Raw genomic sequence first — 72,089 nt, forward strand, 5'->3', positions numbered from 1 at the left:
GGTCTGCATGCAGAGCTGGTGTGTCTTTCTTGCAAACACAGAACCGGGCCGCCCTGGTAAAGTCTGTGTGGGAAGCGCTGATGTTGAATTGGGTCTTACACTAGATGTGCCACGATATGCCATCCAAGGCTGAATAGTAGACTTTTTCTAGGCTTGCACGTTGTGCGGCAATGTATACAAAACAATTTAAAGACCGTTTGACGTAAAGTAAATAAACTAGTAGAGAGGTGCTGTTGTTGATAGCGTCAGCATGTGCTAGTCACAATAGATTTCCAATGTAATACACCATGATGTTGTTTTACCATGGCCGAGTGAATTAAATCATCAATCGAGCTTATTAAAAAAAGAAAATCGCACATGTGTGACTAAATAAACTTTCCAATTTGCACACGTCTATTTTTAGTGGCAAATGTGAGCGAAATGGTCGCACTGTCGAGCCCTGAAATGTTAGATGAATAAAATAAAACTAGAGTGTATACAACTGCATAAACAATTATATTTAAAAAATGTCTATCTGTCTGTCTATTTGTCTGTCCATCTATCTTATTACTTAGATATGCCGGTATAAGTTTCTGACGGTATGATAACCTTGGATAAAAATACCATGGTTACACGGTATTGTGATCACTGCTCTAAAATAAGTTACTTTTTTTAATGACGCAGTGGCGCAGTAGGTAGTGCTGTCACCTCACAGCAAGAAGGTTGCTGGTTTGAGCTTCGGCTGGGTCAGCTGGCATTTCTGTGCAGAGTTTGCATGTTCTCCCTGTGTTCGCATGGGTTTCCTCTGAGTGCTCCAGTTTCCCCCTCAGTCCAAAGACATGTGGTACAGGTGAATTGGGTAGGCTAAATTGTCTGTCGTGTATGAGTGTGAATGAGTGTGTGTGGATGTTTCCCAGAGATGGGTTGCGGCTGGAAGGGCATCCGCTGCGTAAAACATATGCTGGATAAATTGGAGGTTCATTCCACTGTGGCAACTTCAGATTAATAAAGGGACTAAGGCGAAAAGAAAATGAATGAATGAATGTTTGGGTAAAGCAAAAAAATTGTTTCCCCATTGAACACAATACATTTTATTTTAAGAAATCTTCATACTATTTTGAAACAGTAAGCATGTCAGGATAAATAATTTAAATTAATAATTGATTTCTGCTCTCTTCATTAGTTTCTAAAACAAAGATTTTCTTTATGCCCAGGGCCAGTTGTGGTCAGTACAATAAACACTAATATTTAAATAAATATTAAGTTTTCAATTATTTACTAGGAGTGTAACAGACCATGGTTGATTCATCTAAAGTATTTAGATGAAATACCTAACCTGAAGTAATCTAACAAAACACATCTCTAATAACTTATTAAAAGCATATGAGGTGTGATCTGTAGAGAAGTCCATTAAAAGTAAAGAGGAAGAAAACCAACCTGTTTGTTCCTCAGGATCTTCATGTTTGACTCTGAAAGCGTCTTCAATCTCTTCATGTTTGACTGTGAATGTTTCTTCAATCTTCATGTCTTCACTCTCCTCTTTAATAAACACCATCTTTATAACCGGCTGCTTTTCTCTGTGTTTGGACTCTGTCAACATCAAGAAGACAGTCATTAGTAGACATGAAAAATAAACAAACTAAATTTCTGGCTACCTCAGTAGTCAGAATCACTGGTAAGAGTTATTCATTTTAAATCATAGTGGACTACTTAAAGTAACTACAAACATTTCACATTTAGGCATAACATGTTCTGTTTATTGCTGTACATGTTATAAAATGTGTTTTATTAGCATATTTACTGACGTGTGTTATTGCTGTGTAATAACAGACATTACACACGTTTGTTTGTTGTGTTTAGGTCAGTAGTGTCTGAGTTATGAGTCACTGTATGACTTTTAAAGGTGTTTTAGTTCATCAGTGTCTGTATAATCAGAATTTAAATCAGAGTATATACGTATAATCAGACGCAGCTTCTGTTATGAGCTGAACTCACTAAACTCGCGTTACAATTAAAGTATTTCAGCGTTTCTTTTAGTAATACTCGTTAAGTACACCGCTTGTAAAAACCATAGAACGTCTGAACAGTTTTTACCAATATAAACACTTAAAATAAAACCCTCAAACCTTCTTTTAATCCGAATCGCAGCGTATGCAGGAGCGCGGCGCAGCTCTGTGACGTCACTCTACCGCTGGCATTCGAAGGCGGATTGCGTCATCGCGGCGCAACAGAGGAGATCAACATGCATTTTTTAAAAACACAATCATCACATTAATAACATCATGTATCAAACATTGCATAACATAAATTGCATAAACATTGTAACCTTCTAGAACAAATGAAGCACTGAACAAATGAAGCACTGAAAACATACATAGTTTGTTTAAAAACTGTATAAACTTTCCCATTTTATTAATGACTTTATAGTCATCATTATAGCTTGGATTGCAAGGAGTCTGCGTCATGTGTAATATATATATATCTAGTTGAAGTCTCTTATTAGCCCCCCCCTTTCTGTTTAACAGAGAGCAGATTTCTTCAACACATTTCTAATCATAAAAGTTTTAATAACTCATCTCTAATAACTGATTTCTTTTATCTTTGCCATGATGACAGTAAATAATATTAGACTAGATATTCCTCAAGACACTTCTAAAAACACAGCTTAAAGTGACATTTAGGCTTAACTAGGTTAATTAGGTTAGCTAGGCAGGTTAGGGTAATTGGGCAAGTTAATGTATAACGATGGTTTCTTCTGTAGACTATCGAGAAAAAATATATAGCTTAAAGGGGCTAATAATATTGATCTTAAAATGGTGTTTAAAAAATTTAAAACTGCTTTTATTCTAGCCGAAATAAAACAAATAAGACTTTCTCCAGAAGAAAAAATATTATCAGACATACTGTGAAAATTTCCTGAATCTGTTCAACATCATTTGGGAAATATTTGAAAAAGAAAAAAAAAAAATCAAAGGGGGGAGAATAATTCTGACTTCAACTGTATATACATACATACATACATACATATATATATATGAGCAATATCACACAAGTAGCAGTGCGATATAGCTGTATATCAGTACTAGTGGGAGGCGTGCGTCCCACCACTGCTACGAGTCTGATATTGCGTTTATACAACGGTTTGACGGCACAATTGTGTATATAAAAATTGAAAATCAAACACAGGGAGTCTAAAAAACCTTTGTATTAGAAACTACTTTCTTTTTCTTTTCTAGGAGATGTTGGCATAACTTTTTTCAGATTGTTTACTGAGATCATGCTGGCAACATTGCAGTCATGCAGGTCTAAAAAAGTGCAGTCTTTGATGCAGAACTTAGAAGCAGGCACAAAACAACTGAAGATAAACCTTTGAACAAATGATGTAAATGAAGTACTTAAATCTTCTCCAAGTTCACCCACCCTGATCAAAACTCCTCAGAGATCTGCATTGTCAGATACAACAGTGTTTGTACTGTGGGCTTATCATTCACACTTTATTCAGGACATTTTCTCAATCAACTAAAACCTTCTCATAACGTCAGCATACACTGATTTTGTTATCTTTTATTGTAATGTAACAAATACTAAGTACATTAAGGCGCAATTCAAATTCTACCCCTTAGCCCTTCCCCTGTACCAATTTTCTTTAGCTTGAAGGTGTAGGGCTAAGGGGAAGGGTGAATACCCCTTCGAACGAAGATTTTTCAGGACCACACTCGAAACCAAGGGGTAAATAAATTTCCCAGAATACACCAGCCACAACAGGATAGCCACACCCGAGAGTAAGGGAAATTAGTATTTTTTGTCATTATTATGAATTTTTACAACAAATAAGCAGATGTTTTAATAAATTCATAACCGTGTTCGTGTTTTACCGTCATGCTTAAAAAAAAAACCCCCCGCTAAAATAAAATCTCTAAACTTCACAATCTATAATCCATAATCATAACTCCTGTACAGCAGCCCCACAACATTCTGACACTCGATGACACTCGAATACCTGTCAGAGAAGTCTAGTGGCAGGGAATGAGCTTTTTACAGTGTCTGCTATAATGTTAACGTTGTTTTTGGTGTGTTTACATAGATGAATATGACCACTGTGTAAATGCACAGTACAGTTATGATCTTATTGCCACATTAGATCATTATGATAACATAATATATGCCTTCAGTGATTTCTTGAAGGTATATTTCCAAAAAATAACACAACTAGAATAACTACAGCAGTCGCCATCGTCTGATCTCATATGAAGCAAGAGATCGCAAAGACATATGATGACATGTGCAGGTGCTGTAGTGCTTTTTGAAGCCCTTTCCCCTTCACACTCGATTTTAAGGGTCAAGGGGAAGGGGTACAAAAATAGAATCTGGCCTAAGCCCTGCTAAACTAAACTAACTAAAGATTTAGTAAGACAATTAACTCAGATTAAATTACAATAGAAACTTTATTTAGGAGATAATTACATTTTTAATCCAATTAAGAAGAAAATAAACCTTCACTTGTCATATTTATTTGTAATTATGATTAACAAATTCGTCTGTGCTACACATTTAGCATGTGTGAGGACTCAACCTGTGTGACTCTTCATGTGTGAAACTAGGGCTGAATTAAGTCTGAAAACTCTCTCCACACTGAGCACATGGTAATGGGCTCTTTCCAGTGTGAATTCTCAAGTGTGTGTCGAACTGTGATTTATTTTTATAGCCTCTTATCGCACCAGTTTGCACGTGAAGGCTTTTTCTCTGGTGGTAAGTTTCATGAAAGTTTCTGAATGTCTTTTTTTATGAGAGCGCAATGTTTCTTTGTACTTAAAGCTCTGTCCGCTAGTGCTCACACGTGAACGGGTTGAGTCCGGTGTGGATGTTCATGTGTGTTTTCAGGTTGCCCTTTGTGCAGAAACTCTTTCCCACAGCGCTTGCAGTTAAAAGGCTTCTCTCCGGTGTTGAACTCTCATGTGGGATTGAAGGTTTCCCTTGTAACTGAAATCTTCCCACAGTGCTGGCATGTGAAAGACTTCTTTCCACTGTGAATGTACATGTGGCCATCAAGCTTAAATCTTTCATCAAAACTTTTTCCACACTGTTCACAGGTGAAATGCGTCTCTCCTTTGTGAACTTTCATGTGGGAATCAAGGTTTCCTTTGTAACTGAAACCCAATCCACACTGTTCGCAGGTGAAAGGCTTCTCTCCGGTGTATGCTTTCAAGTGTACATCAAGGTTTCCTTTGAAAGCGAATCCCTTTCCACATTGATAGCAGGCGAACGCCTTCTCTCGAGTGTGAAGTGTCATGCGGGATGTAGTGTGGGATCGTGATGTACAGCTCTTCTCGCATGCCTTTTCTGTAGTGTTCAGCTTTGTTAAGCCGTTCCTCTACAGAGTGTTCTCTCCTTATATGAGAACGAAAGGTTTCTTTATATTTGAAGCTCTGTCCGCAGTGCTCACACGTGAACGGGTTGACTCCAGTGTGGATGTTCATGTGTGTTTAAGGTTGCCGTTTGTGGTGAAAACTCTTCCCGCAGCGTTTGCAGTTGAACGGTTTCTGTCCACTATGAACTTTCATGTGGTAATTAAAGTTCCCCTTGTAGAAGAAACTCTTTCCGCACTGCTCACATGTGAAACGGCTTCTCTCCGGTGTGAATGTTCATGTGGTAATTAAGTTTATATGTTTGATTGAAACTCTTCCCGCACTGCTTGCAGGTGAAAGGCTTCTCTCCTGTGTGAGCTCTCGTGTGCAAAACAAGGTTTCTTTTGTAAGTGAATCTCTTTCCACACTGACGGCAGGTGAACGGCTTTCTCTCCGTTGTGTCTTTTCTTGTGGGATTCGAGGTGCGATTTACATTTATAGCTCTTCTTGCACAGTTTGCAGGCAAACGGCTTTTGTGCAGCGCCAAGTTTCTTCAGTTTCTCTCCCGAGTGTTCTCTCTTTTTATGAGAGCGAAATGTCTCTTTGTACTTGAAACTCTCTCCGCACTGCTCACATGTGAACGGGTTGACTCCAGTGTGGATGTTCATGTGTGTTTTAAGGTTGCCTTTGTGGTGAAACTCTTCCACACTGCTCGCATGTGTAGGCTTTCTCTCCAGTGTGAACTTTCATGTGGGAATTGAGGTTTCCCTTTTGAATGAAACCCTTTCCACACTGTTTGCATTTGAAGGGTTTATCTCCTGTGTGGATTTTAAGGTGGTTCTTGAGTTTATATTGGTGATCGAAACATTTTCCACATTGTGGCACGTGAAGAGCCTATTAGATTCGTTGAGAAGTGTTTTCTCCAGATGAAGATGTTTCAGGTCTTTATGGAGTTTTCCACATTCACAAAATCATCCCTCTCTTCCATGACATTTCAACTCTTCATTCTCTTCTTTGAGTGCCATTGTGCCTAAGCTAAAAAGTAAGACAAATACAAGTTAACAGCAGTTTTACCCCTCTTTAAAACATACCTTTTCAATCAACAGTCTCAATTCCTGGAGAGCCCAGCGCTGCAGAGTTAACTCACCACCTGCTCAATAGTAATCCCTACTGGCTTCTAAATCCAGGACCCCGCTCGTCGATTGTATTGGTGTTTGATTCTACGAAGCAATCTTTGTGCGGGATCTGACAACGTAAAATGGAAGAGGTCCATCTTCTCAACAGTTGAAATAGAGGATTTAAACTCTGCCGATAGGGTCTGTCGATGTTGATCCAAAAGTTTGACGATCGCCGCCATGTTCAGTTCTTCACGGCATCCTCGGAGGGGTCAGTTTTCGCGTCTTTTTTGCACTGTTTAAGTGATTTCGAGATCATGTTTAATCGAAATGAAAGTTTTACTTAAATGCGTTTGATTTTTAGTTCACAAATAAAGAAAAATGGGCTTCATGCAAGTTTAAATCAGAAAGGCGAATGTCTGCAGCCATGCCTCCGTTTTCAGATGTCTATTTTCCCCCATCTACACTGACATGGAGCAGCAGCATTTTAAACTGAAACCGCCTCTTCAGCATTTCCAAAACGCTCCATTTTCAGAGCTCGAAAGCTCCTGGGTAGTGTGGACGTAAAGTGTAACCGTAGCAAAACTTAACGCATTTTAAAACTAAAAAGTATTAGTGTAAACAGGGCCTGAGATATATACGGCAGACAGAGAAGTTAATCACGAAATCTCTCAAAAATATATCCCTCGTTTTTTTTTTCTGTTGACAAATGGTTATGATAAGTGTCAGGATCTGGTTACGTGGTCATATCTGTGTCCATTCTAACATTCTTTTGCCTTTCATTTATTTTTCTTAGTCTAGCTTTTCTTACACAGAACTGTTCTGTGGCCTTCCATTTTCTACTATATTTCTGACCATGGAGACTTAAACCAGGGATGTCAAACTCAATTCCTGAAGAGCCGCAGCCCTGCACAGTTTTAGTTCCAACCTTAATTAAACACCACTGATCAAACTAATTGAGTCCTTCAGGCTTGTTTTGAAACCTACCGGTAAGTGTGTTGAGGCAGGGTAGGAACTAAACTGTGCAGGGCTGCAGGAATTGAGTTTGACATCCCTGCTTTAAACCTTTGTGATAGCTTTTTTGCATCCTTCTAATTCATTATCCCTCGGTTTTTTCCACACAAAAGAGAGGGTGCCAAGACTTTTGCACGCCTACTTTTCAGTTTTCCAATTTAATGTCACACATCTCAATACTGCTACACTTCATATTTCTGTCTGGTAAAACATCATGTTATCTAGCTTTCACTAAAAACCGAATGGAAATTTCACAGTGATCTTCTCTTATAAAGAAACAGCACATAATTCTGCAGCCCAAAGGGGGCGCCCAAACTTTTGCATAAGACAGTATATATGAAACTGCCATAAGACGGGGTTGTATGCCAGATCCCTCCTGAAGTTTTCATGTTTTATTTAAAATGTACACCTAGCGCAACCCCAACCTCACAGTAAATGCTGTGGTTTTATTAATGTCTACACCTACACCAACCCTAAAACCAGCCTACATGATATGAAACGACTAATTGTGAAGACTCTGGTTGTCACACGCTACAGAAAACTCAAACGTTTCTAGATAAGAATATTATGACCACAAGCTAATAATAAGAGCAGAAAGTCAATGTTTGAGAGCATTTAACATGCACAAGATGCCATAATAATGAGGGTAAAATGCATTGGCTTCCAAAACTTTAATTTGCTGGTTCCACCCATAACATCTACTTATGCTCATTACACTTTCTAGACACAACCAATAACAGAAAGTCCCCATCCTGAACTTTGGCAAGAATATAATTGCAAATTAAGGAAAAGAGAATATGAAGACCGTGTCCAGACATTTAGAGTATTTTTACAGTACTGTAAACACTATTGTAGACACGTTTTTCACTATTATTGTGAAAACAATGGTTGATTTTTGCATGAAATTGCTCAGCTGCCTGTTCTTAGTGTTCTCTGAAGATGAAAACCAACCTGTTTGTTCCTCAGGATCTTTGTGTTTGACTCTGAAGCTTCTTCAAACTCTTCATGCTTAATTGTGAATGTTTCTTCAATCTTGATGTCTTCACTCTCCTCTTTAATAAACGCCATCTTTATAACTAGCCCGGTCCTCTGTGTGTGTTTACACACTCTGTCAAGATCAGAAAACAGTCATTAGTAGAAAGAAAAATTAAACAATCTGAATCAGCCCTAATAGTTCCTGATTGAGAATGAAAGGTGCAGTAGGTGATCTGCCTAAATGCTAACCGCTTAGCATAGTATCTTCGAAAACACAATCCCTCCCCTGCCATTCAAGCCACACCTCCTCAATCTCAAACGTGCACATTAAAGATGACAGAGACCCACTAGAGCAGGGGTCACCAGCCTTTTGAAACTGAGAGCTACTTTTTGGGTACCAATTATGTGAAGGGCTACCACACTTCTCAAATACCAAATTTGCTCAATTTACTTTTAATTATATGTTTATTGTTAATAATTAGTGAAGACAACTGATCATGTTAATGATTCTCCAAATAGTTGTCAACAATGATTTGTAGCTAGGAACAGATAAATATACAATCTGCACACTTTATTTCTATAAATCTCTGCAAGTATTTACATTTTTAATGATCATTTCTGCAATATTTTCACAATTTTAATAATCATGCACTACTTTGTTCATGTTTGTACAGATTATCAATTGTGTACATAATCAACTATCAGATTTTACATTATCCTCAAATCTCCAGCATTTTTAACATAGCCGACACTCCTCTGACCATTGTAGTTGCCCTGAGTTGGACACTGGAGAGACTGGAGATCACATCCGTTCTCGTCTTTAAGCAGTTTTGTTTTCCTGTCTAAAAAACGCCTTGTTTTTCTTAATCAAAAAATGTGTAGCTCTACATAACAAAACCTTTTTTTAAACATTTTGTTTATTTATTTATAAGAAAAACCTTCATTTATGTCCATGAACAACTCAAAAACAATAGAATTTTTATAGATTTGTTTTTCTTTTAGCCCTCGCCACTCATGAATGAACTGGTGTCACAATTCAAGTTAAACCACAGGGCCACACATGAGCATTAGTTGAAATGTCCATTTATTGTAAACTGAGTTTTTATTTTTGTTGTTGTAAAAATGTGATATAAAGGGAATTGCAATTGTATTTTCAACAGGAAACTTTTTTTAAACTTTAAAATATTATTGAAGAGAGACAGCTGGAGAGCCACATATTTTCGGTGAAAGAGCCATATGTGGCTCCCAAGCCATAGGTTCCCTACCCCATTCATAACACAAATCTACATCAGCTTTGTGCGACTAAATATTAAAGCAGAACATTACCCGTCTAACAGGAATACTTCAGCCATGCTGTCGTCCTTCCTCCAGCGGGCGAAACTAACTCCAATATTAATTCAGGAGTTTAACCGGTTTTGATTCAGCATTTGTTTTTACCGCTGTCACTCACTCTCCCGCATGTACACGCAAATGGCAAATCTGCGTGAATGGCTGCGTAGATGATCAAATCTACATTACTTGACAAACCAATGGGATTCTCATCAGAATTATCAGCGAGACAATATTTAATTGGATGAACATGTTTTAGTCTTCTGCCTCACCCAGAATATAAAAACACACATAAACACATCTAGATAATTTAATTTAATCAGCACTATTGGAATGTGAAGAGACTTTCAACCAGCACAACTGAAAACAATCACCTACTGCACCTTTAACAGTCTCAAAATCAGCTGAGAAAAAAACTAGCAGCACTAAAAAGAGCACAATGCAGACTTCACAGTCAAGCATTACTTTACCATTGGGTAGTGTTATTCAGTTACGCATTTAATCAAATCTTTATTATTTAAAAATGACATGTCTGTTTACATCATGTCTGAGCTTTGAGTCACTGTATGATTAATAAAGGTGTTTGTATAATCAGCGTTTCTCCATCACTGTCTGTCAGAGGCTGAACTCCTGCTGTTGATGAGAAACAGACGCAGCTTCTCTGTTAGCTTTGCTCATTAATCTATTCAATTACATTGAAGTATTCCAGTGTGTCTTTCAATCTTTATTAACCTACTATACATCGCTCATAAAACCACCAAACGCCTGAACAGTTTAATAAATGTAAACACTGTAAAGGTTTAAGAAAACAAACCTGTCTCCAGCCGAATCACTAAGTATGCAGGAGCGCGGCGCAGTCTAATGACGTCACCTCTTCCACTCGCGGAAAAAGATCGATCGTGTCACGACTGTTGTTTCTGCAACCTCTTCAAACAAATCAATACGATCTTTATTTCTTAATGGAACTGTATCAGCTCCAAATTGTTTCAGATATTGATTAGAGACAAATATGGATCATCCCAAATAGATACTTAATTAGCATTTAGAATTATTCATCGAACATACCCAGTCAATACTCTTAGTAAGATATAACAAAGATATTGATTCTAATTGTTCATTTTGTAAGCAACACCCTGAGTCTCTAGTACACTTATTTTGGTAATGCAGTTATTCCAGTTTGCTTTGGAAAGATTTTTCTCTTTTTGTAATTGAGAATGTTGATAAAGACTTTTCCTTACTATGGTAAAATGTTTTGTTTGGTTTGTTAGTTATAAAACAGAAGCTTTACATAAAAGAAAATGTTTTCTTAATCTTCTTATCTTACGAACACAATTTTATATAAATGTAAATTTTCAAACCAAAAGTGCTTACTGAAATGCAGTACACTGAAAAAAGTGTTGCATGCAAAACTGTTGCAAACAATTTATTTGTGTTGAATTTAAACAAACAAATTAAATTTAATAATGTTCAACTTAATTTGTTTAAAATCAGCCCAAATAAATTGTTTTCAACAACTTAACGTAAAAAATTGAGTAAATCCAAGGAATCGACTTTGAATAATTTTTTTCAGTGTATTACTTTGAACCTGTTTCTAACTCTTTTACAAAAAAAGGTTTTAAAAACAACTGAAACTTGTAAATTATATAATCTTTTTCTTTAATGTGCAATGTATGTAGCCCTTCTGTTTGTTTTGGTTTTTTTTTAAAAATTTGTTTTTTATGTCTTTCCATTTACTTTATAATGTACTGTGATTGTATATTCTCATTTTTCGCATAATACATTTTTTTTTTAAAAATCGATCGCGTCACGATGGTAACTGTGTTATCATTAAAGAGAAAAACCTGCATTATATATATATATATATATATATATATATATATATATATATATATATATATATATATATATATATATATATATATAAATTATATTTTTTAATAATTGTATTCCATAGTTTCAATCAAGGGTGTCGAATTAGCATGGACGGAGGGGACGTGTCCATACCAATATCCACAGATTATTAAAATGTACCCAATAATTTAATCGCCTCCTAAACAAAATAATGCTTTGTGGCAATTTTCCAGTCAGGCTTACTGTGCAAGACTGTGTGACATTGACATAAGCAGCTACATTTCAAAGAAAAGTGTCAGTCACTTAAAGTCAAGTTCGCTACAAGTCCACCTTAATAGTAACCATGGATGTGCAACTAATAAAAAACTGTTTCGATGTTGGCCTCCACGACGATTATGAAAAAACAACAATACTTTTGCTCTATAAGACATGCTTGATTTAATGTTGTTTTTATTACTAATTTTATTTGATTTATTTATAAGTTTTTTAAAAGTGCGAAATAGAACATATGCTGTTCTGTTTGCATGCTCAGAGAAGAAAATGAACATGGACATGTAAAGTCATCTTTCAACTTAAAGTGCAAAAATGGCAATATTATACTTGCAAAAATGTGTTCAGATGATAAGTCATTATGCACAAATAAGCCCTCAGTAAACAGATATGCTTATTAATGCTATTATTAAACATTAATAATACGTCAAGTTACATTTAAATTTTACAATTGTGGGGTTGGTGTCAAATTAGGTCCCCACCAATATCAAAAGCAAATCTACACCCTTGATTTCAATACTTTTGATCTAGGAGTTTCAAATAATATTAAGCCAAATGATAAAATTTGGCTTCCAAAAGACAACTTGTTCATATTTTTAAGTAATATGAAGCACATACTAATGTTATTAACAATATAATCCATTTTTCTTTACAAAATAGCGTTGTGCAACAAAAACAAACGGTTTCATTTTCTTGTCCAAAATTCAGGTTACATGAACTGAATTAAATCTTTCCAAAACATGCTTAAATGAATAAACATGCATGACACTTATTAACTTTCTTACTTAAACACATCTGTTATATATTTCTAGGCTTTATCACTGTAGATATGACCAAATACATGACTAACAGAATGACATCTTGACATAATTTCTGCAATATGAATATCAGATGCTCTCTGAAGCCTGTAGAGCAGGGGTGCACAAAGCTCTTTCAAGCTCTTTCTAAGTATACACAAAACTTCCAGGCAGGTGCGTTGAAGGAAGTTGAAGCTAAACTATGCAGGGCAGCGGCCCTCCAGGAGTGAGTTTGGACAACCCTGCTGCAGAGGAACAGTCAGAACAGAGACATGGGAGGCTATTAAGCTGAAATTATTGATTGGCCTCTGACCAAAGAGACTAAGAAGTAAAGGATAGAACAGTCCACTTGGGCCAGTAAACTCCAAATAAAAAAATGTACTTGATAACCTGCTGAAATTGCTACAAAAGAAAGTGGATGCAGCAATTATCTGCAATGCGTTTCCCACAGAAACTGTGAGCAACATTAGAAAGCAATCCTAATAATGAAGTGTTTCAACTACTTCACTGGAATGTTATTAAATGTTGATCATTTACCATCATTTATTTTGAATATAACTTTTATTTTGATTTATTACAACGTTTAATATGATCTGTATTCTTAGATAGTAATTCACATACTTTCATCTTTTTTTAATTTAGATTTTCAGATTCTTCTGTTCATATTTCAGTTGTTATTAACACACATATGCACATTTTAAATGAAGGTGCAATATTGTTACTGGCATCCACTGAAAGCAAAAACTGATGATAAATAAAATTTAAACAGCTCTATCATGAAACTGGACCCAGCACATAGTCAGGCTATTGGCCAAAACAGATCTGTTTAATCAACTATTGTAAATGACTATTACATTGGACTTTTTTAAAATTCACATGAGTGATGGGAAGTTCGGATCATTTTGCTGACTGATTTTACAGAGTCTCGTTCAGTGAGGTGAACAAATCTTTTTTCATGTCATTTCATTCAATTTGCCTAAAATACTATTAAAAAGTTATGAGTTGCTTCCAAACTCATCTACAACTAGCCCAAACGTTGACCACACTTCAAACAAGTCATAACCAGAATGCTATAAGAAAGACAAATGATAATTCATTGTTTACCTGGTCTTTTGTCTATGATTATGTCAGCTCAGCTCTTCTGACAGGTCTTCAATTTGAGTTGTTCCTTCACGTCACACTGACAGTCCCATATAAGCTTAACCAAAACACACAGTCTGAGCCGAAAGGAGCTATAATTAGTTTACCTTTCGAGTCTTCTGGTTTTTGAGTCGTTCATTCATCACATGACAGCATGTAAAGAGAGATGACTCAAACTCAGGGACTCGAGAGATGAACAGATCAAATCTTATTCCGCCTCTAAATGCATTTGATTGGCTTCTGTCTTTCATGTGATGAACGAACGACTCAAACTGAGAACTCGAGAGGACTCATCGTTCTCAAGTCATGCAAAAGATTCATTCCGAATAAACTAATCGTTCAAGAACGACCCATCACTAATTCAGACACTTATGAAATTACTAAAAATGGTCAAAAAAGCAGCTGTCCAGTCCTCGATTGAGACTTCAGATGATGCTCCCAAAAGAAATAAAATCCCAGTGTGTCAGAACAGTTCCTATGAAGGTGTGACCTAAACATATTAATGAACCCAAGGACGAGATTAATTAATTAATTACAGAATGGGTGGCACAGTGGTTAGCACTGTCACCTCACAGCAAGAAGGTCGCTGGTTCGAGCCTCGGCTGGGTCAGTTGGCATTTCTGTATGGAGTTTGCATGTTCTCCCCGTGTTGGCGTGGGTTTTCTTCGGGGTGCTCCGGTTCCCCCACAGTCCAAACACATGCACTATAGAGGAATTGATTAACTAAATTGGCCCTTGTGTATGAGTGTGTAAAACATATGCAGAAATAGTTGGTGGTTCATTCCGCTGTGGCGACCCCTGATAAAAAAAAGGAACCAAGTTGAAAGAAAATGAATGAAAAAGGTCAATTTAAAGCCTAGAGCAGGGGTGTACAAACTTGGTCCTGGAGGGCCGGTGTCCTGCATATTTTAGTTCCAACCCCAATAAAACACACCTGAACCAGCTAATCAAGCTCTTTCTAAGTATACTATAAACTTCCAGGCAGGTGTGTTAGAGGGAGTTGGAGCTAAACTCTGTAGGACACTGGCCCTCCAGGACCAAGTTCGGACACCCCTAGCCATACCGAATAAGAGTTTGGGTTCACATCTGCATCACTTTGTATCTGCAGTGTGCTAGCTACACATCTTCAATACACTAATAATAAATTAAATTCATCCAGAGTTGAAGTGTTGATGAGTGTTCAAACTGCTCCCGTTTTCAAGGCTCTCCTCGCTCTTAATGCACTGCAATGTCTTAGCACAGCATTTTTGCGTGTGAAACTTCAGGTCTCTTCTGTACGTGAAACTGGTCTGACACTGAAGACATGTGAAGGGCTTCTCTCCGGTGTGAACCAGTGTGTGAGTCTTAAGAGTGGCGTTCTGACCAAAGCTCTTCCCGCAGTGTGTGCAGGTGAAAGGCCTCTCTCCGGTGTGAACTCTGATGTGATGATTAAGATTTCCTCTGTGAACAAACCTCTTTCCGCAGACGTTGCAGGGGAAAGGCCTCTCTCCAGTGTGAACGATCATGTGGTACTCCAGATTTCCTTTGTGAACGAACCTCTTTCCACACTTCTCGCATTCGAAAGGCTTCTCTCCGGTGTGAACTTTTTTGTGGAATTTAAGGTTTCCTTTGTACTTGAAAGTCTTTCCGCACTGCTCACAGGTGTACGGCTTCTCTCCAGAGTGAATTTTCATGTGGTAAGTGAGCTTACAATGTTGACCAAAACTTTTTCCACATTGCAGGCATGTGAACTGCCCCTTAGATTCGGTCTCCTGAAGTGTTTCCACAGATGAAGATGTTTCAGTCTTAATGGAGTTTCCTAGTGACAGAAAGTCATGTTTCTCACGTTGACCTCCCTCGTTCATTACATTCAACTCTTCGTTCTCTTCTTTGAGTGCCATCACACCTAAGGTAAAAACAGACAGAAGTTAGCAGTTTAACCCTTTCACGTGTACATTTTAAATCAGGATTCCAGGAGGACCGCTGCTCTGAAGTTTTGCTCCAGCTAGGCAAAAAAGTATGTGTGGGTTGTCCAAGAAATAAAACATCAAGGTATTTTCTGTAAAAAATGCAGTGTTGCACTTATGGCCCGTTTCCACTGAGTAGTACGGTTCAATACGCTTTTATAGCCATTTCCAATGTCAAAAGGTACCTAAAAGCGAACCGTACTGTACCTCTTTTTGGTTACCCTTTTCAAAAATTGCCTAGCATGACTAAACGGTACCAAAAGGCGGAGCAAGACACACAGCTGAACGCTATTGGTTTACAGAGAAACGTCACTCGCTCATGCACAAACAGTAGAATGAAAACAAAGGACGGCATATTTAAATACATAGCCAAGACATTACATTGTAATACTATATACATATAATAACGAGCCATGGTAGAGCAGAGTTTAAACAACCTTGTCGTCTTCTTGATGAACAGCCACAAAACCAAGAAGAACAAAATCTGCCGTGTCCTGTTATTGTTTTACAAGCCTGTCTAAAAACGTGAGCAGTTTCACCTTCTCCAGGGAACTTGCGTTCGCTCGCCGCACGTCTATATTTTAAATAACGAACTTCATGAGCTCATATAAATAACGTGGGTGTGATTATTAAAGTGTTTCTGACATTGATAATTTCAGAAATGGACAAACACGAGAGTGAAGTGCGGAAAAACAAAGGTAAAGTCAGAATAAACAGAAGCAAATAATTCTTTCAGCAACCTAAAAGATGAACAAACTGCCATGTTTAACTATTATCATCACCTTTTGGACTATTATGAAGTGGGAATGACGGAATTACTCTCTAACAGAGGCTACATGTGCTGCTGAAGATTACAGACACAGATGAGAGGTTTACACTGACTGTAGGCTATATTGCGTGTTGTTTTTGAACCTAAATAAGGACGAAATGTATGTTGTGTGTAGTTTATCTGTAGTTGGTAACATATTGGAGACTGTAAGGGGTGGTATGTGTTTATATGTTCATTTATTTAGTTATTTAATATAATTACAGACGTTACAGTAGGCTGTTTCGCACTGTCATTGATCTGCAGTTATAATCAACTCATGTTCATTGAAAAATTAGTAATAAACATTTCTACACAAGTATTTATGTGTATAAAGCATCTGTTTTGTGAGAAGTGCTTCTGATATGATTTGTGAGCGACCCGTACAGCTTTAATGTAGACATTTCCTCCAGCGAGAATGACGTCACCTGAAACTTTCTGTCGTACACCATACCCTTAGTACCCTTTAGGCAGTGGAAACACAAGCCTGATAAAGGTGACCCTTACTGTACTGTACCAGTTAGAGAAAATGGGCCATTAGGGATGCACCAATACCATTTTTTGGAACCGATCCAATCCCAATATTCGGAGCATCGATTGACACAGCTGCAACCAATCACTGGGAACACCCATTCACACACATACACTACAGCCAATTTTAGCATGTGTTTGGACTGTGGGGGAAACCGGAGCACCCGGAGGAAAACCCACGCCAACACAGAGAGAACATGCAAACTCCACACAGAAATGCCAACTAATAAATGGCTGCATTTTAATTTCTGTCGTGTTTCGTCTGGTGCAAACAGCCAAATTGCTCAAAACTGCATATCTCATTACTAGGGCCAGACGGAATCTGCGGATGTTTTTTTTATTTCTGTTGAGAATTTTGGTAAAAATCTGCGGATTTCTGCTGAATTATTTTGTAAGCATCATAACTAAAACCTTAATATGTGAAATAAAATATAATATCTTTTAAACTTTTATTTAATGTTTAAAATGCAAATCCAATTAGATTCACTTTATTTGGTAAACAAAGCAAGTCTCTCATATAATAAATCTACTAAAAGACAGAAAATATTACTGTACAAACTGCATTGTACATAAATCAGATGAACATTTTCATATTAGTCAATAATATTACTGTAATTAATTTAAAAACTGAATAAATATGGATTTACACACATTTACTCAATAAACAGAATTAATGATGGGCTATAAATCTGCGGAATTCTGCGCGCACAGATTCCATGTGGGCCTACTCATTACATAATGTGTTGTTAGGACACAGAGTTACAGTGTAACCTGCTCACTTAATGTTTATGCTCGTAATATTTATATTATTTACTAATTAACAATCTCATGTGGAATTCTGAACCTGCGTCTCAATTTGGGGCTGCTACTGTCCACCAGAGCTCACATTTCAGCCACATGCTTTGGGAGTCTTCATGACTGAATGAATGAAATACGCTGTTTTCCACCAAGGCAACCCGGGGTGCTGAAATATAGTTGGCTAAACTGGCATTGGGCGGATTAAACAAAACAAAGACAGATGTTTCAGCATGTAACACACATTTTCAAAGCAGAATATCTGACTTTGTTTTTCAGATAAACAAGAATGTTCACTCAGCATGTTTCTGAATATCTGCACACATATGACAGTGTTTTTATGATGCAGAAGAGTCAAAAACTCACACACAGCACCTTTAAATTTGGGAAATTAGAGAAGGCAAACTTCAGGCAGAAACCCACTAAATCAGGAGTGTCCAAACTCGGTCCTGGAGGGCAGATTTTAGATTTTCCTGCAGATTTTAGCTCCAACTTGCCTCAACACACCTGCACGGATGTTTCTAGAGAGCCTAGTAAGTGCTTGATTAGCTAGCCCAGGTGTGTCTGATTGGGGTTGGAACTAAACTTTGCAGGACACCGGCCCTCCAGGACCGAGCTTGGACATGCCTGCACTAAATAGACCCAGAGTTTTAGAGGTTCAGTAACTAAACCAGAGTAATTACTTTTAAAAGCATGGGTTTTGTAATCTGCAGGGGAAAACATTTTAAAAGTAACATTCTCATCCCAGCAAATGAGTGAGTGGAGCTTTGAGGATGAAAACCAACCTGTCTGCTCCTCAGGATCTTCATGCTTGACTCTGAAAGCTTCTTCAATCTCCACGTCTTCACTCTCCTCTTTAATAAACGCCATCTTTATAATACTCCACTTTCTCTGAGTTTGGACACTGTCAAGATCAAGATGAAGACTGTCATGAACAAATAAAAATAAACACTAACTAAATGTCTGGTTGTGTCTCACATTTTCTCTATTACAATTTTTAGATTTACTTATTTGTATTTTATTTGCACATTTACTGAAACGTGTGTTATTGCTGTGTAATAACAGTCACTACATACGCTTGTTTACATCAGATATCTGAGCTTTGAGTCACTGTATGACTATTAAAGGTGTTTTAGTTCATCAGTGTTTGTATAATCAGCGTTTCTCCATCACTGTCTGTCAGTGGCTGAACTCCTGCTGTTGATGAGGAGAAACAGACGCAGCTTCTGTTACGAGCTTTACCTACTAAACTCGCGTTTATTACTGTTAGATAAACATATTGTCGTAATTCTCTAAGTAATAATTAACCCACTGTGCATCGCTCGTAAAAACCACACACACGTCTGAACCTTGTCATTAAGTTAAACACTTTTAAAGGCTTGAAAACACAAACCTTCAGCAGCCGTACTACAAAACATACAGGAGGCGCAGTCTTATGACATCACCCCTCCGCTCGCGGTCGAAGGCTGATTGTGTCATGCGTCGTAAGTTGTTTTTGTAAAGAGCAATAGAGTGGATGAAAATTCATCTTACTCATAACTCAGTCTTAAAGCAAATTCCAAAAACTGTACTTGGTGGTATCAGTATCCTAGATAAAAAAAAATGTAACAATTTCCATATCAGAAAATGTCTATTTCAAAATAGTAGTTGTTTCCCGAAAGCCATTTGAAATGGAAACAATGTTTTTCTTTACATTTTAGTTGATATTTGGTCAACAAGTAATTCGTTTTTTACTCCCAAATAAGGTAAAAGAATCTAATTTCAAAAAATTACACAAGTATTATCCCTGCAATATATTTATTAATACATTTAAAACAAACATTTCCACAATGTTCTTTTTGTAACACTGAACCTGAAAATCTTTCACTATTTTGTACTTGTAAAATTTCTGATGATTTCTGGAAACAGGTTTCAGGGGCGATTTTTGATTTATTTAAGAAAATAATTAATTATGATGAATGCAGGATTTTTTTTTTTGTGAGTTGTAAAACTGGCCATGAAACACTTGATAATGCTTTGAAGTTTTTCTTGGGATGTTTCACATACACAAGGCAAAAGTAATGTCTATTACTCCCTTCTTTAATTTTTTCTGTAAAGATTTAAAAATATTTTATAATTCTTTGACCTCAATTACAAAAAACAAGAAGGCTATAAAAACCTCTCTAATAATGACAAAAATGATCTGTACAATCTAATAATTTAAATATGATGGATCCCCTCATATTTATATAATGTACTTTTTTTTAATGTATGTTTTGCATCACTAAGTTTTGTATGACTGTTACCATATGCTATCATATAATCCTGTATGCTTGTCAGTTACATGCTTCAATAAAAAATAAAAAAGCATAATTACATTCATAATAATATAAGTTATTATATAATTATCATATATGAAAATATCATTTGCACACCTTTAATTTTAAGACATATTTGTCATCATGAAATGACTTTGCTGAGTTGCTACTCTACTGGAGTATCTGAACTGAAAAAAAAACAAACAAACCTGAAAATCATTCCCTTACAAAAAAACCCCCACAGGAATCCTGCAGGAATATTATGCAGATTTCCTACAGGATTTTCATCTCATTTTCCTGTCGGAATATCTGCAGGAATTTTATGAAGGAAACAAAATTTATGCAGGGATTATTCCTGCAGGAATTATATCCTACAGGTCTATTAAAATATACAGTTCCAGCAGGATTATTGTGCAGGATAGATATGGAGTTAGAAAAATTTCACAATGAAACAATGTGTATTTTCATAAATTATTTATTAAAATTGAAAGAAAAAGAAAAAGAAAAATGAAAGAAAAAGAAAACAGGCCAATGCAGAATCCAATTCACAGCAGGCTGCGTTTACTCCAAGTGGTAGAGTTGGTGTAGGGCAGAATATAGTCTGTACAGTATAAAAACTATTACAGCTATGAAGAATCCCATGAACAACCAATAGACCCCTTTCACAAGACTGTTATGATGTGTTTAACGGTCATCAGCATCCTAAATACCTTAATGTTTTTAATATTTGGATTTTTTTTTAAACTTATGTACATTAATATTATTATGTATAACACAATCTTTATGTCAAATTACAAAAAACGAATGATCGCTTATGCGAGAGTATCTAATGAAGTGTCTATGGGGACAGGACAGTAAATCTGACATTATTCTCTCTTCTGGCTGCCGTGACAAGTCTCACACTATTTCTTTTTCTGAAAGTATTGATAACACCATCCTGGAGTTTTTCTTTTATTATTTCAGCAAACAGAATTGTAAAAAAAAATATTACGGACTTACTAAATCATGTAAGGGATTTATATAATTAGCCTACAGTGAATGTCCTAACACTTTTGGTTTAAAAATTACAAAAAGGTCATGGTGGCGCAGCGGGTAGCATGATCGCCTCACAGCAAGAAGATTGCTGGTTGGAGCACCGGCTGTGTGGAGTTTGCATGTTCTCCCCGTGTTGGCGTGGGTTTCCCCCACAGTCCAAAACACATGCGCTATAGGTGAATTGATTAAACAGGTGAAATGAATAAGTTAAATTGGCCGTAGTGTATGTGTGTAAATGCAAGAGTGTATGGGTGTTTCCCAGTGATGCGGCTGGAAGGGCACTGCGTAAAAAATGCTGGATAAGTTGGAGGTTCATTCTGCTGTGGCGACTCCTGATTAATAAAGGGACTGAGCTGAAGTAAAATGAATGAATAGCTTACATAGAAGGAAAAACAAATACTATAAAAGTCAGTGGTTACAGGATTCCAGCTTTCTTCAAAATATCTTCTTTTGTGTTCAGCAGAGGAAACAAACAAGTTTGTAATGAGAGAGGGAAGATTAGATGATGACAGAGATTTCAGTTTTGGGTTAACTGTCCCTTTAACTCGAGCATATCGATATTAACACCAAAATATTTATATTGATCAAACCTTTAAGTGAGGTTTATTAATAAACTAATTTCGAGAGGATCATGTGCTTATGATTTATCACAGCCGGTCTCGTATTAAGCTAATCAGTATCATCCAATCATATGAGCCATAAGCTACTATAAATAACCACAGTTTTCAGTCCACTTTATCTTCATTTGGAAGAAACCCCCCTTCCTCCCCATTCTCCTCCGTCACTTTAGATCGGGCGGCACGGAGGCCCAGTGGTTCTGTTAGCCCCACAGCAAGAACACTGCCAACCCTGGTCCTGCCAGGTCGGTAGGTGTTTCTGTGAGGAGTTTATGTTCTCCCCGTGTCCGCGTGGGTTTTCCCCGGGTTCTCCGGTTTCCTCCCACCATCCAAACATATACATCATGCATAACAATGAAGCATTTGTCTAGCCCCCTTTTTTCCTCACGTGTTCCCTTAGCTACTGCAGACGGGGAGTTCTGAGATCCACCGAGCTCAGGCTCCCCTCTCGCTCTGCAAACGGGAGGAAGCCCCGGGCTCGAGGATCCCTTGAGCTCGGGGCTCTCTCCCGGGATAGCATGCCAAACAAAGCTTTTGGATGATACATCACTAAGTGTGAACTCTTGAAACTCTATTAAAAATCCACCGCCAGCCACTGTTACGATCCTGCACCAATATTTTGTCATATGGATTTATTCCTGTTTCTATGTGGTAAGACTGGATCTCAACAAGCTCGCTTGATCTGGACAGATACCTTTTTCTAATAATGAATTAAGTAACCGGTATATCAGTATAGACATCTGTATAATTCTCTACTTTTATATTTTCTCTAGGCTGACTGTGGACAAGGGAATCATCAGAATGGAGCATTGTGTTCCTCATCAGTTACACAATCTAGTATTTGCATCTTTTTCCATATTTCCCAGTCAAATATATAAATAGAAACGCTGCTGTCCAAAACCAAACAAAAAAACAAACAAGCTGCAGGCTAAAATTACTAACGCACATGTTTCATATGCTTACATAACAGTACAATTGTAATTATTATGAATAGGATGGGGTGATGCAGTGGTGCAGTAGGAAGTGCTGTCGCCTCACAGCAAGAAGGTCGCTGGTTCGAGCCTCGGCTGGGTCAGTCGGCGTTTCTGTGTGGAGTTTGCATGTTCTTATTACGTTTGTGTGGGTTTCCTCTGGGTGCTCCGGTTTCCCCCACAGTCCTAAGACATGTGGTACAGGTGAATTGGGTAGGCTAAATTGTCCTTAGTGTATGAGTGTGAATGAGTGTGTGTGGATGTTTCCCAGAGCTGGGTTGCGGCGGAAGGGCATCCGCTGCGTAAAAACATGCTGGATAAGTTGGCGGTTCATTCCGCTGTTGCGACCCTGGATTAATAAAGGGACTAAGCCGAAAAAAAAGAATGAATGATAGGATGTGGGTGACATAGTGGTTCAGTTGTTAGCAACGCCTCACAGTAAGAAGGGTCGCTGGTTTGAGTCCCGGCTGGGTCGGTTTTGCAAACACATAGGCTATAGGTGAATTAAATAAACTAAATTGGCCTTAGTATAGGTTGTGTGAATGAGTGTGTATGGGTGTTTCCCAGGAAGGGCATTGTTTGTGTAAAAATATATGCTGGAAAAGTTGGTGGTTCATTCCGCTGTGGCGACCCCTGATAATAAAGGGACTAAAAAAAAATTAATGATTGAACGAATGTGATGGTTTATGTTACTGTGTGCAGGTGATTGTCAACAAAAGGAGGGAGTAATGGTGGAACCTGGTGACATTAACATGGCTCATTTTTGTGGTAGATCAGTAACATAACCTTCATTAAACTTGAATTTAGATGCTGCAGAAGGCCAGTAAGACTTTACCTACTATTTCCTTGTTTAGGTAGCAGGAAATGAGCATGCAAAATGTTATTTAGTTCAATTCTCATAGTCCTTAGTTTTTCAACTGAACTGACATTGGATTGCCTGTATTCAAAGCAGGACGCAGCTTCCTAATAATAACGTAGGCTATTTATAATTAGGAAAGTAGGATTTACATGCATTTATTATCAGTAGCCACACTGTAACTGGAACTGTACCAGTAGAATTAAGGTAATAACAGACATAAATCTTTGGCTGATCTTGGAAGCGGGGACTGAACTACAGAGCAAAGCTCAACCGGCGAGCCAACCAAAGAATTCAATTTACTTTCTGGTAAACCACTAAATTTTATACTTTACTTCTGACTACCTTTTTTACAAAGTCCTTTCTTTGCACTAGTCTTGCATTTTGTTGACTGACATATTAATAAATACATTTCCTTGATGAACAATGACTAGTAGTGTTTTTGGAAACGAGATTTTGCTATCAACAATTTAATGCTGGACTCTGTAAACCAGTTCAAGCAATAGCTATATATTTTATAACAGCTTTTTCATTCTCAAGGTTTACACAGCTCTTCTTTTACATTATTTCTATCCACACAGTAATATATACATCCTGTGCTGGATGAATTATTTTAATACCATAATTAAATAAAGAAAGCAGAATCATCTCTTGGCTATATTAGAGTTTTGTTTAGGTCCATATATTGTAATGTTGTACAAGGAATAAATTAGATTCAACCCTAACCACACAAGGTGTCTTGATGGGTTCTGCAAATGAAGCCAATGTCCACGTCCAGTGAAGAAAATTAATGAAATACACTCAAAAACAATCACAATAACAAAAATAAATCCTTTACTTTAATCTCCGTTGAGGGATATTTAGTATAAAGAAATCAGTTAAGCGTGCTGCTGTCTGTATGCTCCAGCCTTTTATACAGTATTCAAGCCTTGAATACTGGCGTGCCTTTAATGTTTCAAGCTATCAATGTTTGATATACTTCAGGTATATCTAAAGTTTGATTTACCTAAGGATATCTGTTATTACATAAAAGAAATCCCTTTGAGTAAATACACAGCAAAGTGTTTCATCTGTTACAATCAAAACTCGGGCAGTTCTCCAGGGGTCTTGTCCTCCAAAGTCAAAGCTCCTAGTTGGCAAAGAATATCTTCCTCTGAATATAACGCTCCCAGGCGTTCGATTGTAATATTTGGTCAGAAGTGTCATCTGAAATCATTTCTGCCTTCACTGTCCTTGACCTCTTCGAACTCTGTTGAAAGCATTTCTTATGTTTCTTCTCATTGCGTGTAGCGGTTTTTTGCAAGCATATGAGTATCCGAATATCTGAGTAAAGTTTTGTGTCTTTACAATTAATGTTATTGAGCCATCCAGACCAGGGGTGGGCAAACTCGGCCCTGGAGGGCTGGTGTCCTGCATAGTTTAGCTTCAACCCTAATCAAACACACCTGAACATGCTAATCAGTGTCTCCAAGATCACTAATTATCTATAAGCAGGTGTGTTTAATCAGAGTTGAAGCTAAACTGTGCAGGACAGAGTTTGCCCACCCCTGATCCAGACACTACAATCCCAACTGCATTCCTAAGTCAGTGTTTCCCAACCCTATTCCTGAAGGCACACCAACAGTACACATTTTCAACCTCTCCTTAATCAAACACACCTGAATCAACTCATCAGAAGATTAGAAGAGACTCCAAAACCTGAAGTTAATGGGTCAGATAAGGGAGACATTCAAAATATGTACTGTTGGTGTGCCTCCAGGAACAGGGTCGGGAAACACTGTCCTAAGTGATGCAAAAACACGATGATCATTGTCTATGAGGATTTTATAATAAACCATTTGGTTGTTGTTGATATTTTAATACGTTGTACACAAACTAATGCATATTGTTATCTTGTTATTTTTGCTATTGGGCTCATAGAGTGAGAGAGGACGTTACGAGTCGAGCAGCTTACAATTTCCAGATAATATTCAAATCTATCAAAAAAGTTCTGGAGATGCTGGCCTAAATTCATGAGGTTTGTGTAGTTAAACTGTACTGGTACGCTACTGGTATCCCGGTGCTGAGAACTTTCTTGGCTCGTATAAATATCTGTTATGAGAAAGAGACAGCACGTAATGTTTTCCTCTCTCCATTATTTTGGCACTGAATTTCACGAAATTGCATCAGAAATCCGCACAGTCCAAAGACATGCGGTACAGGTGAATTGGGTAAGCTAAATTGTCCGTAGTGTTTGTGTGTGAATGCAAGAGTGTATGGATGTTTTCCAGAGATGAGTTGCAGCTGGAAGGGCATCCGCTGCGTAAAACATGTGCTGGATAAGTTGGCGGTTCATTCCGCTGTGGCGACCCCGGATTAATAAAGGGACTAAGCCAAAATGAAAATGAATGATTGAATGAATGCATTAGAAATCATAGGGTCATAAAATCAAGTTATCACTGCGTCTGAATGATTTTTACATGATTCACTAGTGACTTGTGCTTGAACATATGATCTTCCAACCATAAGAGTGGTGTTTATGCATACAGACTTTTGATTTTTAGTCAGCCAGAGTGCTTCCGGTGAACTTTCCATTACAAAAATGCCTGATAGGGATATTATATAAAGTGGGTATCCGACCGCCATGTCTTTAAAATATGGAATTTTATTTTAGCCCAGTGTTTTCAATGGAGTTTCTGTGCTTTCATCACATTTTACGCTTAAACAACTGAATTAATGCTTGAGTCAATTTAACTGATTGTATATTTTAATTACATTACAACATCGATGCTTTAAAAGGAACCTTATGAAATTGAAATTACTCACATCAACCTCATGGGAAGTTTACTCTTGGGTGAAAAACACAAGCTGTGCTGATAGCCCATTCACACTGCAATTTCCTTTGATTTTCTGCTGGTCCGTTCCAGATTGAGAAACAAGCATGTCCAGCACAGTGATGCCCGGGAGCTCTTCAACCATCGTCATTCAGCTTCAACCAACAGCTCAAACTCCTGCCGAACTCATTAATGTCCCGGTTTATCTACAGCAGCTAGCAGGAGTTCCATCTCTCGCTGAACTTAAGGCATTTCTGAAAGGCCAACCCAAAGCCCTTGGGGTAAGAATTTGTTCATTTATTTCTTATTATCTTTGTATTATTATAATATGTTTGATGGTATCATTTTTATGTAAATATATCAGTGTGAGGTTAGAAATAACATGAATAAATTCCAAAATGAAGTGGTTCAACCAAGCATAAACATTGTATGCAATCTTTGTATTGTAATTTTATTATAAATACATTTGTAATGTAAAAAGTAGACTGATAAAAGCTGTAATTTTGAGGTTTCTTTTTCCTGCATTCTTTAAATCATTGATTCTTTCATTTTCTTTTCGGCTTAGTCCCTTTATTAATCTGTGGGTCGCCACAGTGGAATGAACCACCAACATATCCAGCATACTGTAATGTTTTACGCAGTGGATGCCCTTCCAGCTGCAACCCACTTCTTAAATCCTAAAGTGAATTTTCAAAGTTTCCACAATACTATGATGCAAGAAAAAATCATTTCAGATTTCAGAAAGAATCAATATTAGTAATTACCGATAATTACTGATCCATAACTGAACAGCAAATCATCATATATATTTCTAAAAGATCATGTGACACTGAAGACTGAAGCAATGACAGTGACGCTTTGAATCACCGGAATAAATTAAATGTGAAACTACATTCAATAAGAAAACAGTTAAAATTGTAAACCGAAGGATAGTAAAATTAAACAGTGATATTAATTTAATAGAGATGAAATTAGATAGTGAATTAAAATAGTTCTATTTCGCACAAAGTTTACACTGTAGTTTTGATCAAATAAATGCATCCTTTGTGAGTAGAATTGGCTTCTTTTAAAACATCTTTCTGTTTCCAAGCCTTTGGATAGTAGACTAAACAGCTGTAATACCTCACAATGCAGTCAAATCTGTTTGGTAACAAATTATAACCAAAATTTCAAATTTTACCACTATAAAGGACCCATCAGAGGAGTGCTCTCAGTGGGCAAACACAGGCTGAATGATCATTGACATGTGCGGGAAGTCCCATCTCGAAATATTAAAATGATCAAAATAATATTCAAATTAATATTCAGATTCTATCCTTATGAATAAATTGCTTATTTGCTATCTAAACAACTGCATTCTTGCCTAAAAAATGCATTATGTGGTCCAACAGCCACAGTATTTGTCAAACTGTAGTGAGTTTATTCTGCTTGGCACTCACTACAGGCGGAGTGATACACATGGGTGAAGAGGCCATGACTAGATACATGTAAAATGTAATCCATGTGATTAAATACATATAAAATTAAGAGGAGTACATTTTGTTTTCATGACATTTTTAAATGAGTTATATTCTTATGCTCTGTCCTCACACAAAAGTGCTTCATACAGACCTATATACATCGTTTACGGCATACATAAATGCAGTTTGTAATACATTTATACAAATTGTATAGAATTACAAAATGTTTATACGTACAAATCACTATGAAAATGTATGCTTGTACTTCATAACTACAACTGTCCGAATCTGCTTCAGTCTGAGCATTTCTCTACAGAAAAGATAAATAATATCTGCAGGTTTGCACCTAAAGCATATTTCAGTCAATTAAATTCATCGATAACAAGTTGCAATACTGTGTAATTAAAGTTTGCGCCATCAGGGACTCCATGATTCCTCAAACTTAATATTCTACATTTATTTATTCCTCAAGATGTGTTACTCAGACTGTACATTTTTCTTGCCCTATACAGACTGTCCAGCTAATGATTGGTTTTTGACTCTCCTGTTGGCATTGTGTCTACAATTAATGTAAATACCCCTTTTGCCATTCTTGGGGGTCCTTTCTGGGGATCTGTCACTGTAAGGAACAGTTAAACAATTATACATTCTGTCTTTAAATATTCAAGCTAAACATACAATCAGAATCTTTCATCTTGGCCTCTCTTCTCAGTACATTATCACAGGCTCACTCTCCATTGCTGCAGAAAACAGACTCAATTCTCCCTCCAGTTTGTGTTTGGTATGTACATGACAATTGCTGTATTATTATTATCTATATTATTACAATTAATCAGTCAAAACAATGTAGTGCTAAACTTTCTTTTCCTAGATGGATTATCACTTAATAGTTATTGCTACTTGTGGCTATACTGTGTTCGTCTGTTTAATTAAAGTTTCTGCTTTGTGTTGTTTTTCTGCCTATAGGTGAGAGGTTCACTTGCAATGAACATTGTTCAGTGCTATTATTGCAAGCCACTTCCATGATAATATTGGCAATAGATTTGATAGTGATGTCAATGTACAGTTTTGGCAACTATTCTGGCTATTGCGACTATTCTCAATACTTCTATATGGTATGTAATATTATTTATTAGGGTATTTAGTTATTTTCTATAACTTTTTATTTAGGTTTTCTACTTTTTATTACAACCCGACCTACAGTGCATCCGGAAAGTATTGATAGCGCTTCACTATTTCCACATTTTTTTTGTTACAGTCATATTCCAAAATGGATTAAATTAATTTATTTAAAAATAAATTATAAAAATTGTTGCGAATGTAATAAAAATAAAAAAACTGAAAAATCACATGTACATAAGTATTTACAGCCTTTGCTCAATACTTTGTTGATGCACCTTTGGCAGCAATTACACCTGTCTTTGGGAATTTTTGCCCATTCCTCTTCGCAGTACCTCTCAACTTCTATCAGGTTGGATGGGAAACGACGGTCTACAGCCATTTTCAGATCTCTCCAGAGATGTTCAATAGGATTTAGGTCTGGGCTCTGGCTGGGCCACTCAATGACATTCACCGAGTTGTTGTGAAGCCACTCCATTGATATTGATATTTTGGCGGTGTGCTTTGGGTCATTGTCCTGCTGGAAGATGAACCGTTGCACAAGTCTGAGTTTAAGAGCACTCTTAAGCAGGTTTTCATTCAGTATGTCTCTGTACATTGCTGCATTCATCTTTCCCTCTATCCTGACTAGTCTTGCAGTTCCTGCTGCTGAAAAACATCCCACAGCATGATGCTGCCACCATCATGCTTCACTCTAGGGATGGTATTAGCCTGGTGTGGAGCACTGCCTGGTTTTCTCCAAATGTAACGCCCAGTCTCATCAGCCTAGAGAATTTAGTCTCTTATGGTCTGAGAGTCCTTCAGATGCCTTTTGGCAAATTCTAGGTGGGGAGTGTCTTCCGTCTGGCCACTCTACCATACAGGCCTGATTGGTGGATTGCTGCACAGATGGTTGTCCATCTGTAAGGTTCTCCTCTCTCCACAGAAGAAGGCTGGAGCTCAGACAGAGTGACCATCAGGTTATTGATCACCTCCCTGACTAAGGCCCTTCTCCTCCGATCACTCAGCTTAGATGGCCAGCCAGCTCTAGGAAGAGTCCTGGTGGTTTAAACATCTTCCACTTACGGATGATGGAGGTTGCTGTGCTCATTGGACCTTTCAGAGCAGCAGAAATGTTTCTGTAACCTTCCCCAGACTTGTGCCTTGAGACAATCTTGTCTCAGAGGTCTACAGACAACTCATTTGTATTCATGCTTGGTTTGTGCTTTGACATGCACTGTCAACCCTGGGACCTTATATAGACAGGTGTATCCCTTTTCAAATCAAAATTTTGAGAAAATAAATGAATTATATCCCTTTAGGAAAAAGGCTGTAACATAAAAAATTTGGAAAAAGTGGAGCAATATGATTACTTTCCGCATGCACTGTTCATAATGTGACACTTTATATTCACAATATTAAATTGGTAGAATTTACAGATCTTTAGGGAAGGAGGCATTGTCATTATACATGTAAACTTATAAAAGTTTGACCTATAGATTTATTATGTTACTGAATAAACCTTTAGGATGATAGGTTTAGGACTGCTGAGCAGCAAGTGTACCAGTCTGAACAGTCAATTTAGTCATCTTTTTTCTGTTGCTATTATTTATGTTAATGTTGAATCTTCTCTCAGACTCTTTCCAAGGGAATCAGTGGTGTGTTGTTGGTGTTCGCCATTCTTGAGGTTATCATCTCGATTTTTCTGTCAGCATTTGCCTGTAAAGCCACCTGCTGTCCTCCTCCTCAGGTGAGTAATAAGTCAAGTCAGGGGTTCCCTTTCAGTCAGTTACTAAAAATTGTTAGTGGGGATTCACTGAGAAAAAGCATGTTCCAATATACTCACATTATGCTGTGAGTGAAACTCTCCACATATAGCAATGTTTTTAAAAGATAGTATTAATAAGGTGGAAAAAAGCATAGGGAAATTTCATAAGTTACAGTTTCTGAATTACGGTTTTGGTTTCTTTTTGATTAATCAACCATCCCTAATAGCATATATTTTTCTAATGGTCATGAAGTGAAATCAAATGTAGTAACGACTCGGGCAGTAGAAGATTTGGATGCAGTCACTGTGTTGAGGGTATCAGGATTATGGCTGAGAATCACTGGTTTTGAAGACTATAGAGAGGTAAGGATGATTGAACGCACAATGAGAGTGGGGAGAACATGCTCGGAGCCCAACGGCTAGTCAGCGGCGGCTAATCAGAATAATAAATAACACCTGTTTGTACTAGTGATTTGGCCGGAGAGACACCCTTCTTAAGTAGTGTTGTCGTGGCATTATTCTTGAAAAATAAAATCTATTATTTACCTTATGTCGCTGATGTCTCCTTCTTCCCATCCTACAAATTATTTTTTGCAGAGAAGACCCCAGACTTGCCTAAACATTGTGCTGCTTTTGGGATGGATGGAAACAGCCTCCACTGGCTGTCACCCTCGGCACTGAAGGTTTACTTTCCTGCCAACTCCACTCGTCATGCTACGGTGGATGGCAGGACGCTTAGGAACCATGACCTGGTCATTGAGTTCCTCAGAAGTGCTAGGTGAATAAATACATCTCGCCTGCCTCTCTGCCTCTCATCCCCTCTTGGAATATCCTTGTGGGCTAGGTGGGTCTACAGAAAGAGCCATTTGAACCAGCCCTTTTCTATAGCAGATAGTGAACCTGCCTTACTGAAGCGCTGCCTTTGGAGGCACACATTACCTCATCCAGATACATGAGGGGGACAAATGTAAGAGAGCATTTGTGACACCTACTGGCTACTATGAGTGCCTTGTTATGCACTATGGACTGGTAAATGCCCCCTTCATGTTCCAAGTATATATGATTGAGGTGTTCGGGGAGTATTTTTCATGCTCTGTCCTCATCTACATCGATGGCATCTTGATCTACTCCTGCAACATCTCCGTGAGCACCACCTATACCTCAAGGCAGAGAAGTGCACGTTTCATCAGTCATCCATAAAGTTTCTGGCCTACCACATCACTTCTCAAGGCATAAAGAAGGACAAGGGAATGGTGGATGCAGTCCAAAATTGGCCCAGTGTCCATCATTGGTTCTCGGAGAGTGAGAGGGTCCGAGACTCAGCTCAACACCTCCAATGTGCAGTAAGGTGTCACAACCATCCAGGCAAATGTACAGAGAGCCCCTGCTTTGACTTACCATCCAGGACAGAAGGTATGGCTCTCAACCATGGAGGTTTGCTTAAGACTTCCCTGCAAGAAGCTGAGTCCCAGATTCATTGGTCCCTTTCCCATCATCTGCCCAGTCAACCCTGTAATTTATGAACTCAGACACCACTATCACATTCACCCTACATTTCATGTTTCACTTCTCATATTTTTCCACTCACCTGTTGTTCCTGTTTCCCCAAAGCCTGGTCCTGTTGACGGAACCCTTGAGTCCATCATTGTGGAGGATGAACAGCATGCTCGGTGAAGGAAATCCTGAATTCCAGATGTCAAGAAAGTAGACTGAAGTACCTGCTAGACTGGGAAGGAGACTGACCTTGGGAAAGATCATGGGTCCCCAGCAACGTCATTCTCGATCCCATTCTCCCATCATTTCACTCCACGCATCCCCAGTGTCTAATGCCATGCAGTCAAAGCAGGCCCTACAACATTGAATTTTACGGCCCTCAGGATTGGTCCATAAAGAGGGGGGTTCTGTCTCGGATACACCAGGCATTCCCTCAATCACAGATCCTAATCACCTGAGTTCTGAGTTTCTACACACCTGAGCACCATTCCCCAATGAGCACCACCCTGTATAAGAGCACCTCTTTTCCCACTCCTCTCTACTCCCAGAGAAACTTACCTGATCTATGCTCCAGCATTAGGGAAATACAGGCATTTAAATCTGCAGAAATGAGAGCAGATAAGAAGGAGCAAAGCCAGAGGTCGCTTTGTAAGCAAACATCAGAGCTTTGAATTTGATGCGAGCAGCAACTGGCAGCCAGTGCAAATGGGTGAGTAGCGGAGTGACGTGCTCTTTTGGGTTCATCAAAGACCACTCGTGCTGCTGGTTCTGAAGCAGCTGAAGAGGTTTGATAGAATTAGCTGGAAGCCCGGCTAGTAGAGAGTTGCATTAGTCCAGTTTGGAGAGAACAATTGCTTGAACACTGAGTTGAGCTGCATGTTCAGATAGGAAGGGTCGGACCTTTCTGATGTTATAGAGTGCAAATCTGCAAGATCGAGCAGTTCTAGAAATGTGGTCAGAGAAGTTTAGTTGGTCATCAATCGTTACTCCAAGGCTTTTTACCATTTTGGATGCAGTAATGGTTGCCCCATCCATCTGGATTGAAAAGTTATGGTGTAGAGTCAGGTTGGCAGAAACTTCAAGCATTTCCGTTTTTGCGAGGTTAAGCTGAAGATGATGATCTTTCATCCAGTGTGAAATGTCTGACTGGCAGGCTGAGATGCGAGCTGGAACCGAGGGATCATCAGGGTGAAAAGAGAGGTATAGCTGGGTATCATCATCATAGCAGTGGTAGGAAAATCCATGTTTCTGGATGACTGGTCCTAAAGATGTCGTGTGGATGGAAAAGAGAAGTGGCCCAAGAACAGAGCCCTGAGGTACCCCAGTCAATGATATCATCACTGACTTCATCTGTAAACGACCTGCAATAAACCCATCTGTTTGGTACTAATACCTGTCTGAGTCCTGTCTAGTCATAACAGCAGCATACTGAGAAACCTTTGAAAGTTGTCATAACTTTTAGATACGATTTTTAAGAAAACCAGATGAAGGCACCAGGGCATTTGTGTGAATGAATAAGATTTCCATTGATGTATGGTTTGTTAGAATAGGGCAATATTTGGCTGAGATGCAACTATTTGAAAATCTGCATTCTGAAAACATGTAAATATTGATGGAAATTGTCTTTAAAGCTGAAAAATAAGTTGCCGTGTGTTTTATTATTGGACATTTCCAACATGTCTTCATGATATGTGATCTTTACTTGATGTTCTAATGATTTTTAAAAATATTAAATGTGTGTTTCTCCAAAGGTGCAGTTTATGCCACAAGTTGTAACTTCACAGACCCATGTCTATAACAGCTCAGAGGTAAGGAAGATCTTAACCCCAGTTTAATTGTACTTTGAGTATATTGGTACTCAAGAAACAAAACCACAAATCTGAGTGTTCATGTACTGGAAAGGTGTAAAGAATCCAGTAATGGTAATATCATAGATAACTTATTTAATATCGTTAATAAGCATTCATATAACCTTTTCTTACAGATTGCAGTGATCAGCAACCCTTCCACTCATCTTGCAGAAAGTCCCCCAATATACTGTAATTGTGAATAAGAATGGACAGTGGACTTTTTTTGGTTCTAAATTGGTGACGCTTTCATGAGACACAAAACTGCAACGTAGGGCTGAATGGTTAATCGAAATTGAAAGTAAATCGTGATTTGAAACGTTGCGATTAGTTAATCACAAAGTCTGCGAAATGAATGCAATATAAATAAGTGTATACTGTGTCCAAGAGCAAATGCATGGCTGTCCTCATTGTGTGACATTCTTAGACTGCGAAAAATGGTTCTTTCTTAGATTTTTCTAAGTTTCTAGTCCAAATATCTACAAGTTCTTAAACCAAGAAACATTTTCTAGAAAAGGCAAAGACGATTACCTTGTTTTAAGAAGTAATATGCCACAAATAAATTAGTTTTTTCTTAAAACAAGCAAAATAGTCTGCCATCGGGGTAAGCAAAAACATCTTAATTACTTCTTAAAACAAGACAATATATTTAGCTTGTCTAGAAAATATTTCAGGAGTTATTTTTTTAGCACAGTACTGTACTTTTAGCACAGTACATACAATATACATGAACACACAGAATTAATGAATATATAATTAGGACAAAGAATGTTATATTATTTTTTATTTAAAGTGTGTAAACTGTAATATTAAGCTTATCTTGACTTTACTAAATTTATTTGCAATTGCAATGTCGTTCCTACAATTAGATATTTTTCCCTAAATCGCCAGCCCTAGTGAAATGATCTACTGTGCTTTAATTTAAACAAAAAGATCAAGCAAATAAGTCAGATCATAAATTACTGACTGATGTGTAAACCAGTGTTTCCCAACCCTGTTCCTGAAGGCACACCAACAGTACACATTTTCAACGTCTCCCTAATCAAACACACCTGAATCACCTAATTAGAACGTAAGAAGAGACTCCAAAACCTGAAGTTAACTAGTCAGGTAAGGGAGACATCCAAAATATGTACTGTTGGTGTGCCTCCAGGAAAAGGGTTGGGAAACACTGGTGTAAACGATTACCTACTAATTAGATTTTTTTATGAATTAATTTCTGTTATTTCATGATTGTCTTCCTTCCATACCATGTATGTCTGATTGTGTGTTTGAAGAACAGCATTTGCTTAATAAATCTGTCAGAATAAAATAAACGGCATAAAAATGGCTGATCTTCATTTCTTAAAGCTAACAGGAATAAATGTATAAAAAAGATTTTCATTCACACAGAATAACCGCCCTTGTAATGCACTGTACAAACAAAAATTGCAACTAAAGTAGACATAAAACTTAATCAGGGATTTAGATTGTAAAATAAAATGAAGTATTCACTTTTTTGATCCAAAGTGATCTACATCTTTGGAAATAGTGCTGAACTTTTGTACTTTCAAGTAATTTTGTACTTTTTATACTGCTTCCAGGCATTTTCATGGGAATCATCACTTAACATATTTTGTATGTCTCCTATTAAACTTTCAGTATTTCTTTGTCATTAGATATATTATATTCATTCACACTTAAATATGAGTGAGTGCTACACACACAAGCAATACACCTGTCTGAGTTGATGATCCTTTTGCTGAAATGATGCTGCGTTTCCCCAAAGCAATGCTCAATAACAAATAATAGAGAACAAATATTTTGCAACTGTGCATTTTTTGTTCCACTTGATAGCATTGTCTTGTGAGATGTGTGAGGTGAAATGGTTTATGTTTCAGAAGATATTTTAGGGGGATAAAAAGGTTAATGTATTATTTATGAAACATCTTTACATCAGATGAGGAATCAGACTTTTTGTCAAACTTTTTGAGTCTGGACTGGTATTATATACCAAAGGCGCTATCATACACATGGCACAATTGGGCACCAGACGACGTTGAAATTTGCTCAGGCGTCATTTTCACATTTTGCTCTATGTTGATTTTTGTGACCATAAGTTCGCCCATGTGTGTGTAAGTTCGCCCACTCGGACACAGACCAAGCAGAGAGTACAAAATCATCTGTGTCTTTGTACAGTTTTACAGCCAACTGTGTGCTAGTTTCAAGTGCCGAGCTTGTATACAGAAACTAATAACCACGCACACAGAATTAACTTTGACTGAGGCACCGGATGCGCCGATCGAAGCCGCGACACGGCACACCAGACACTCTCTGTGGCGCGGCACAAACATGTGTCCCGAATCGTCGCGCCACGCATTTTTGAATTCTAAACATAGGTTTCTGCAGCGGTCTGCGGTGCCCAGCCGTCGACTTGAGTGTACCCTGATAAAAACCCATGTTTAGAATTCTAAAACGCATGCTAGTTAAGATCACAGGGAGCTTCTGGGATCGCGAGAAATGCAAACGGCTGAAGTATAAGGTAGACTCGATGAGAAGTACACATGTTTGCAAACCTACCCAAAGATACAACCAACAATTCCGATTAGAGCGATAATGTGGAGAATATTGCTCTTGTGTTGAGCCCAATGAGCCTTGCATCTAAAAATAGAGCAAGGGTGTTCCTTTAGTGATATCGCTTCGACTCACGCTGAAAATGGCGGACGTGAATCAACAAACTGAGGATATGATGACGCGCCTGTCAATCAATATTGGTGGGCGGGGGGACCGATCTCCTACATAAAGTTGCGGTCGGTTTGAAAACCGCTCCAATTGGTCCACCGTTTTTTATGTTGTTAAATTGAAAAAAAAAAGCATTGGGTGTGCTTATATCACCCAAATATGACGGTCTATACACCATACATGCACATATGTCTGTCTAAACAGCTCGAAAAGTTGATTTTTTTACGATAGGTGCCCTTTAAGGCAATTGAAATAAACTGCGCCATTGACCAACTAAAACTCCTCTAAAGTCAATGGCGCAGGGTTTTTTTATTTGTTTTTTAAATAGTATGTTAATGACATGTGCATATGCAGGTCCAAAACGTGCATACTCATTGCTTATTACACACACAGGAATGTACAGCATTACACAAATAGCTTTAAATATGAAAAATTAAAGGATTAAAATATGAAACAAAAGATTGGTCAGCATAAAAATGTTCAACACAAATATAAAACCTGTCTCCTTCTATGCCTTCTTCACCTCAGGGGGCTTTATGAGGGAATCTGGCTCTGTTTAGTGTTATTACTATTATGTGCATATTTATATTTGTTTAATATTTTTTGTTTGTATTTGCCCATCTGTCAGATTTTAGAGACTTATGCAGTACCATATAGGGGCATAAGAATAGTAAGTGTGTTTGGATTTCAGTCAGTTTTTTGATGACATTTCATTGTTATTGTTCATTCATTAGTTTGTTGGAAATTATAAATAGTTTTAAACCAAATCTTTGCTTTATCCATGAACCATTGTCGAAAGGAAAAGGCAGAATGGAAAAGTGGCTTGTTCTGTAGTTGATCTTTAACTGTTTTCTTGCTAATTATACTTTCTGTTTTTTTACTGCTTACAAAATTGGTCATGCTCCCATACTCATTATGAGAATCTGTTTGAAAACATGTGTTTTTTCTGTCCTTAAAATAGCAAAAATGGATTTGGACACACCCCAATTGAACCTGTGCTGTGTGCTTTAGACTTTGTGCCTAGATTGTTGAAATAGAGCCCTAAGTCTTGCCTGGTACCTGAAATGGAAAAGTATTTAATATGAGAGTTTCACTGAGAGAACCAAGAGCAAATAGCAGGCGACAAAGTCATGGGAAAGCAGTTGATTTATTAAATGATCTTAATTGTGTTTGTTTCAGAGCTCAGACTTTATCTGATCAGTACAAATCAAGTGTTATTACACATCAGGAAACATCAATGAAGAGTTATTGTTTTAAAACTCAATCCTATGACCAAACTTAAAATGACTCATTTGTAATATTATAAATTCTATGAAAATAAAAGTGATGAAAAATAAAATGGAACTGTGAAACGCCTATTAGATTAAAAAAAGCCATATTCAAGGGATTAAATGAAAAGAAAATACAAAATCAAAACATCATGGATGAAAAATTATAAAACGTAATAAAATAAATGACCAAATGAGAACGGTGTGAATTACTAATGATTAAAACATGATGACAGTTACATCGAATAGGTACAAGCTGCTGATGCGAATCTTAAAATTTCGATCATATTGAGTATTGGTTTACAGTAATTTGTTGCATATTTTTTGTTTGCTTGTGATACAGATCTAAACAGCCCATTGAAATCCATGCTTTCTCAGTTTCTTTCTTTTTTTGTTGCATTTTCTTTAAGTGCAAAGCATATACTCTGTAGATGTACTGTGAACAGCTTTTGTAAATGTTTGACACAGATGCATCTTCAGATGGCCACGCTGTTGGGGATTCTGTCTGGAGACAGATACAAGTAGGGTGGTTTCAAAGTTTCATTTCGCTTGCTGATGGTTTCTTGTACTCCAACTATTTTCTTGCGGAATTTCTTAATTGCTTCCATGGCTGGTTCTTCAGTGAAGTACTTGTCTGGATATTCGCCTAAAAACAGCTGGACAGGAGATTGGAGAAAAACAGTGAGTTCTTATTTTCTTTGGTCAATGAGTAGATTAGAAGCTAGTTAGAAATATTCAGTCAACAAACCTCTTTATCCTGGAATCGACTGAGCATCCAAACCATTCCTAGATGCAAACTGGAGCGTCCGCGGTCCGGCAGACTCTCCATGATATACTTCAAGTCTACTTTGCTCTTCTCTGTGGGAGGAGGTTTCCGCATGGTGGATGGAGTGTTCGGGACCCAGGCATACCAGTCAAACTGGAACACAGGAGAGACACAGTTATCAGGATGAATATTTGAGGCCTGGTTTATATTCCTCCAGAGAAGTGCGTAAAATACCACCTGTCCAAAGTTGACTGCTGCATGTTGTGCTGAAGCTGTGAAAATCACGATGGTCAGATACTCAATCAGCTGCACCCTGGTTTTCAGGATGTTTGGAAACTCTGTGGACATTTAAAAGCTCCACCATGTAAGCACAATGCATGTACAAGCATGAAAACATTTATCTTTAGTTATTTCAAGAGTTCACACTTAGCTAATGATTGATAATAAAGCTTGTTTGGCGTGCTGTCCCGGGAGAGAGCCCTGAGCTTATAAGATCCTCGAGCCCTGGGCTCCCTCCCGTTGCAGGGAGAGAGGGGAGTTTGAGCTCAGGTAGATCTCGATGACTCCCCCTCCTGCTTAGTGTAGCTAAGTATCAAATATGGATGCTGAGAAGGTGTACTCAGAGCTTGGCTAAAATATTTTGGATTAATTGTTTAGGGTGCTTGTTTTTGAACTGTGGGAGGAAACCGGACGACCCGGGGAAACCATTTCTGTGAGGAGTTTTGCTCGTTCTCCCAGTGATGCCCATTGAAGAGAGAGAAGACTTGCAAGCATACACAGATAATACCATTATAGTAAAACGATTCTGTACTCACCACCATTATTGGGACAACTCTTCATACCAGAGGAGCAAACATCCTGAACAAAAGCCTGGATCTCCTCATCTTTCTGAACAGCCACATCACTACTGTAGTAGATCTTGACCACATCAGAAACAAAGCTGGAGGAAGGTCAAGACATATGATGAATCAGCAAATACAAATGAATGAAAAATGCTACAAATAAATCTAGGTGTAAAATACTTTACAAGTCCATTTATTATTATTATTATTATTATTATTATTCACCTTTAACACTTTATGTTTGTATTTTTAAAGTACCTTTTCACTGCCTCCCAGACCATCATGCCATCGTCTCTGTAGTAGTAGTTGGGGAGATCCTTCTCGTTGTCAACTCCTCGCGTTTTCATGGCCTCAGGGAAGCACAGGGATTTATAGGTTAATGTCTGCATGGCTTTTTTGATCACTTGTCCTATTCCACGTCCACCAGTGCTATTAACCTTCAAAATAGGAGGTTAGACAGATGAGTTTTTTGTGCACAAAACAGAAATCATATTGCAAGTTTGGATCTTCAGACCCTAAATAAGATATGTGAAAGAGTTGAAGACATGAAAGATACTCGTGGAAAAGCTGTAATTCCTTAATTATGAAGTGGTAAAGATACCTTTTCAAAGATCCCAGAGTCACCGATAAGTGTGTGACGAGCTGATTGGTTGATTTCAATGGTGAAACGGACATGAGGTAACAGTAACTAAGGAGAAAACAAGATATTTAACAAACATGATCAGTCAAATCCCTCTAGTCCACACAGTTTCAGTGTATCAAAGGCATTGTACCAATAACTGAATTATAAATATATTTAATATTAATAATAAATGTTCTGAACAATTACATCAAACCTCATAGGGTTTGTCCAGCTGAAATAAGGACTGACACTGAACAGAGCTAGCATACAGACGCCTTTATAGATAGTAGAAAAAATGTATACATACTAAATAAATAAGTGATTCATTTGTTAGAATTCAATTGTTGAATAGTTGGTGTTATGTTACAGGCAGCTATTGAGCAACCATCACATGCTCATGCCATTCAGCATCTCAGTCATCTGCTTGCATGTGCTAACCCAAAAGGAAAGGGTTGGTTGTGCACAAATCATAACAGTCATCCTAAAGGCATATTGTCATACATGTCGTAACCAACATAAAACTCTACCTTGTACACAGGGTGGACTGCAGAGAGCTGTCTGAACATGGCTATGGCAAACACCTCAGATATCAGGTGTGTCCTGAGAAGGTGTGTGACCAGCTGGTGTACGTTGTAGTCGCAGGATTTCACCCACATTTTGGCTAACAACCAGTCGTACTGATTATCAGTGGGAAGAAAAACTGTGTTCTTCTGTCCTAGAATCTTCTCACGAATGAGCTGTTCCAGAAACCAAAGCAGAACATTTATTTAAAGTTCCAACCTTAAGTTTGAGCACTGACTTCTTATTTAAAAGTAATTTTTTTTACAGGTACCTGAATAGCGATTGGCATGACTTTATTCACTCTGTTCTTGTAAAACAGGCAGAAGGGAGCAGCCAAATACTGCTGGGTGCTGGAGTCTGTGTCATTGGGTTGCACGTCCTCCAGTATTTCATAGTCTGCTATGTAGATGTTTCCTGCCTGTGAAGCAGAGGTTTTTAGCATCTGAGACAAAGAGCTACAGTGGATAAACGTCGCTTCTCTTTAATATTATTAATTCACATTCAGAGTTGACCACTACAGCATCATTACATCACTGCTGTTTCTGTAATCTTCCTTGTCCACATGAAGTCTCTTTCATCTGACCCACAATGGATCCATTATCAAATATCTTTTTTAACCTACAAAATCTTCCATAATTAGGCTACTCCTGTCTGATCAGCTTCATCACCAAATATGTTCCAGTAGTCACCCCACTCTCAGAAATAAAGGTAGCTGTCACTGGGGTACTACCTTTTCAAAAGGTACAAATTTGTACCTAGAAGGTCCATATACCTCAAGGGTACATATTAGTAACTAAAAAGTACAAAGGTGTTCCTCTTAAATTTTTTAGGTATTATTATATGCTTTTGAGTTACCAATATGGACCCTTTAAGTACAAATGTGTACCTTTTTGAAAGGTACCACCCCTGTGACAGCTTGCGTACCTTTATTTCTGAGATTGTAGTAATTTCCTAAAAGACGAAAAAAAAAAAAAATGGCAAAAGCTCAAAATTAGCCAGCTATTCCCTACAATTAAAGATTAGAGATGCTAATGTGTTAATTGATGTGAACATACACAAATCTGCTAAAATCTCATAAAATATGGTCCAGAGTTTCATGACTCTTTAACAGAAAAGATGGAGAAATCAAGATTGTATCAAACAGACAAGAGAGATTTTGAAAAATTTAGCAAGATATTTTTATCTACCAAAGTCAGTATGTCTAGCAGACGAGTCTTCGCTGAGGCCAGCTTCCAGCCTCCGCCACTGAGACTGCAGCTCTGCACAAGACGTTTGGCCAGCCGAGAAATTAAAATGGTCGTGCCCAACTGAGCCTGGTTTCTCTCAAGTTTTTTTTCTTCACATTCACCATTTAGTGAAGTTTTTTTTCCCTCTCCGCTGTCGCCACTGGCTTGCATGGTTCGGGATCTATAGAGCTGCGCATCGTTGGATTTGCTCTTCAGTATTTGGACTCTCAGTAGTGATTATTAAACCACACTGAACTGAGCTAAACTGAACTGAACTTAAACACTACAAACTGAACTACACTGTTCCAATTTACTATGACCTTTTATGTGAAGCTGCTTTGACACAATCTACATTGTATAAGCGCTATACAAATAAAGGTGAATTGAATTGAATAGCTTGCAAACAATTTGTAGCCATTTTTAAAGAGTACAATATCTATTGTCTGTAGCTTGTAGCTGCTCTTCCCATCATGGCTCTACAGCAGAGAAGAAACAGGTCCTGATCTGTGAAGGCCATTATCCACGTTTTGATGGTGAGTTTTACTTCAGAAGTTATAAATTATTAATAGATGTTTACACTATCAATAAAATACGTTAAAACCGTTAAAATCATCACACAATCTAAAATAGGCCATGCAACATAAAAAAAAATTACTTAAAGGGACAGTTAACAGAAAAAAATATATGATTATTGACTCGCCCACAAGTTCTTCCCAACCAGTATGTTTCTTTGTTCTGTCAAACATTTGATATTTATACATATGATATTTAAACAATTTTAGGAATGAAATACTATGTAATTGAACAGTGACCCAGAACTTTATTTTTATTTTATTTGTTATTTTTTTGCTGTGTGTGTATTTTATTAAAATTAGATTTACATTTACATTTAGTCATTTAGCAGACGCTTTTATCCAAAGCGACTTACAAATGAGGACAAGGAAGCAATTCACACAACTATAAGAGCAGCAGTGAACAAGTGCTATAGACTTTTTTTTTTGCTATTTTTTTTTTTGAGAGAGAGAGAGAGAGAGAGAGAGAGAGAGAGGGCACAGTTAGTGGTATAGCCAGAGAGGCAGTTGCAGATTAGGAAGGAAAGTGGAGACTAAACAGTTGCGTTTTTAGTCGTTTCTTGAAGACAGCAAGTGACTCTGCTGTTCTGATGCAGTTAGGGAGTTCATTCCACCAACTGGGCAGATTGAATGCGAGAGTTCGGGAAAGTGATTTCTTCCCTCTTTGGGATGGAACAACGAGGTGACGTTCATTCACAGAACGCAAGTTTCTGGAGGGCACATATATCTGCAGAAGTGAGAGCAGATGAGAAGGAGCCAAGCTAGAGGTCACTTTGTAAGCAAACATCAGAGCTTTGAATTTGATGCATAGATTTCTTAGACCTCAGAGGATCCAGACAACTACTAATCCCACCCCTTTCATTTCACTGACAGGCTTCCCTGTAGACATCGGAAATTCAAACACAAAAGGACTGCGATTCCACTTGAGTTTTGGCAGGTTTTGTGCATGTCGCAGAGAAAAAAACAAAGCAAATTAAGCAATTGATATAGCTATTTAGATATGTAAGGCTCATAGCTCGTAAGACGGGGAAAATTCACTCGCCAATGAACTTTGCTTTTTCATTTGAAATATGACAGTCACGGCGCATTCTTAAAAGTGGAAATGCAAACGCTAATGCGGAATTTGCAATTGCATTTGGATTATGTAACAATTTATGCATCCACATATTGAAAATGCAATTAAAAATACAATTTGCAATTGCATTTGAAAATTGTCCGAAAAATCCTTATAGTCTTGCAACACTTATTTGTTGCAAACATTAATTCTGAGAGATGCAGGATAAGTAGTATTTTTAGTGACTAGATTTGAGTCTAGTCTAGTCTTTAAATGTTCTAAGAATTTGTGCCTTGTTTTAAAATCCAGTTGCATTTATTATTGACAATCAATCTTGGCTACTTTTAATAATTATTACCAAGTCCAAATTGCTGTCTCTATTGGCATTTTTTGGCTTGATTTGGGTACATTTTAACTAAGATTTAAGTGCATTTTGCTTGTTTTTTTTGTTGCAGAGAACGCAAGGTAGTACATGAAAATTGAATTTACATTTTGGGTGACTCTAGGAAAAAAACAAGATCAGTTTTACAATTTCTCAATATTATTGTCACCAAGTAGAGGACCCACTTGACACATTAGAGTGCACTCTACACATCACATATGCCAATGAACCGGACTACACATCCCATAATCCTCAGCATCTCACACCTGATTTTCATGAACTTTGAAAACACAAACACAAAGAGCTAAAGGACTTTGTCACGGATTGAATGGACTGTATATACACACACAACACTCACACATCCAGTATATGTATTGTTTCATTTGATTTGTTTATTATGTTTGGTTGTATTTTTTTTCTGACCTGTAATTCCCCCTGCAGTGTAGCTCCTCTATCCAGGGAGTTCTCCACCATCTCCTGCGTTACCACAAACTTGTCGGGGAGTTTTGTGCACTTTTTGATCATCACAGGATTGCAACCATTCAGGAACTGATAACCAAATATTTCATCTTCCGTCCATTCATTCATCAGATGCTCTGTCAAAAGGAAGAATTAAGTCAACTGCTGGTGAGATAATGAGTGAATTAATAACCAGTGAATGACTCAGTTAAAACAAATACAAAATAAAGTAATTAAGGAAGAAATTATTCAAACCTGGCACTGTGTTCTTGATGGTAATGGTTATGAATATTTTTTCAAAATCTTCAAAATTCTTCCAAGACTGGAACAAATTCTCAAGTTTATTAAGACCAAGATTCTCCATCCTGAAAAAGAAGACAAAAATACAGCTGAATGCTCAAAATTTGATTTTCAATGTTCGGCTACGTTTGTTATTCCACTTAATATTTCCTGGCTGCGGTCCAAGTATGTCACAATTGTAACCTTATATATTTTGTTAATTATTATTTAAATGTAAAAATGTTATGGAATTTATTTAGAAAGATTTTCTATTTACTTTCAATATGTCTGATACAAGGTTTAATATGTATTAGTTAAGAAAGTTATTGTTGTGCTCTGGCTCCTTTAAGGGAGGTGCACCGGAAAGCAGGAGAGGGAGAAAAAAAAGGGAGTGGAGAAAAGTTCGGGAGATGCAATGCTGTTGTAATGCTGTTTGTGAATGTTATGTCGATGCTCCAGATTAAAGAAAAATAAACGAATTATCACCCTGGTAACCCGCGTTTATTTATGATACCCACGTTGGAGAGACTGGGGTGGAAACAGCCAGAAATAAGGGTTACACAATAATTGAATAATATGCTCATTTGTTAAAGATATTTGCAAAGTGATAAACATGAACAGGGTAACCTACACTTCAAGAAAACTCGAATAGAAGTCCACTGATTTTTTGCAATCAAACTGAACATCCACAGGAAGTTTAGAGACCATGCACATTGGGAAATCACTTTTCCAACACCCATACCTGCAAAAGAGACAGCATTAATCTTTCAGTAATTGGATTGAAAGTTAAATTTGCTCTGTTAAACTTATGCTGCACAGCTAACCTGCACACAGATGGCTTTTGTTCTGATTTATACTGTAAATCCCAAACTAAGATTCAACCAATCAGCTGTGAGCAAAGTGACAATAAACTCCCCATTCCTATTGCTGCTAAGTCACTATAGTTAAACAGATAGTTTAAAGATAAAATCATTTTAATTTGATTTTCATCTTCAGATCTTAATGTGAATTATTATAATTATTTTAGATGACATATTAAATTATTATATCCGCACAAGCCATTTTATTTTAATAACTTCTTCTAGTCTAGGTCTAGTCTCAGCTCTATCCATGTTTGATTGTTTGTAGTTTTTAATCTTTGGTAGTGAATTGTGCTGACTTTCTTAAGAAGTCAATCAAAGTATCTTTATGTTTCAAGGCGCGTGATTGGCTGTTTGCTACTGATGTCCGGCCTTCATCTGCTCTTGAAGTCAGGATCAAAGCATGAGTTAACAGAGAAAGTTAATGATCAGCATCGTGAAACCAACAAAACCTGACTGAACAGTTTGTTCAGCCACCATCATGGTACAGGGCCTTGACCGCTGGATATAGCGTACAGTACACAAACAAAAATTGAGATTTATAAAACCTTGCGTATGCATATCTGCACGCATTTTCAGCTCTCAGGTCTACCTGAGAATCTGCATACAATGAAAAGTCTTAAATACCTTTACATGCCCACTTTCAACCATATTTAGTCAATGCAAATCAGTTCATAACGTTCTATGCATATTAAAATGAGCTGTAATGATTCTGTAACTGTGATGTTAGTACCTGAATTGTTTTTGTCTGTTTTCCAGTTCCAGGTGCCTGTACTCTTTCAGTATTGAGAGCTTTTCATCCTGAGGCAAACGACCTGTAGGAACACACAAACAGGATGCATAAATTCACACATAAATACATAGACACACACAAAGGAGGGTATTTTTTTCTTAATTCAGGACTTTACCTCTGCCTTCTCGAAGAACCACCGGGTCATTAGATATCCACCGATAACAGGGGAACTCAAAGCAGTCTCCAGTGGGTGCTGTTACACTGATATACCTGCAGTACCATTGATCATCAAACAGGAATTTCCTGTCCTTCTCCAGTTTGACCAGCAGAATCTCTCCAAGAGTCTCCTCCACATTGATCTCAATGGAAACCACCTTTAACAACAAATGTTGTTTGTTTATTTTTTGCGTGCAAATACATTGATAAATAAATAAGTAAATAAAGAAATAGAACAAATAAAGTTCATCAGAATTTGTCAAAACACTCTGGGTTTGTGATCTCAAAACCTGTCATAAGTATGAATTTAAAATGTGGATTTACATCATCTGACTGCTAGTAAATAAGCTTGCCAATAATGTATGGTTTGTTAGGATAATACTCTTTTAGTTGAGATGTGACAGTTAAAAATCTGGAAAAATCTAAACACGGAGAAAATAACCTTTAAAGTTATTTAAAATAATTTGTTAGCAATGCATCTCACAAACCAAAAATTGTGCAGTGCCAAAAAGCCGTGGGAACGGGATGAGGCCAGTGCTTGAGTGATATTTTGAAGCACCTGTGTCACGCACCGGCCTCGAGTCCCATGGAGGAGCTCTGGATTAGAAAAAGAGGAGAGACCACAGTGAAGGAGGAGAGAGGACCAGGCCTAGACACGTTGTTTTACTTTTTTATTGTACCATTAACAAATTATTTAAAACTTTGTATGTTCTCCGCCTCCTTTTTCCCGATGGCCAGTAACTTTAGTACAGTGGTGCCAAAACCCGAGAGGAGGAGGAAAACCCTATCCAAGATGCTCTTGCTGCTGGGGGCCACCGGCATGGCCGTGCTGCTGGGACGCTAATGGTGGAGAAACTCGTCCGTCTGCGATTGAGGAGCCGTGGCTACTCTCCAAAAAGGGCTGGGGAAGCTCAGCCCTTTCGGGAGTTCTCCCAAAGGGAGTATTTACAGCTTACATCTGAACGGGGTTAAATTAACCATGGCTAAACAAGATCAGCTTTCTCTCACATCTAAAAGCACACTTTTTGGGACTCATTAGCCGCGTTTCCACTATCGCGCCTAAAGGAAATGTGCCAGGGTCAGATCGGATTTCAACTGTCACCTCCGGGGCCAGATCGGGCTAAAGTGGGGCTTCCACGGGGCCATCGGCCGGCCTTTTTTGGCCCACCAAATACCTTGGGCCAAAGAGGACTGACTGAGACTTTGGGGTGGAGTGAAAGGAGAGGTGGAGCTTGCCAGTCTGGTAAAGCTAGCGTGTCACTATTACACTAGTTTTCCGATCGCACAGGAGTACATGCGCCAAAATAAATAAATAAGGAAGATAAAAACATATAGCTGATCAGTTTAAGATAGGCTATTCCAAAAAACATCTTATAGGCTAGGGGTCTTTTTGCTTATGATTGCCCTAATGTTTCCCTTTTAAATGCAAGCCTTTTGCATAAAATAATAAAGTAGTTTTAATTTATAAGTGATATTTCTTTGCTGCGTCCTCCTTGATGTTTCAATAATGCATAATAATCTTTACACCATATTAAAGACACAGCAGCCAACTTGTTTTGTCAAGTTTAAATGGTGTGTTTGCATGAAATGTGCGCAGTTAGATGCATGTGTGTGAGAGACAGGGTAAAAGAGCGCTCACTTGACAGCTCTTAATGCCGCGAGCGGCTAGATTTCTTTTTTCTGTATTTATTTTGGAGATAATACAAAATATGAATACAACAGAAAGAAATAACACTTTACAAATTACGTGTCCACTTTTGTAGGCTCAACACAATAGTGTCAAATCTAGATAACATAGCCTAAGCTGTAGTGAAATCTTTTAAATAGTTACAAATATCGTATATAACAATATCACATTATATAAATCAATCAATATAAAACCAACAAAAGCTAGCTAGAACAATGTAGGTATATACAATACACAAATTTAACCATTTTAAGTTGTTTTTAACTTTTATTACAAAGGCCTGTCTGAATTTTTTTTAGATATTTTCTAAAAACAATAAACAACGAAGGAGTTTTGAAATATCATATATTAAGTATTTGGATATGATGATATTAATCAAACTGTGCAAACAGAGCATTTTTTTGGGTGAGTAAAACCATCAGAAACTACCTTCTTTTCTGTCATCCAGTCCTGCGCAAACATGGCCAAATTTAAAAATTCAATTTTAAATATAGAGATTTATTAGTGGATAGCTGCTGAGCTCAACGAAATATAGGCTATGTTTTATTACTTGCTCTTATGTGCTGAAACACAACACTTTCCTTTGCTTAAGAGAACCGAATAATATGCAACATCCTTAGATGTTTATCGGGCCTAGGGAAAAATGTATATATTTTAGGTCTCTGAGCTAAATTATATTCTGGGCTGAATGTTTGATAGCATTTAACGAGGATGTTATAAAATACATTTCATACTGAGTTATTACCGGAGAATTTCTGTGGTTTTATATTATGGATGGTGTGCTGGGTCATCCCTCTGTTAGTGGTGAGACCACTCGATGCACGATGCCGACAGTCGGTTGGCGAGTGATCAAATATAATGAATGAAAACATACAGGCCTGTGCGTATAGACATAATGTAATGCTGTAGAGTAATCAGACATGAAGGAAGCAGATCTCACGTAGCGTTTGTGAGAAATACTACAGTAAGAACTTTACCAATTAGTATTTGATGCATTTGTTGTGGAGTTGCAACGACGAGTCACACACAATGTTGTTACAAAGTTCACACACACACACACACACACACACACACACACACACACACACACACAGCGTGCGCGTTTAGATTTGTACTCTTTTTGCACGCAAATGTGACAGGATACAGGTTAATCTCCACTGCTGTATGGATATCTGTTATGTTAATGTACAAAATAAACCTGATTTAACGTCCACAAACCGGGATTAAAGCATCTTTTATAATTGTCTGACACGCGGCTGCGCTGATGAAGTAAAGTTGAATTAAATCGCTGTAATTCATTACACATTAAACACATGTTAAACTTGTAAAACTCACTCTTGATCACATCTGATGATGATTGATGATCCTAGCGAACTGAACAGACCTTTTATTCCCGGTTACTTTGCGAATGTCCTCTCTTGTTGATATGATTATAAACGTTTCTACCGGGACATGGTTATACGCAGCTGTCAATCAATTCGGTGGGCGGGGAGACCGCACTCCTACGTCAAGTTGCGGTTGCTCTGAAACCCGCTCCAATTGGTCCACCGTTTTTATGTTGTTAAATTGAAAAAACAAAAGGACTGGGTGTGTTTATATCAGCCCATTATGACGGTCTATACACTATACCTACACATATGTCTGTCCAAACAGCTTGAAAAATAGATTTTTCACCATAGGTGCCCTTTAAAACATCTGAATAACATGAAAAACAAAATCTTACCGTTTCACTGTGCAAATGTTCAAACCAGTGTTTGTTCACTAAAGTCAGTTCGCTCTCTCCCTCTTTCCCCACCAGCTTCAGGTAAATGTAATCAATTGTCCCAGCATTCTTTTGGCTTCCAGTCGTGAGAGATACCATGTACGTGAACATTTTGCTGAAACTAAAGACAAGAATAGACAAGAAGAACCACATCAGAATCTGTTGCATCTTTTGATGTTAACATGGCTAGTGGCTACTCTGCAAAAAACACTTTTTTTACTTAAAGTTTTTGTCTTTTCTAGCCTAAATATCTAAAAATTCTTAAATCGAGAAGCATTTTCTAGACAAGCAAAAAATCGTGTCTTGTTTTAAGAACAAATATACCAAAATTAAGTTTTTCCTTAAAACAAGCAAAATTATCTTGTCAAAACATAAAACTTAATTTTTTAAAAAGGTGTTTTCCATTGTCTGTTGAGGGCTGTGATTATGGTTGGCTGAACTGGAGATATTTGTAATCAGTGTTGGGTGAGTTAGTTTAAAAAGTAATCAATTATTAATTGCAGCATTCAAAAAATATGAACGTTCCCATTACATCTTCTCAAAAGTAATTTAATTCACTCAACTCTTCTTAAAATCCCTGTAAAATCTAACCCATAAACAAGAAAAAAATACACTCTTAATTATTTAACTTTGAGACAAACATACATTTTTAGCTTTATTAAAAAACAAAAAAAAAACAAAAAAAAAAACATGAAGGCATAGTTCACCCAAAAATAAAAATTTATTTACTGTCTAATTACCCTTCAGGTCTTCCAAACCTTTTTGACATTCCTTCTTTCTTCAGTAAGAATTTGTGTAGGAAAATTACTATATATGAAATTATTTTGAAGGTTTCCTGTATAAAGTGATGGTTTATCTAGAACTGATCATTTGGAAACACTTTACAATAAGTTCACGAATAATGATGTATTAACATTTAAACTAAATATTACTTTATTATGAGCTAGTTATGAACTAACTACAACATGAGTCACAAGAGTCCATGTGTGAATAATGGCTACCTTAATTAACGTATTAATTACCACTTACACTGAATTTTTTGTAGCCAGTACAACAAATAGACATAATCCTTATTTCCTTTGGCTTTTTCTTGTTCTCTCAACTTTTGAAAACATCAGCTGCACTGACCTAAAATTATTTGTCAGTAATACAAAAAACATGTAGTTGGGTTAACATAAGATTATTAGTTTTTTGGTTATATGTATAACTTTTTTGTCAGCAGAACTGGAATGCCCGAAGTGGAGTGAAAAAAAAATCCTTATTTCTTTTCGCTTTTTCTCGTGTACTCAACTTTTGCACTGCACTGACCTAAAATGGCTGAAGTTATGTGAACAAAAAACTCTTTTGGAAATTGGTACTAAAAATAATACATTATCAGAACAAACAAACATAGTTTAATTGAAAAAAAAAAAAACTAAAACAGAGACAAATGTTAACAAAACATTAGACACAGAATTAGAAACAGGACAGGAGGTAAAACAACAATAATGATAAACAAGACTAGGATCAAAACATGGCAGCACAAACAGAGAAAAATGCTTTTTAATGCCTCACAGGGCAAAGAGTGTGTGTGAATGAGGTGTCTTTATAGTCCTAGTAATCAGTCCATCATGAGCTTCCAGCTGTGTGTGTGAAATCAGGAAAACTGATTCTTCCATTTGAATTATAAGCTGCATCCCAAATGGCACACTATACACTATGTACTTATGCACTTAGACACTTAACAGATGTGTGTTTCCCAAACTCGCGGCTGAACTATCATAGTACGATGCATCGTTTGGGAAAAGAGCAATGTAGTGACGAGTGTTCTCCAAAATACATAGATTCTCTGTCACAGATCCATCGCTTGAACCTTGTTAGTTAACATAAAAAGCCCATAATGATGCTCTAAACGGGGTGGAGGAACTACTTCTTTAGAGAAGAACCTCATCATTTCTTTGTGCAAATTATGTTGTTTTACACGCGCACGCATGGAAAAAAAATCCAATATTAGTTTTGGTAAAAACATGCACTCGCTTTCCATATTAACTGAATTATATAATATTTATTATGTAGTAGAAATGAAAAATCATACTTTAATAATAATATTAATGATGATAATGATGATTATTATTATCATTATTAAGTAGGATATTGTTTATTTATTATTATTTTTTTTTAGAAAAGTCTACTTTTACAACTTGACACTTGTAAACCACAGCAGAAAGTTCTAACCAGCAGGTCCATGTCATATACAGTACAGATACTTAATAAATAACCTTCTATAAATTAAATTAATTATTGTATGCATTTTGTTTTCACAAGCTTTGGAGACGTAGCGTAAATTTTGCTTTTAAATAATAGATCACCTATCAGCTTTTCGTCATAAGGCTTTCAAAGTGCACTGCGAAGGGGGCGCAATTGTAAACATGAAGATCACTAAAACTGAACTGTAAAAATAGTTTGAAAGCAAATTACACCTAAGAGAGATGACCTTAATACTTTTTTATTTTTAATAGTTCCAACTTTGAATGTTAGAATGTTCTAAATGAATAGGGCATAGGGGGGACAAGTGTGAACAGAACACAACCAGAAACTGTGTTTCTAACTACAGCTTCAGAGGTATAGTTTCAAGTGCTCAAGTTTGCGACGCAATTTGCGAATGTTCATTGGAGCGATGGATTTGGGAAACGGCAAATCAACAAACTGTGTTTGCAACGATGAAACTTGCGACCTTAGTTGGCTAACGATGGTTTTGGGAAACGTCCCAAAACGTTCCAATGGAACACTACAGGTTTTTTACTTAGCAGAAATTCAACCCGTTTCCCTGATGATGTTTGTCGGTTGCCAAATTAGTGAAGTAATTGACCAAACTATCAAATAATACCTGCCATGAGTATAACTGCATTCATCATCGAGAGGCGCAATAATCACTCTCGTAGGAGAATTTTGCTTTTACAATCCAAAATATGGAATGTGAAAACAATATATAGTAAATACTTTAGTGTTACTGAACCATACTGTAAAGTACATTAATTAATTTGTTGTGGTAATTCTGTAGTTGCAACTCTCTCAGAAAAAATGGTACAATGTTGAACCAAAGATGGTACAAACACTTGTCACTGGGGCAGTACCTTTTTATGGGACAAAATTGTACCTTAAGACAAAGAAACAAATTTGTACCGTTGCAGTTTGTACCTTTAAGGACATGATTTGTACCATGGGAAACCTAAATGTGACTTTGGTGTTTAAAACCGGCATATTGTAGCTTCATCAAAGGCCCAAATCATTCTCCCATGTACAATATATAAAAATGTTTTGTTAATCCTAGGTCTACATTATGATAAACTTTAGTACAGTTCAAAAAAACATTGTGTTGACTACATAATGGTAGTTTATCTCTTCAAAGTTACTCAAATTAAATTACATTAAATTAATCAACACTAATCTGAGTCTGTCTTGTTGGCTTTTCACAAACACGAGTGTAAAATCTCAGCATCTCCTGAAAAAATCTCATAGGTTTCACCACGGTAAACCATTGGTTGATCCACTAACCTGCAGCTCAGACTCCAGACGATGCCTCTGAATATGCTTCAATCCCGTCGAGGAAAATACCATGAATTGGTGTGAATGCTCCAAGTAAAGATGCAGTATATATAGAGAGATGGAGTGGACCGTTAAAATGTCCATTTCATCATCCTCTACAGTGATTGGCTCTTCATAGTTACTGTTGAGCAACAGCTCCCTGTTACTGGGAAAAGCTAAACTGGTTTTTGATCTCTTTTACGCAACCGTCTTTTGCTGAATTATATTTTAAAAGTATATTTTAAACAATTAAATATGCTTGGAAAATAAATGTTGGTGTTTTTTTTTTTTGTCTACTTGGAGGCCATTGTGATATTTCTGTGTAATGGAGATGTTAAACAACTTACTCAATCCTCTAAAGTTTATTGTCTTTGTTTTAATGTAAACTTTACCTTCAATTGAGACACAAAGTAACCAATTACACATGTAATACTGAATATTGAATACTGATTTCACACAGTCAACATTATAAACAACAAAACTCTTTAGTCTTATTGAAATGAATGTGTTTTCAAGCAATCTTGATTAACTTTGCAGCAAAATGCTATAAATCAGCATTAATGAGTATGAGTAAGCATGTTAAATAATTGCTCTCAAATATTTGAGGTAAAAATAATAAATATAGACATCTTCACTGCTAGAAAATACTACAATTTTGATGTTTTGCTTTTATATCTGCATAGAATAAAATAAATGACGTGAGTACAACAAAATTTCCTAATAAGCAGCCTTATAACTATGTACTTATTTTTAAGATAATTATGCAATACAATGCAGTTATTATGTACATAAATGGTTTTGCATTGTACTACTGTTTAAAAAAAGCTGCTTTTTTTAGCTGTAAAAAAGCTGTAATTACATTTATAACAAGTGTTGACCCATTCCTTACCTTGACGCAACCTTGAACTTACCCATACACTGAAAAAATACTTTTCTTAGAGTTTTGTTCTTGTTTCTAGTCCAAATATCAAAAAATTTCTAATTAAGGATGATTAGCTTGAAAAACTCAATTAATTTTTGACACTAAAACAAGAAAATATCCAAAATATATAAACAAGACAATATCTAATGAGGCCTCAAAATATACTGCAAGTTAAAATGTTACTGGTTGAAACCTAAAACTGAGGATGAAGTTTTAAAATGTATGAAAAGAGTCATAATTCAATTCAATTCACCTTTATTTGTATAGCGCTTTTACAATGTAGATTGTGTCAAAGCAGCTTCACATAGAAGATTACAGTGAACTGAAACAGTGTCAGTCCAGTTTTCAGAGTTGAAGTTCTGTTTAGTTCAGTTTAGTGTGGTTTAATTTTCACTAGTGAGAGTCCAAACACTGAAGAGCAAATCCATCGATACGCAGCTTTACAAGTCCCAAACCATGCAAGCCAGTGGCAACAGCGGCGAGGAAAATTGGACTTCTCCAATTGGTGAAAGTGAAGGATAAAAAACCTAGAAAGAAACCAGGCTCAGTTGGGCACGACCATTTCTCCTATGGCCAAATGTCTTGAGCAGAGCTGCAGTCTAGGCTCTGGAGGCTGGATAATGCTGGACGTCCATCGTGGAGAAGCTGCAGGTGGAAGAGGTCACCAGCTGGTGTACAGGCTGGCCCTTCAGAATCAATGCGAGGACTCATCTGTCACTTGGTTCTTGCAGGAATCAGTCTTATGCTCTCCACTCCTCCAGGACCACCACAGCAGCTGCTCAGGATACGGCCTGGTCCAGGATTATGGAAACATCGGGAACAATAAAAAAAGACTAACATAAGCGCAGATGCCGTTCGAATTATAATGTCTTTTGGGAAGTGTTCCTGGCTCCGGTTGCCCTAAATAATGCAGACTAACAATCCTTTAGGGGATTTGGATTCCAAAAGCATTTGTGTTTTATGTGTATGCTAATGCAGAGAGACGTGTTTTTAATCTAGTTTTACACTGACAGAGTGTGTCTGCTTCCTGAACTGTGCTAGGAAGGCTGTTCCAGAGTTTAGGTGCCAGATATGAGAAAGATCCACTGCCTACAGTTGATTTTAATATTCTGGGAATAATCAATTGTTCAAAATTAATAGAACGTAGTGGACGTGAGGGGCTATAATACTAATAATATAATAATAATTGAGGGGCTCCCTCGAATAGGCAACTTCACTGCTAGAAAATACTATAATTTTGATGTTTTGCTTTTATATCTGCATAGAATAAAATAAATGACTGAGTACAACAAAATTTCATAATAAGCAGCCTTATAACTATGTACTTATATTTAAGTTAATCATTCTAGGAATAATCAATTGTCCAGAATTTATTAAGCATAGTGGACATAAGGGGCTATAAGGAGCTCCCTAAAATACCGGGGAGCTAAGCCGTTCAGGGCTTTGTAGGTAGTCAAAAAATTGTAAAATTTATACTATATTTGATAGAGAGCCAATGCAATGAGGAAAGAACTGGAGTAATATGATCATAGTTCTTTGTTCTAGAAAACACTCTAGCAGCTGCATTTTGAACCAGCTGAAGTTTGTTAATTAGGCCAACAGGGCAACCGCCTATTAACGCATTACAATAATCTAATCGCGAAGTCATGAAAGCATGAATAGGCTTTTCCGCATCAGACATTGATAGCAGATGTCGAAATTTGGCAACATTTTTTTTTCTTTAAAAGGTATTAAATTTCATTTCCTGTTCATTCCCTGAATTAAAAAGACATTTTTACAAAAGGGAGACAATGGGGTAAACAAGATAAGGGGTGAAAATAATTAGTTACAGGTTACAAAAACAAGGTTTGCCATATGGAATAACTAGGGTGTGGCACAGAGGAGAACAACTGCAAGAGAAACAAACAAAAACCAGACTGGGATGGCCATTCTAAAACACTGTATGGTGTCTGAGCATGAATTCCTTGGTAGATCTGGAACTGAGTTTTGGTTTATTGTCCTGCTGTAACATCCAACCCTGGCATAACTTTAGCCTCTTGACTGAATCCTGAACATTGTTCTTAAGAGTCTGCTAATACTAGGTGGAATCCATGCCATCTTTAGCTCTGACAAGGATTACAGTAGCTGTGCTTGCCACATATCCCCACAGCATGATGGACCCTCCACCAGATTTTAAAGTAGGGAACAGGTTCTTCTTCTGGAATGCTGTGTTCTTTTTTCTCCTGTGGTTGTGACCAAATAACTCGATCTTAGTTTTAACTGTCCACATAGGGTGGACAGAATATGACTGGACATAGACCCCAACAAAGAGCGGCTTCCAGACGCTCCCAGAGAAACAAAGTCATATAGTCTAGAAGGGAGGTGGAGCTGAGGCAGATAAGGGGGAGACAGGGAGGGACTGAGTGCCAGGTCCAAGTAGCGGTGGCAGGCCTGGAGTATGGGGCCTGGAGCTGAGGATGACCTCTAGGGTGGAGCTGAGAAGAGCCTGGAGTGTGGAGCAAAAAAATGGTAATGATTCCACTTTGGCAAAACCAATCGAAAAAGCAATGGCAAAAGCAAGCAGGAAAAGAAACTTGTTAATGTTAATTGGAGGTGCTCCTATCGGAGGTAGACCGGAGAAAAACTGTGTTATTTGCAGAACTGAAATGTTGCTTTTTCCCTAAGGTATAAAATATATCCAAATAAAACTGCTGCTTTGATAGGCCAGCAGACTATGACCTGCAATTATGGTAATTATCAGGTGTGCCCAAATGTTTGCATAAAACTACTGTTTCAATAAAAATAAAAATAAATTGTAAACATAATGGCGACGTGGTGGCGCAGTAATTCGAGCTGCCGCCTCACAGCAAGAAAGTCACTGGTTCGAGCCTCAGCTGGGTCAGTTGGCGTTTCTGTGTGGAGTTTGCATGTTCTCCCCAGAGAACAGTTTGCGTGGGTTTCCTCCGGGTGCTCCGGTTTCCCCCACAAGTCCAAACACATGCAGTACAGGTGAATTTAGTAAGCTAAATTGTCCGTAGTGTATGTGTGTGAATGAGTGTGTATGGGTGATTCCCAGTGATGGGTTGCAGCTCATTCTGCAGTTCATTCTACTGTGGTGACCCCAGATTAATAAAGGGACTAAGCCCAAAAGAAAATTAATGAATGAATGTAAACATAATTTTTAAAAGCATTAAGTCATGTTTCTGCAGAATGAGCATTGTATGCCGGTTAGTAGTTTTGAGTACAAGCCAAGACTTGTTTTGGCAGGTTTTACTAGTTTTAGATACCAGGGAAAAATAGTATCTTCTGAATGACACCCCAGAAATGGCCCACACACATGGCCAGAGTGTGGCAACTTAACTGCCCATTCTTGCCAATTTGAGAGAATTTTTCTAGCTACTTTGGCAGAAAAGTTTTCAGTTTGACGGCCCACTTTCAGGTCTCCGAGTAGTATTTACAGAATGAGATGAACTCACTGATGACTTCATTCAATACTCTTTTTGTCACGGTTTATGGATCTGTGTGTTCCTCCTGTATGTTATGTGTCATGCCATGTGTGTTGTCGTGTGCGATGGTGTGTGTTTGTTTACCTTCTTGTGTTGACAGTGTGCTATAGAATCAGCTGATGTCATCAGCTGACTTATCATCCTCCAGCTGAACCTCATTTGGTGGACTATATATTTTCCCCTGTGGTTTGTTCTGGTTATCAGTCCGTTGTTTGTTCTTGTTCCTGTCTGTTGTTCCCCAGTCTCTTTCGCTGTCCTTTTTATTTCTTGGTTGTGGCCTGTGACTCTCTTTTGTTTTGATCATTCGTCCAGAACATCCAATGGTATTATTTGTTACATTCAGCAATTCATTAAATAATTGCATTTGGATCCTCTCTGTCTAAGTGGTGTGACACTTTTACACTCTGTAAAGGTAGTAATGTTTAAACATAAACTTCCCTTTTGCCCACTTTGCCCACCTCATTATTGTGCTATTTACAGCTCTGGACTTTCCAGAATGAAAACCATTTTTTTAGAATTGTTTCAGTCAGGTTTTAAATTGTTGCACAGCACAGATACAGCTTTTAAGAGTTCTTAGTTATAATGATATGGCAAAAGATTCAAGTGAATGTCATTCTTCTAATGTTAAATCTGTCCTTGGAAATTGATACCTGTAACGCCACGCCAGCAGAGGGAGCCCTCGCCCGACTACTGACTCAGCTCCGCTCCCTCTGCGGCTACTTCCTGTTTGTACTGTACTTCAATGAGTGCTCAGGCCATGCTTCTTTGCGAAGTATTGCCAGTTTATCCTGCCTTACCAAGCGTTGTTCCTTAGTGACTTTCATGACTGCTATCCTGTGTATGACCCTGCCTGCCTTGATCACGTACGTTCTCTGTCTTTGCCCTTTTGATCTGTTTTGGACTGATTGTTATAATACTGAACTTCTGCCTGCATATTTACTACGTCTTCTGGATTTGCCCCTTTGCTTGTCGCTTGGATTGGACTGCTTTCTTGTTACCAACTATTTGCCTGTTTATACGTTGATGTCTTTGTCTCTCCCTTTGAATAAACTTCCGCATATGGATTCTCACAAAGCCTCAGCAGCCTCGTTACAGAATACTTCGCCTACCATGAATCCAGCGGAAGTTTCAAGATTGCAATCTACAATTGCATACCAAGGTGAAGTGATAAAGGGCTATAGAGAACAGTTGATGCAAATGCAGTCGATCAATGAACATTTAACACATTATCTCCGGGCACTTCCTCCTACCACGCCGAAGACGGTAAGATTAGCTCTTCCTGATAAATTTGATGGCACTGCTGAACAATGTAAAGGTTTTCTACGTCAAGTTAAGGTTTATATGGAACACCAGGACGAAATGTTTGATTCAGAGGAGATAAAATGTGCTTTTTTGATGACATTGTTGACTGGAAGAGCAATTGACTGGGCCGCAGCAGTGTGGGATTCTGATGCACAAATAAAAACTTCGTTGGAGTATTTCATTACACAGATCCGTGAAGTGTTTGAATATCCAGATGGAGGAAAAGGAGTGTCTACCCAATTGATTAACCTCAAGCAAGGAAACAGATCGGCTGCTGATTATGCGACCGAGTTCAGAACTATAGCTGCTCAAAGTGGATGGAATGATGTGGCATTGAAAGCTATGTTTCAACGCAGTCTGGATGTGGATCTTCAAACTGAGCTGGCCTGTAAAGGTGAGGAATTGTCTTTTCATGAATTTGTTAAGTTAACCATTAGATTAGACAACCTCATGAGACAGTCACCTCGACGTAAAAATGATACAACAGCCCAGAAATTTTGCATTCCAGCCCAAGCTAATATTGAACACTTTGCTGTGTTAAGTAACAAAACGTTCACGTTACCAGTCACCATTCAAGTTGATGATGTCTGTGTTGAGTCTACAGCAATGATTGATTCGGGAGCTGCACTGAATATTATCAGTAAGCAAATCATTGATAAATATAAGATTCCCGTTCAAGCTTGCACTCCACCCATAAGAATCAAGTCAATAGATGATGCACTTATAGGAAATGGCATTACCCATCAAACACAAACTCTCACTCTCAAGACTGGAACTCTGCACCAAGAATCTATTTCCTTCTACGTTGTTGATACTCCCAAGTATGAAATAGTTCTGGGCTATCCATGGCTTCATATCCATAATCCAGAACTGTCATGGCATTCTGGAGAATTAACTCGCTGGTCTACATTCTGTTTAGAAAGATGTATCCAGGCAAAACCACAACCATGTATGACGACCAGCATAGAGAGCCCTGAGACCCAAAAAGCAGTAGTTATTCCAAGGTGTTACCAAGATCTATCAGAAGTGTTCAGTAAAACTAAGGCAACTCAACTTCCCCCACATCGCCCCTGGGACTGTGCTATCGATTTACTGCCTAATGCCATGCCACCAAAGAGTCGTGTATACCCTCTCTCTCTCACAGAAAGCCAAGCCATGGATGAATATATCAATGAAGCTCTGGATTCAGGTTTAATTCGTCCATCCACATCCCCAGCTGCAGCAGGATTTTTCTTTGTTGAGAAAAAGGATGGAGGGCTGCGACCATGCATTGATTATAGAGGTTTGAATAATGTTACAGTGAAATTTCGTTACCCACTCCCGTTAGTCCCCTCTGCACTAGAACAGTTACGTGAAGCCACCATTTACACCAAGCTTGATTTACGAAGTGCATACAATTTGATCAGAATTCGTGAGGGAGACGAATGGAAAACTGCATTTGTCACCACTAGGGGGCACTATGAATATCAGGCAATGGCCTATGGACTGGCAAATGCTCCCGCAGTGTTTCAATCATTCATCAACGAGATATTCAAGGACCTGATCAATAAGTATGTGGTTGCCTATATTGATGACATTCTCATATACTCCAAGAACGAAGCAGATCATGTGACCCATGTGAGGACTGTGCTTTCAAGATTACTAGAAAACCAACTTTATGTCAAAGCAGAAAAATGTGAGTTTAATGTCAACCAAACCTCATTTCTAGGCTACCACATTAGTCATGATGGAGTGCGAATGGATGAACTCAAGGTCCAAGCAGTCACGGAATGGCCAGTACCCACTACAGTCAAGGAACTTCAGCGATTCCTGGGGTTCGCGAACTTTTATAGGAGGTTCATTCGTAACTACAGTTCAGTCGCATCACCCATGACATCTTTACTGAAAGGCAAACCCCAGAAGTTAAAGTGGACAGATGAAGCTAACCAGGCATTCACAGCATTAAAGGAGAGATTCACCACAGCGCCCATCTTGAAACATCCTGACCCTAACTCACCATTCATAGTGGAGGTTGATGCCTCAAATCTGGGCATAGGAGCAGTATTATCACAAAGGCATGGAACACCAGGCAAACTACACCCATGTGCGTTCTTTTCCAGAAAACTGACCTCTGCGGAACGCAACTATGATGTGGGTAATAAGGAATTACTCTCAATGAAGGAGGCTATTTCAGAATGGCGACACTGGCTAGAGGGAGCCAAGCATCCCTTCCAAGTCATTACAGATCATAAAAATCTTGAATATATTAAGAGTGCAAAACGGTTAAACCCCAGACAAGCACGATGGGCCCTGTTCTTCACAAGATTCCAGTTCACGGTTACATATCGACCAGGAAGTAAAAATGGTAAAGCAGATGCTCTTTCCCGCCGTTATGACTCTCCCACAGACAACAACAATTCTAACGACTCCATACTCCCTCCTACTGTTATCATTGCTCCAGTATCATGGGATATCATGGAAGAAATTCAACGTGAGCAGCAAAATGAAATCTCACCCCCACAGTGTCCACCCAACAAACATTATGTACCAACGAACTTACGACAGAGGGTCATGCAATGGGTCCATACGTCCATTTGTGCAGGTCATCCAGGCATTTCTCGAACAATTCACCTAGTGCAAAACTCATTCTGGTGGCCTATGATGAGTAAAGATATTACTAACTTCGTCAAGTCATGCCAAGTCTGTGCCCAGTCGAAAACGCCCAAGGAATTGCCATCAGGACTCCTCAAGCCACTACCCATCCCACAACGACCCTGGTCACATCTATCCATTGATTTCATCACAGACTTGCCTTCATCTAATAATTTTACCACTATCCTGGTCATCATCGATCGCTTCTCAAAGGCATGTCGTCTAGTCCCCTTACCAAGTTTACCCACAGCCATGGAAACCGCTCAAGCCTTGTTTCAACATGTATTTAGGGTCTATGGATTACCAGAAGACATTGTCAGTGATCGGGGCACACAATTTACCTCACAGGTCTGGAGAGCCTTCTGCCAGCAACTGGACAATAATGTAAGTCTCACGTCTGGATATCATCCCCAAGCTAATGGCCAAGTCGAACGGCTTAACCAAGAAATAGGCAGATACCTCAGGACATACTGTAGTAGAGAGCAACATCGCTGGTCTGAGTTTCTCCCATGGGCTGAGTACGCACAAAACTCATTAACACATTCATCGACAGGACTTACCCCCTTCCAGTGCGTATTAGGATTTCAGCCGCCATTATTTCCGTGGTCTGGGGAGCCCTCTGCAGTTCCAGCAGTCGATGAATGGATTCGGCGTAGTGAGAGGGTGTGGGACAGTGCCCATGTCAGGCTCCAGCGGGCTGTGCGAACACAGGAGTTCCAAGCCAATCGCCGACGTCGTCCACACCCTCCCTACCAACCAGGACAGCGGGTCTGGCTCTCTACAAGTTACGGCTACCCAGCAGGAAGCTCAGTCCCAGGTACGTGGGTCCTTTCAAAATCATAAGGCAAATCAATGAAGTGACCTACCAGTTGGAGCTTCCTGCTAATTATCGTATTTCTCCTTCATTTCATGTATCCCTGCGCAAACCGGTTCACCCGGAGGCTGACCCCGGCCAGGAGGCCCCAGAACCACCCCCGCCACTGGACATTGACGGAAATCCGGCGTACAGGGTAAACGTGTTACTGGACTCAAGGAGAAGAGGGGGTCAGCTCCAATATCTGGTGGACTGGGAAGGATACGGACCTGAGGAGAGATCTTGGGTTGCTGCCAAGGACATTCTCGACCCTTCCCTCATCGAGGAGTTTCATCGAGCCAGGCCCGACCGACCAGCTCCCAGACCACGGGGGCGCCCACGTCGAGCTCCAGGAGTCACTCCTAGAGGGGGGGGGGGGGTTCTGTAACGCCACGCCAGCAGAGGGAGCCCTCGCCCGACTACTGACTCAGCTCCGCTCCCTCTGCGGCTACTTCCTGTTTGTACTGTACTTCAATGAGTGCTCAGGCCATGCTTCTTTGCGAAGTATTGCCAGTTTATCCTGCCTTACCAAGCGTTGTTCCTTAGTGACTTTCATGACTGCTATCCTGTGTATGACCCTGCCTGCCTTGATCACGTACGTTCTCTGTCTTTGCCCTTTTGATCTGTTTTGGACTGATTGTTATAATACTGAACTTCTGCCTGCATATTTACTACGTCTTCTGGATTTGCCCCTTTGCTTGTCGCTTGGATTGGACTGCTTTCTTGTTACCAACTATTTGCCTGTTTATACGTTGATGTCTTTGTCTCTCCCTTTGAATAAACTTCCGCATATGGATTCTCACAAAGCCTCAGCAGCCTCGTTACAATACCGTCGATCAAACAATCCTTATATCGCAAATAGAATTAGGTGGGCCTGTTTTAGTTTTTTTTTTTTACAAATAGATGTTTATCATCCTCTCTTCATAGCCTCTTGAAGGAGTGAATTTTCTGATGGATGACCACTCAGGATGAATTGAGATATATCTTTTTATGATTTTATTTTCATTGTTTTATTCAGTTTTTAAAATTTGACATAATTTTAAGGTTAATACTTATGAAATTTTGTAATAACGCTCTCAGATGGATCTTCAAGCCAGGTCAGAGGTCATGGAGACCTCTCACAGACATCTCAAGTCTCCCAGAAGTCTCCCACATATGCATAAAGACTACCGGATGCCGGCAAACGAATGATAATCTTCCAGAAATCGAGTATCTCACCCCTCTGTTGTGTACCCCCCTGTGCATTACCCGCAAATCCTCTATGTTCCCCCCTGGGAATTACCCTTTCCACCTTGGGATGTATGCTCTCATGAAAAAGGACATTTGATGCATCTTGAACAGCTGTTACTTAATATTGATTTTACTGTCTGTTGAAGAAAAATAATTTTAAGTGATTCCAATGAAGGAGAGGCGGTTCATTCCGCTGTGGCGACCCCAGATTAATAAAGGGACTAAGCCGACAAGAAAATGAATGAATGAAGGAGAGACTTTTGGTATCAATTAGATGCTATTAGTAGAGTATGTTTCATCTACTTTTTTGATGAGATGGCTCCGAGAACAGGATTCAACCTTGAGTCATGCACAGTTTGTGCTTTATGTGTGTATGTTTTTCTTCTTTGTATTTGATTGATGCAACGGCTTTGAATAGCCTCTGGAAGACCCCTCTGCCTATTGTTGCCTAAATAATGTTAGTGAAAATACTACTTTACCTTATGCATTCATAATTGTAGATTGTCTAATTGTAGATGCTAAGGGAGAAGCACCTTAGCATCGAGAGCAACACCGAGTAAGTACATTTAGACCTGTTTTCAGTTGCTGTGTTTGGTTAGAGAACACTTAGACTTGTTTCAGCTGGTTGTGTATCGGTTGTTGGACTTTTAAAATTGTTTTCAGCTATCTGTGTTTAGCGTTTGCTTAGAGAACAGTTAGACTTGTTTCAGCTGGTTGTGTATTGGTTGTTGGACATTTAAAATTGTTTTTCAGCTATCTGTGTTTAGTACTAGCAAGTTTTAGCCACTGTTTCCTTTTGTTTACTGTAAGAGCTTGCGTGCCGAGCCGGAGGTTTTTCGCGCGCCCCCGCGGCTGCAGTTTCGGGTGTTTTGTAACTTTGGAGGCGTGTCCAAACGCCAGGTAAAGACTATATATTTGAACACATTTGGTCTAGCTAGCAGGAGAAGCACCTTAGCATCGAGAGCAACACCGAGTAAGTACATTTAGACCTGTTTTCAGTTGCTGTGTTTGGTTAGAGAACACTTAGACTTGTTTCAGCTGGTTGTGTATCGGTTGTTGGACTTTTAAAATTGTTTTCAGCTATCTGTGTTTAGTGTTTGCTTAGAGAACAGTTAGACTTGTTTCAGCTGGTTGTGTATTGGTTGTTGGACATTTAAAATTGTTTTTCAGCTATCTGTGTTTAGTACTAGCAAGTTTTAGCCACTGTTTCCTTTTGTTTACTGTAAGAGCTTGCGTGCCGAGCCGGAGGTTTTTCGCGCGCCCCCGCGGCTGCAGTTTCGGGTGTTTTTACTCTCGAGGCGTGTCCACCTGAGCTCAATCAGCAAAGCGCCCGGGGGTCTATATAAGCGACTAGTCTCACCGCGGCAGCGGTCGCGGCAGCCTCGTGTGAAGCCCGCCTCGTGTGAAGACCGACGAGGGTAAAGACCATCGACTCTACCTGTGCGACTCCACCGAGCAAAGACACCGACAAAGCACTTGAGTACTTCTTACTTTATTTTTTTTCCCTTTTCTCTGCACTCATTATTGTTTTCCTTGCACTTTATTATGTGTTTACTAATTCCTGTTGTTACTAACACTCGCAGAGCACGGGAGGTACGCTGCAGGCGCAACCCTCACAACCTTCGATCAATTCATGTATCCTCTATTTCACAACTCTCTCTCTCTGTGGGCCTCTGGAATTGTCAATCTGCTGTTAACAAAGCAGATTTTATTACCTCCATAGCCACTCATTATGACTTTAGTCTCATGGCTCTAACTGAAACCTGGCTGAGACCGGAGGACACTGCTACACATGCAGCTCTTTCTACTAATCGCTCTCTTTCCCACACCCCTCGTCAGACAGGGAGAGGGGGTGGGACTGGACTACTGATTTCCAAAGAATGGAAATTCACTCAGAGACCGTCCCTGCCAAAAATCAGCTCTTTTGAATTCCATGCAGTCACCATTATCCACCCCTTTCGCATAAATGTGGTTGTCATCTACCGCCCACCGGGTACATTAGGTCACTTCTTGGATGAACTGGATGTTCTTCTCTCATCTTTTTCTGATTATGACACTCCCTTGTTGGTGCTAGGTGACTTCAACATCCACATAGAAAGACCTCAAGCTGCTGACTTCCAGACTCTGCTTGCATCTTTCGACCTCAAAAGAACACCTACTTCTGCTACTCACAAATCAGGTAATCAACTAGACCTTATTTACACTCGACATTGCCTCGCTGACCAAACACTAGTAACTCCACTACAAACATCGGATCATTTCCTTCTCTCTCTCAACATCCACATTACTCCTGAGCCGCCACACACTCCTACTCTAGTTGCCTTTCGCAGAAACCTACGCTCTCTCTCACCCAACAGACTATCCACCATTGTTTCTAACTCTCTTCCTCCATCTTCCAAACTCTCTGCACTTGATACGAACAGTGCAACTGATACACTCTGCTCCACGCTAACATCATGTCTAGACAGACTATGCCCTCTGACATCCAGACCAACCCGACCCAGTCCTCCTGCACCCTGGCTCTCTGATGTTCTCCGCGAGCATCGCTCAAAACTTCGGGCTGCTGAGAGAAGCTGGCGAAAAACAAAAAATCCTGAACAGCTCATAACATACCAAACTCTTCTGTCTTCTTTCTCGACTGAGGTTACTTCTGCAAAGCAGACATACTTCCGTCAGAAAGTCAACAGTGCCACCAATCCTCGCTTGCTTTTTAAAACATTTTCCTCCCTCCTTCACCCTCCTCCTCCACCCGCATCCTCCACGCTCACTACTGATGACTTTGCTACATTCTTTTGCACCAAAACTGCAAAAATCAGTGCTCAATTTGCTGCACCTACAACAAACACGCAAGATACACCACCAACACCACACACACTCACCTCTTTCTCCCAGCTCTCTGAGTCTGAGGTGTCCAATCTCGTGCTATCAAGCCATGCAACCACCTGTCCGCTAGATCCCATTCCCTCTCATCTCCTGCAAGCCATTTCTCCTGCAGTCATACCAACACTGACTCACATAATTAACACATCTCTTGACTCTGGTCTATTCCCTACTTCATTTAAGCAGGCTAGGGTAACCCCTCTGCTAAAGAAACCCAACCTGGATCAAACGCTACTTGAAAACTACCGACCGGTATCCCTGCTTCCATTCATGGCCAAGATTTTGGAGAAAGTAGTGTTCAATCAAGTCCTAGACTTTCTTACTCAAAACAACCTCATGGACAACAAGCAATCTGGCTTTAAGAAAGGCCACTCAACTGAGACTGCCCTGCTCTCGGTCGTGGAGGACCTCAGACTGGCTAAAGCAGACTCTAAATCATCTGTCCTCATCTTGCTGGATTTATCAGCTGCTTTTGACACTGTTAACCACCAGATCCTGCTATCTACGCTTGAGTCACTGGGCGTCGCAGGCACTGTTATTGAATGGTTCAGTTCCTACCTCTCGGACAGGTCATTCAGGGTGTCGTGGAGGGGAGAGGTGTCCAACCTACAACATCTATACACTGGGGTACCTCAGGGCTCTGTGCTTGGACCACTTCTCTTCTCTATCTACACGGCATCTTTAGGAACAGTCATCCAGAAACATGGTTTTTCCTACCACTGCTATGCTGATGACACCCAGCTATACCTCTCTTTCCACCCTGATGATCCCTCGGTTCCAGCTCGCATTTCAGCCTGCCTGTCAGACATTTCACTCTGGATGAAAGATCATCATCTCCAGCTTAACCTCATGAAAACGGAAATGCTTGAAGTTTCTGCCAACCCGACTCTTCACCATAACTTTTCAATCCAGATGGATGGAGCAACCATCACTGCATCCAAAATGGTAAAAAGCCTTGGAGTTACGATTGATGACCAACTGAACTTCTCTGACCACATTTCTAGAACTGCCCGATCTTGCAGATTCGCACTCTACAACATCAGAAAGGTCCGACCCTTCCTATCTGAACATACAGCTCAACTCATTGTTCAAGCTCTTGTCCTCTCCAAACTGGACTATTGCAACTCTCTACTAGCCGGGCTACCAGCTAGTTCTATCAAACCTCTTCAGCTGCTTCAGAACGCAGCAGCACGAGTGGTCTTTGATGAACCCAAAAGAGCACATGTCACTCCGCTACTCACCCGTTTGCACTGGCTTCCAGTTGCTGCCCGCATCAAATTCAAAGCTCTGATGTTTGCTTACAAAGTGACCTCTAGCTGTGCTCCTTCGTATCTGCTCTCACTTCTGCAGATATATGTGCCCTCCAGAAACTTGCGTTCTGTGAATGAACGTCGCCTCGTTGTTCCATCCCAAAGAGGGAAGAAATCACTTTCCCGAACTCTCACATTCAATCTGCCCAGTTGGTGGAATGAACTCCCTAACTACATCAGAACAGCCGAGTCACTTGCTGTCTTCAAGAAACGACTAAAAACGCAACTGTTTAGTCTCCACTTTTCCTCCTAATCTGCAATTGCCTCTCTGGCTATACCACTAACTGCGCCCTCTTTCTCGCTCTCTCTCTCTCTCTCACCCTCTCTCGCTATTAAAAAAAAAAAAAATTTCTACTAATGTTTTGCTTCTTAGACTTTTACACGCCTGAAACTTGTCTATAGCGCTTGTTCACTGCTGCTCTTATAGTTGTGTAAATTGCTTCCTTGTCCTCATTTGTAAGTCGCTTTGGATAAAAGCGTCTGCTAAATGACTAAATGTAAATGTAAATGTCTGAATTTATCTGTGTTTTAACCAATCAGGTCAAAACACCTATATGTGACCTTCTGTATAATTGTTGTTGTTTTGAGTGTGTACGCAGAGCTGCCTATGAACTCAGTGGGTGTTGAAGCTGGCTTCTGCTGATGGAACTGCAAACTATTTTCTTTATTCAATTAAATCTCTGACTTCTAATCTTTCCTTTAACTGTTATTCCCCTGAAATTCTCTAGTAGCTTTGGGTTAGTAGTTTTGGGTACAAGGCAATACTTATTTTGACAGGTTCTACTAGTTTTAGATACCAGAGAAAAATAGCATATTTTGAATGACACTGCAGAATTGGCCCACACACACTGGCCAGAGTCTGGGAGCTGAACTGAGCCGGCACTGCTGGAGTCAAGGCCATAATTCCACATTTATTGCCCATTCTTGGATATTTGTAAGGATTTCTCTAGCTCTCTTGCTAAATATCTCTAGCAATTTCAGGTCTTTGGGCAAGAATTCCAGAATGAGATGAACTCATCGGCCTGATGGATTTCCTTCAATGCTGTCTCTTTACACTTTTTATAAGGAGTAAAGTTCAAACTCAAACCTAACTATTGCCCACCGTCATTACTTAAGAATATTACTTGACACTGCTTTACCAATTCTTACTTGAAGGAACAAAACAAGCATGGCTTTGGTTACACCTATAAAGAAACCCTCATTCAATACATCTATTGCAACAAATTTTCTTGGTTCTGCCATTCATATCCAAGATTTTGGGAGGGGATTGAAAAGTTTTGCCTTAAAGCTTTACACAGCATAGAGACACGTATTTTAGGACTTCTTAGTTATATTGATGAGGCAACAGAATCTGTAGGACTCTTATCCAACTAATGAAAGATCTGTCCTCTGCATTTGATACCGTCAATCACACAATCCTTATGTCATGGCTGTAGTCTAGTGTTGGGTTAAGTGGATCTGTTTTAAGATGGTTTAAATGCCGGCAAAAATGCAACACTTAACCGTGACTCCTAATCTTTGTTCATCTTTCCAGTTCATTAGTTTTAACTGTTTAGTTTTGGGCTATTAGGGGTACAAGACAAGACTTGTTTCTGACAGGTTGTACTAGTTTGAGATACCAGGGAAAAACAGTATATTAAGAATGACACCACAGAATTGGCCCACGTAAAATGGCTTGGGTCTAGACTGCAATCTTTTCATTGCCCATTCTTGGAAATTTGTGAGGATTTCTCTAGTTACTTTGGTAGCAAAGTTTACAATTTGAGGGCTCAATTTCAGGTCTCCGAGCAGAAATTATAGAATGAGATGAACACACCAGCCACTGATGGACTTCCTACAATCATGTCCTATTACACTTTTTAAAGAGAGCAATGTTTAAACTCAAACCTCCCTTTTGCCCATTTGACACTTAACAATAATTATATAAGACTGTTATTTGACATTATTGGGCCTGGGCTAGCATCATTAACAAATTCGCACTTCAAGGAGCAATACCTTCAAGTTTAAACATGGCTTCGCTTACATTAAAAGATTCAGTCGGGTCTTAAATCTTTGCTCAGCACAGAGACAGTTTATAAAGACTTCTTAGTTGTACTGATAAGGAAACATGTTCGGGGGACTATTGTAAGATCTGTCCTCACCATTTGATACCCTCATTCGAACAATCCTCATATCATAGCTGTAGTCTTATGTTAAGTGGACCTGTTGTAAGTTGGTTTAAATGCCGTCAAAAGTGCAGCACTTGTTTGTGTTTGTGTCCGGTGTCCTGACATTTTATCCTACCCATCAGATTATGCTACCAACACTGTATTTGAATGGTTCTGGGTTTGAGGTTAGGGATTAGGTAGGTTAGGGCGATATTACAGCTTCATATCACACTACTCCACATAAAAAATAACACTGGTAGCAAAATCTGATGGGTAGCATATTGCGTCATCAAGATGCGCTACCTACTTGTTGAATGGGAGGTAAGACAATCTGAAAAGATAGGAAAAATCAACAGAACGCCGGTCCTACAATGGGTACTAACTTTATTTAATTGATTCTCTAACTCTTAATCTTTGTCCATCTTTCCAGGTCCTTGGTTTTAACTGTTAATCTATCACTCTCTAGTAGTTCTGGGTTAGTAATTTCAAGTACAAGGCAAGACTTGTTTTTGACAGGTTTTACTAGTTTTAGATACCGGGGAAAAATAGCATCTTCTGAATGACACCACAAAATTGGCCCACGCACACTGACCAGAGCTGTGCACAAGTGCATCTTCAGATGGCCACGCTGTTGGGGATTCTGTCTGGACACAGATACCAGTAGGGCAGCTCCAGAGTTTCATTTCTCTTCCTGATGATCTTGGTGACTTCAACTAATTTCTTACGGAAATTCTCAATTGCTTCCATGGCCGGTTCATCAGTGAAGTACTTATCAGGGTACATGCCTAAAAACAGCTGGAGAGAAGATTGGGGCAAAACAATGCATTTATTTTACTTTGGTCAACAAGCATGTTGGAAACTAGTGTACTGTAAAGGCTGGTTTACACTTCTGCGTCAAGTGATCACCGTGACCCATGACACCTGCCTTGCGTGTAGTCGTGCATTTATACTTCTGCTTCTGTTTGTGTTGCTCTGCAATAACACTTCTGAAACGCTAGATGGCAGTGAGGTGTTTATGTTCCTCTGTGTCGAGTTTCTTCATTGGTGTTATGTTTTTTTAACACTACCTTTATGTACAAGTAGCTCTAACTCGCTCATTCAGATGTGGGAACCGGCAGACGTGCAGCAACTTTAATCATAAAAAAACCCCACAAAACAACAGTTTCCAGCTGGTGCTCCTTTACGGGACTCCACACTTGTAAACACTCGCTCCATCAGGCTTGCTCGGCTCTCGCCCCCCAGCCACACTTGTCAGCGCTACCAAGCCGACCAATCACAGAGCTTGCGCTACGCATCATGCTGACGTGTAGTTACATTTTTTGGAGAGGTGCGCATCAGCGACGGCCATGGTGAGGGCTATGCGACCATGCGCCAGGACCATATGCATGCGCTTGATGCAGAAGTCAGCCTTAATATAGTTATGAAGATTCAGTCATCAAACCTCGTTGTCCTGGAGCTGACTGAGGGACCAAACTGCTCCTAGATGCCAACTGGAGCGTCCGCGGTCCGGCAAACTATCCATGATATACTTCATTTCTACTTTGCCCTTCTCTGTAGGTGGAGGTTTCCGCATGGTGCATGGAGTGTTTGGGACCCAGGCAAACCAG

At 38.7% G+C, this 72,089-nt stretch overlaps 4 protein-coding genes and 1 long non-coding RNA gene across 8 annotated transcripts in view; 1 reads left to right on the forward strand and 4 right to left on the reverse strand.

Moving 5' to 3' along the window:
* LOC130241644 (uncharacterized) overlaps positions 1–2,175 on the reverse strand; it is a 248,250-nt gene extending 246,075 nt beyond the window's left edge. For both annotated transcript variants that reach the window (XR_008838895.1, XR_008838894.1), the window contains exons 1-2: positions 2,106–2,175; positions 1,417–1,569 (exon numbers count right to left, since the gene is read on the reverse strand). This is a non-coding gene — a long non-coding RNA (uncharacterized LOC130241644). The remainder of the gene's footprint in view (positions 1–1,416; positions 1,570–2,105) is intronic.
* A 12,029-nt stretch (positions 2,176–14,204) lies between these two features.
* LOC130241732 (oocyte zinc finger protein XlCOF19-like) lies at positions 14,205–19,311 on the reverse strand. The gene is made up of 3 exons (XM_056473660.1): positions 19,286–19,311; positions 18,678–18,762; positions 14,205–15,700 (listed from the first exon to the last, which is right to left on the reverse strand). Exons 2-3 carry the CDS (start codon positions 18,760–18,762, stop codon positions 14,967–14,969), a joined length of 819 nt encoding a protein of 272 aa, XP_056329635.1. The 5' UTR covers positions 19,286–19,311; the 3' UTR covers positions 14,205–14,966.
* A 7,274-nt stretch (positions 19,312–26,585) lies between these two features.
* si:dkey-77f5.10 (membrane-spanning 4-domains subfamily A member 8) lies at positions 26,586–35,433 on the forward strand. Its single transcript, XM_056474009.1, is given in 9 exon segments — positions 26,586–26,762; positions 28,454–28,473; positions 28,475–28,562; positions 28,654–28,722; positions 28,908–28,943; positions 28,946–29,056; positions 30,676–30,789; positions 34,053–34,109; positions 34,286–35,433. Coding segments are annotated over 9 exon segments (738 nt in total). The 5' UTR covers positions 26,586–26,588; the 3' UTR covers positions 34,355–35,433.
* Positions 35,434–38,613: 3,180 nt separating this feature from the next.
* On the reverse strand, positions 38,614–50,269 carry LOC130241999 (polyunsaturated fatty acid 5-lipoxygenase-like). The gene is made up of 14 exons (XM_056474021.1): positions 50,120–50,269; positions 46,669–46,867; positions 46,494–46,575; positions 45,532–45,642; positions 44,877–44,986; positions 44,586–44,758; positions 41,194–41,346; positions 40,895–41,092; positions 40,347–40,433; positions 40,004–40,182; positions 39,722–39,843; positions 39,141–39,241; positions 38,886–39,056; positions 38,614–38,793 (listed from the first exon to the last, which is right to left on the reverse strand). The coding sequence occupies exons 1-14, from the start codon at positions 50,267–50,269 to the stop codon at positions 38,614–38,616; spliced, it is 2,016 nt and encodes a 671-aa protein (XP_056329996.1).
* A 20,828-nt stretch (positions 50,270–71,097) lies between these two features.
* The window catches only part of LOC130241915 (polyunsaturated fatty acid 5-lipoxygenase-like), a 9,772-nt gene continuing 8,780 nt past the window's right edge, over positions 71,098–72,089 (reverse strand). For 2 of the 3 annotated variants that reach the window (XM_056473902.1, XM_056473901.1), the window contains exons 13-14: positions 71,924–72,089; positions 71,098–71,277 (exon numbers count right to left, since the gene is read on the reverse strand). The exon at positions 71,924–72,089 is cut by the window's right edge and continues 5 nt beyond it. In XM_056473902.1, coding sequence (XP_056329877.1) covers positions 71,098–71,277; positions 71,924–72,089 — 346 coding nt within the window. The remainder of the gene's footprint in view (positions 71,278–71,923) is intronic. The other variant, XM_056473903.1, reaches the window with a different exon arrangement.

This window comes from Danio aesculapii, chromosome 15 (genome assembly GCF_903798145.1).
Source record: "Danio aesculapii chromosome 15, fDanAes4.1, whole genome shotgun sequence".
In the NCBI taxonomy this organism is placed as follows: Eukaryota; Metazoa; Chordata; class Actinopteri; order Cypriniformes; family Danionidae; genus Danio; species Danio aesculapii.

Bases quoted from the DNA above. Each gene is read 5' to 3' on its own strand.
- LOC130241732 (XM_056473660.1), bottom strand. From the start codon at position 18,762: ATGGCGTTTATTAAAGAGGAGAGTGAAGACGTGGAGATTGAAGAAGCT. The intron at 15,701-18,677 runs GTTGGTTTTCAT...TTTTTACCTTAG, and splicing joins AGATCCTGAGGAGCAGACAG to GTGTGATGGCACTCAAAGAA.
- LOC130241999 (XM_056474021.1), bottom strand. From the start codon at position 50,269: ATGTTCACGTACATGGTATCTCTCACGACTGGAAGCCAAAAGAATGCT. The intron at 46,868-50,119 runs GTAAGATTTTGT...TTGTTGTTAAAG, and splicing joins AACATTTGCACAGTGAAACG to GTGGTTTCCATTGAGATCAA. The intron at 39,242-39,721 runs GTGGTGAGTACA...AAATGTCCACAG, and splicing joins GAAGAGTTGTCCCAATAATG to AGTTTCCAAACATCCTGAAA.